This window comes from Melospiza melodia, chromosome 7 (assembly GCF_035770615.1).
Source record: "Melospiza melodia melodia isolate bMelMel2 chromosome 7, bMelMel2.pri, whole genome shotgun sequence".
Lineage (NCBI taxonomy): Eukaryota > Metazoa > Chordata > Aves > Passeriformes > Passerellidae > Melospiza > Melospiza melodia.
In genome coordinates, this window is record NC_086200.1 from 3,100,842 (window position 1) to 3,172,726 (window position 71,885).

The 71,885-nt window shown below is 47.8% G+C and overlaps 1 long non-coding RNA gene across 2 annotated transcripts; it reads left to right on the forward strand.

The window, feature by feature from the left end:
• The first annotated feature begins 36,800 nt into the window (after positions 1-36,800).
• Positions 36,801-39,311, forward strand: LOC134420458 (uncharacterized). Of its 2 annotated transcripts, XR_010028359.1 has the most exons (4): positions 36,801-37,011; positions 38,224-38,370; positions 38,662-38,748; positions 38,834-39,311. It is a non-coding gene; the product is annotated as an uncharacterized LOC134420458 (long non-coding RNA). The 2 variants fall into 2 exon arrangements; XR_010028360.1 differs by lacking the exon at positions 38,662-38,748.
• The last annotated feature ends 32,574 nt before the right edge of the window (positions 39,312-71,885 follow it).

Genomic DNA, 71,885 nt, shown 5'->3' on the forward strand with positions numbered 1-71,885 from the left:
AATCTCTCCCTAACAAAGGTTCCGAATAATCTAACACAAATGGACAGATATTTGCCAATTGTCCGTTTGGTCCCTCAAATTGAATAATGCTTTTGGATTGTCTTGCCAATTGCAGACCTCCTACACCTTGAAGGTGACCGGCAACATTTTGCAAAGGCCAATGTGCTGGCCAGTCTTGTACTGGAATTACTGTGCAGTCTGCACCTGTGTCTACAAGCATCTCAATGCGTTTAGACTCCCCACCCCCACTGACATTACACCATAATTTGGGTTTGTCTTTCCCAATAACTTGTACTCGGGCGACTGTGGGCCCTTGTTTTTTGATATTTTCAGGTAAAGATGTCACAGGGATAGCTTGTGCAACAATTTGTCCCTTGGGAAGAAACAGGGGTGGGTGGAAACAATGCAGGCCGAGAACGAATTGCTCAGGATCTGATGTTGTCATTCCTGAAGCAATTTCGATCTCTTGTGGTGTGTGTTTGGTGTCCCCAATGACGATGTACTTACAACGAATCCGGTTCCAAGTACCTTTCTGTTCAGGATTTACAGACACAAAATGCCAATCAGTGTCCTCCAGATGGAGTGACTTAGTCAGCTGCAACCTGTAAGGCTCATTGACAGAAGACGTGGTTAACACAGGATCACTTAAATCATACACAGTCTTTGAAGCACCTGTTTCACTTACACAAACATTAATATTATCACGCGCTTGATTTGTTTTGCTACCCTTATTCCCTTGGCCTGCTCTTTTTGTGTCTGCGCGCCTGGCAGGCCGGCGCTGGCTCTTCAGTTTTTTTGTTGTTGTTGACCCCCAGGGAGGGCTTGTAGTTCTCCTCCCCTGCTATTCTTAAATTCATCAAATTCCCTTTTCAGGGGGCACTGGTTACTCCAGTGCCCTAGGTTGTTACAAAGCAGGCATGGTTTTGTGGGCTCAACCATTGCTGGTCTCCGCTGCTGCCCAGGGTACTGCTGTGCTGAGGGAATGGGCGCAGGGCTGGCAACGGGGACACGCTGGGGTGGTCTTGGCAGCAGCCTTGGTCTGGTGTCTTCAGCTACATTCATCAGAGGCACTTTCCTGTTACACACTAGAAGCATATCTTTTAACGTTGGAGAAGGTTGAAAAGGAAGGCTCAGGATTGCTGCTTGACACTGTTCATTAGCATTTGTAAATGCCATTTCTTCTAAAATTGCTTCTCTAGCATTCTCTTTTTTAACTTGTATTTCAATAGCTCTAGTTAACCTTTCTACAAATTTCAAAAAAGGCTCTGATGGTAGCTGTTTAATTTTACTATAGGGCTCAAAAGGCCCCTCAGGTTGTAGGGAAAAGAATGCTTTTTCAGCTGCTTCCTTTACTTTCTCGAGTGTTTCTGCAGGAATTGCAGTAGCTTGGATCGAGGGAGAAGACCATTGGCCCTCACCACAGAGGTGCTCAATGGTGATAGGGTTACCACTGTTGTCTTTGGCTGTGTTTGGATCAGAATGCAAGCCTGGGAGAGCATAATTCAGCAGTTGTTTCCATGCTATTTCCCATAATTTAAATTCCGTGGAGGTCATGAGACAGGAAAAAAGCTGTTTTAAATCATGTGGAATCACCACAGTCCTACTCAGTTCAGAATTTAAAAGGCCACGGAAATATGGACTGTGTGGACCATATTCTTTATGAGATTTACAGATCTCTTTAATCAATTGTCGTCCAAAAGAACTCCAATTAGCAGTTGGAGCTGCTCCCCCCTGAGCTGCAGGCTGAAAGGTAACAGGAGCCAGTGACAACATGGGACTATGCATTGAATCTGCTGTATCCTGCTCTGCATCCCTTGAAACAGAAGCATTGGGATCACAGATACAGGTTTGAGGACAGGCAGTGGGTGTGTCCCCACCGTGGGAACCCGGGGAGGGGGCGGGGACGCAACGGGTACCGGGGGCGGGGACACCTGGTGACATCACGTTAGCAGACGCCCCCTGGGAGGAGTAGAGGGGCGGAGCTGAGGGTATTGCAGGAAAGGGAGGGGGAGGGGGGAAGGTGTCACGAGGAACAGGAGGAGAGGGGGATGGGGCTGGAGTTTCGGGATGCTTAAGGGGATTTTGGGAAGAAGAAGACCAGGTTTGGGAAGATGCCACGTGGCATCCACCATCTTGTGGACCCCCTAGGGGCTGGGGGCCATTTTGGGTAACACTACTCTCTGCAAAGCTAACACGTGCTGTGGGTTTCAGAGGAGGGGACACAGGGGATTGGGAAAGGTTCCATGCAGCCTGGCCAGGGCCTTGTGGACAGGGCAACTCAGGCATTTCAACAGACTCTGGGCGTCGACTTCCCAATGAGTTTGATCTGTTTAAAATACTAAGTTTTGGGGAAAGAGGTTTAGGGGTTTTAGAACTAGGAGAGGGAGAAACAGGGAGAGCAGAGGTACATGGCTTTACATTTGGCTTTTTCTCCAATTCCTTTTGTTTGAGCAATGCTGTACGAATTTGTAAACTCCAAAACACAAATTTAGCTGAGGGCGCATTGCCAGATTGTCCTAAGGTTATCAATTAATTTCCAACTTTATCCCAGAATTGAATATTGTGGATTTCTTCAGGGGAGATTTGTGGGAAGTGGAGGAAAAGCCATCTTATAAACTGTTTCAATTTTCCCTTTGAGAACTTCACATTACCACTATTTAAAATGCTAACAATATTATAATACACTCCTTTTTGTACAATGCTGAGTTTCAAACCCATGTTAGATGTGAAAAGCAAAGTACTAAATCCTGCCTGACCAAAAACAAAGCCAAAATCAGCTACCGATTTCCAAAAAAAAAAACACAGATAGGAAAGGGATAACGAGCCGACAAAAGCTTCACAATGCAGCCTTATATACTGCTTTTAAAATTCCCGGGCAGCAGCAGCAGGGCACGCCCTGCCGAGCAGAGGCAGAAACAAAGCCTCCCCCGCCGTGGAATGCAGCTCCCCCCGCGGAGCAGAGAGAGCAGCCACGCCACGTGGCAAGCCGAAACCGGGGCCCCCCCGCGCCGTGTGAGCAGAGAACCCCCCCTTCCCCCACAGAGAGAGAGAGAGAGGGATCCCCGCGGCAAGAGAGCCGAGAGCCCCCCCCTCCCCCGCACAGAGAGAGAGAGAGAGAAAGATCTCCCGACCACGTGGAGAGAGCCGAGCCTGCAGAGCCAAGAGGAAGGGCAGAGAGCTCCCGCGCGAATTCCAAAAGACAGCAAAACACGTGGCAGAAAACTAATAGCTAGAAATCAATGAATTCCCGTCTGTGGGGCTGCGCAGCCAAAAATGCAAATGCAAAAAGGAACAGAACTCACGGCAGAGTCTGTTTTTGAGATCCTGCCCTACCGAGAGCAGAGATACTCACCCAAAATGGAAGATGTAGCTGGCTGGGTACAGGCAGGTCTCTTCACCGGAACAGGACCTCTCTTGGGCGAGAGAGGCTCCCCTGTCCTCCCTCTGGAAAATCTGCTCACCAGAAAGGAGCTGGGCTTTCCAGAGGCACCGAACAGTCCACGAAACTTCTTCTGGGAATATTCCCTAAGTCTCTAGCCGAGGGCCTTGCAACCAAAGCCCCTTTCAGCTGGATGCACGGCTGCCAGAAGGTTCTCCAAGGTGCTGTGGTCCGTCTCGGGCTGCAGAGTCGCTTTGCCCACCTCAGGGACGCCAAATATTGGAAAGAAATAGCTCCCAATATTATCAGTTAGATTGTGCCTGGGCCAGTCTGACCCTCGCTGCTGGGCCAAAGGCAGCAACTGCGGTGTGTCACCCCAGAGATACCTTAGCTTGCTGGTGGTTGCAGCTGGGCACTGAACAAGTCCAGGCTTGTTAGGACCCCGTTTACCTCAAGAGGATAGCTTCAGGCGATGGTGAAGAGAAAAGGAGATGGATTCTGCTGGAGGGTTTAATGTCCAGAGGTTTATTCCATGGTTACAGAAGTCTGAACGTGAGGAACTGCTCCAACAGAATACGGACCGCATGGTCTGATGACCTTTTTAAGCTCAGGGACAGGGGGAGGGGAGGTACAGGTGAGCCACCAACCAGGTGGGAGGGGCAGGGTCTCAGGGGAAGATGACACCCAGACAGGCCAATGACCTCTGGGCATAGGGGCATCCTTTGAACTTGACCAACCACACGACGCCTTGCTGGAATGCTAAGCCTGATTGACAGGACTCACTCAGCATGGGGGCCAGGGGGAAGGGAGAGAGGTATAGGCACACCTGGGAAAGTGACCTGGAAGGCCAAAATGGGACAATACAGCACACCATAACAGCAGAGAAGACTGGGGACACTGGGGCATCCTGTGCATGACACTGGGATGAACTGGGAACGACTGGGAATAAACTCAGCTGTATTGGGAGGGACTGGGCTGTACTGGGAGGGACTGGAGGGGCACTGGGCTCGTACTGGGTTCTAATTGGGATGAACTGAGCTGTACTGGGATTGTACTGGTCTGTACTGGGGATGAACTGGGAGGGACTGGATAAGTTGAATGGACTGGATAAGAAGTTCCCGCCTCCACCCCATCCCATTTGCTGGGACTCCCGCCCATCATCGCGAGCAGCCAATCAGCGCCAGAGATCAGAGACTCGGGGACGGTGCCTACGGTAGCCACAACTCCCATCATGCCGCGCGGCCCGATTGAGCCCCATTGGAGCCGGGACTACAACGCCCGTCATGCCCCGCGATCGAAAGAACCCCCGGGATCCGCAACCCCTCTGTCCCTTAAATGTCCGCCAGACCCTCCAGGATCCCTCAGTGCCCCCTCAGCGCCCATTTGGGACCCCCCCAAAAGCGTCCACGGACCCCCTGAGTGCTCCCAACCCCACAGATGCCCGGTACACCCGCTTCTGGAAATTCATCTCCTCTCCTCCACCGTGGCCCCAGAGCCCCTCGGAACACAGTCCCGCGCCTTAAACTCCTGCCGTACCCCCCCTCTAAAGAGCCCGGTTAGAGCTCCCCGAGCTCCCCCCAAGCGCTCCCGAACGGTTTACGTTCCCCCGAGGATCTCAAGTCGCGGCTCGGATGCAGAAGTGTCCGACAAGTGCCTTCCCGGACCCCCAAGCAAAGCGTTGGAGTCACTTCCGGGACTACGACTCCCATCGAGCTCCGCGGCGCATGTCCTGTGCTGTTCCAGCCGGGACTTCATCTCCCGTCACACCCCGCGCCTCAACCGAGAGCCATTGCAGCTGCACCTCGAGCTCACGTGGTGCTCCACGGCCCCGTTAAACTGCATTAGACCCACGCCTACAACTCCCATCAGACCCCACGCCCCAGCGAGCCCTGTCAGAGCCCCCCAAGGGCCCGCCCGGACCCTGAACTGTCCCTCAGAATCCCTGAGTGCCCCTCCAAGTGCCCACCCGGCTCCCCCAAGTGTCCTCCAGACCCTCAAGTTCTCTCTGAATTCCCTCTTCAGACCCAAAACTGCCCCAAATGTGCCCCAGAGATGTCTCCACGGACCCCAAAGTGGCCCCTTTTATCCTGTCTGTGAAAATGATAAAAAAGATAACAAAATGATTTAAAATAGGACTGATTAGCATAAAGAAGGAAAAATCAATAGCCACACTTCTCAATGAATTCATGTTGGGAATTGTGTTACTTAGAACTGATGACCAATACATTTTTTGCTTGCTAAAATGCTGTGGATCTTTAAATATAAATATTTCGTATTACAAATATAGAATAATACTATTATAAATAAGAAAAATAGTTATAATTTTCCTAATTCCATAAATTATATTTTTAAGGGGAAATGCATAATTACTACTATGTTTTGGGATGTCAGTCTGTAAGAGATGGTCCAAGATCCCTCATCTGCCTCACAGCCACCGTCAAGTACGGAGATTAGAGCCCTCCCTAAGGACTGAGACTGAGACTCTTCAAATTCTAACCCAGGGGTGCTGGCGTGACTGGAGCAGGATGTCTGCCATGGGAAGCAGGATGTTTCCCATAGGAACCAGTCCTGAAACAACGGGCCCCGCTCACTGCTGGCACCGGTTTGTGCTGTTCAGAACTGGGCTGTCTGTACCTGTTCCCAATGGATTTATTCTCCACTGTTCCCTCCATGTGCCGTCCTGCTCCCCTTCCGGCGGTAGATTATAAAAGAGCCCTGAGTTAACCAAAAGCTTTGAGACTCTCCCCGACGTGACCAGATGGATCTATTGGCCAGACCACGAGGATTTCATCTCTCTGTTGGTAGCTACTCCCCTCACCCAACCCTCATTTCTTTCTCTCTCTGTCCTTTATCTCCTTTCTAATCCTTCTGTTACATTTGCTGTGGGCACTCAATAAAAGGTGCATTTGTTTTGATTAATACTGAAAGTCCCCTACTGTGTGTCTTTAGGTATTGGAAAAAAATGATAAATAAACTACACATAGTTCATAGTATAAAATGTAGACACAAGCCTCGGGGCAGGGAGTGTGCCTCTGTCTGACCTCTGGCAGGCCAGAGAAAAAATGTTATAGATAAGAAACAATAAACAACCTTGGAAACCAGAGCCGAAGAATTCAGACTCCTTCTTTGAAACACCAGGCTGGGAAAAAGGATTCTCAGGGTCATCCCTGACTGCAGGGAACCTGAGATTGGCCTTCTGGGCTGTCTGGGTCAACATCAGAGTAAATCTGGAAGTTTTCCTTTAGCCCAGTAAGCCATGGTGCTGGGGTCTTGTCTTTTTCCTGGGTGCCGTAAAACACAATCCTGGTATTACTCCCTGTAGGGACTGATTCTTTTATCCCTGTGGTCATCAGGGACCTGTAATCTCTCATGTTCCTTCTCCCCTCTTCTTGATTAGGGTCCCAGTCAGGCTCCCCTCAAGGCATTTTTTGGTCACCTGGGGCCTGGGTTGGTTTTCTCCCTCCCAAATTTTCATTCCTGCAGTTCTTATTAATCGAGTCTCTTCTGGGGAAAATAGGATGTTAAAGATGGAGTTCAGTTCTCCCCATGTATAAATATTAGGGCTAAAAATGGATTAATTTGATTTGCTATTCCTACTGGGTCTTCCACTAAATTTTGCAATTCCTTCTTAAAATTTCTAAATTTGGACGAAGTCAAGGGAGCGTTTACAAATCCAGTCTCATTGGCCACCCTGCACATGGGAACTTCTCTGAGGGGGAACAATTGTCCCGCTTCAGCCTCTTTGGACCAGGTGTTACAACATCAGCTGTGGAGGCTACTGATTAACTTCACTCTTGGGCATGAGATTGTGAGATGTTGTTTGGCTTCTCATTTGTGCTGGGGGAGGCAGAGCAGGAACTTGCTGGTGAATAAGGGGTGCATGAGATGGCAGAGGTAAGGGAACAGTAGTGAAGGGTAAAGAGAGTAAGGACAGGGTTGAGGGGAAAGTTGTGGAGGTATAACTGGGTTAGCAGGTGGGAAAGGAATGACAGCTGGGAGAGGAGGAGGAATTAAGTCCACAGCAAGAGGAATTGGAGGAAGGATTTGAGGTACTGCAAGGGTAGGAGGGAGGGAAGTGATCAAGGAGGTCCCAGTTTTTGTTAGCCTTCCCAGCCTCTTCTTCTTCTTTTACTTTCCTAGCTTGCTTTCCCTCTTTTAGTTTATAGACTCTTGTATTTTCCTGCTCTGAGGTGTTCTTTAGTCAACAGGTGATGTTCTGTATGTGATGGGCCTTTAGCAGGAACTTGGGGCCAAACAGAAGGTGCATCACCTTTGGACAGAGAGGCAAGTAAATCAGGAAATGTTTAAGGATGTTGTTAGGTCATGCAGAAAGAAAATCAGAGGTGAAAGCTTAAGGCTTAACCAGGCCACTTCTGTAAAGAATAATAAAAATGTTTCTATAAATAGATTAATGGCAAAAGGAGGTACAAGGACAATCTCCATCCATTATTGGGGGAGATATGGTTACCAAAAATGAGGGAAAGGCTGAAGTACTTAACCCCTTCTTTGCCTCAGTTTTCAAGAACAAGACAGGTTGCACTTAGGAGAAGTGTTCTCCTGAGCTGGTGGATGGGCACAGGGAGCAGAACAGCCCCTGTAATCCAGGAGGAAGCAGCTGGTGACCTGCTGAGCCCCTCAGATGCTCACAGGTGTCTCTGGGAGCAGATGGGATCCATCCCAGGGGGATGAGGGAGCAGTGGATGAGCTCCCCCATCCCAGGGGGATGAGGGAGCTGTGGATGAGCTCCCCAAGCTGCTCTCCATCATTTACCATCAGTGCTTGCTCAGCAGGGAGGTCCCAGAGGGCTGGAGGTGCCAATGTGAGCCCATACCCAAGAAGGGCTGGAAGGAGGATCTGGGGAACTCCAGGCCTGTCAGCCTGACCTGGGTGCCCAGCAAGGTTATGGAACAGATCACCCTGAGTGCCATCACAGGGCACCCACAGGATGGCCGAGGGATCAGAGCCAGCCAGCACGGATTTCAATATCTGCATTGATGATCTGCATGACGGGACTGAGTCCAGCATCAGCAAATTTGCAGATGACAACAAGCTGGGTGTGAGTGTGGATATGCTGGAGGGAAGGAGGGCTCTGCAGAGGGCCCTGGACAGGCTGGATCCAGGGCCCAAATCCAACAAGGTCAAGTTGAACAAGTCCAAGTGCTGGGTCCTGCACTTTGGCCACAACAACCCCTGCAGCGCTACAGGCAGGGCACAGAGTGGCTGGAGAGCAGCCAGGCAGAAAGGGACCTGCAGGGACTGATGGACAGCAGGCTGGGCATGAGCCAGCAGAGTGCCCAGGTGGCCAAGAAGGCCAATGGCTCCTGGCCTGGATCAGGAATGGTGTGGCCAGCAGGAGCAGGGCAGGGATTCTTCCCCTGCACTCAGCACTGGTGAGGCCACACCTTGAGTGCTGTGTCCAGTTCTGGGCCATCAATTTATGAAGGCCATGGAGGGGTTGGACCGTGTCCAGAGAAGGGCAGCAAGGCTGGTGAGGAGTCTGGAACAGAAGTCTGGTTGAAAGAACAAGAGGGAGCTGTGATTGTACAATAGGGAGGCTCAGGGTAGACAATGTGGCATTAGGTTGCAGGTTAGAATTGGTGAACTCAGAAGTTTGTCCCAATAAACCTGAGTGGTTTCCCTGGTGTCCCCAGCCCTTGCTGGCCCCAGGGGCTGATGGCATTTGTGCTCCCTCAGGTTCATGTCCCCACACCAACAGCATGGGGGTGCTCCCCCTGCTGTGTGCAATGCAAACGGGGGCTGCTGAGCCAGTGCTGCTGTGACTGTGCCTGCAAGGATGGGGCACCTGTGTGAGCTGGGGCAGAGGCCAGGGCTGCAGAGGGGGGATGTTGTTGGCAGCTCCATCAGGACGCTCTGGGACGCTGCCCTGGGCTGTGCAGCGCACTGGGGATGGATCAGCCCCTGCTCTGCTGCTCCTTCCCGTCTCCCCCAGGGCCCTTGCAGAGCTGTTTGCCCCCAGCCTGCCCACGGCCAGCCTGGGGCTGCTCACGGGGTTTTCTGTGCTGAGCATTGGCCTGGCCGTGTTCTTGAGAGAGCCTGGGCAAGGAGCCTGGAGGCCCCAGGCCCTGGGCTGAGGCGTCAGCGCTGCCCCAGCAGTGCCCATGGCCTGTCCCTGCTGCAGCCCCGGCACTGCCACCCCCAGGGCTGTGCCCGGCCCCGAGAGCACTCAGGCCCTGCAGCAACACCAGGGCCACCAGGGCAGCGGGGCAGGGCCACGGCAGCAGCACTGGCAACACCAAGTGCTGCTGCTGCTGGGCACTGCTGCTGGGCCAGCACTGATCTGCCCCCAGCTCTGCACACAGACATTGCTGCTGCAGCTCCAGAGAAGGAACAAAAGGAGGATCTCTGGTGAAAACTTTGCTGGGAGATCCTTTTGTTCCTTTAAAGCCACTGAGATCACAGCTCCTCATAGAAACAGGCTGTGGGTCACAGTAAAGGAGAAGGGAAACATAATGAGAAACGGCACAAACAATGACATCACTTTGTAGACAATATTTTAAAATTAAAACAAAGATAAAGAAGCTCTAAAGTGGAACTAACAAGAAGTATTGAAGATTACTTTTATTACAAGTGATTGGCAGAAACGGGCCAATAGTTTAATGTTTCTGAAAGCATCCAGTAATCAGTGCCCACATGGAAGCCTTGAGCTGCTGGTTCCTCAGGCTGTAGATGAGGGGGTTCAGGGCTGGAGTCACCACTGAGTACAGAACTGACAGGGCTAGATCAAGGGATGGGGAGGAGATGGAGGGGGGCTTCAGGTAGGCAAAAAAGGTAGTGCTGAGAAACAGGGAGACCACAGCCAGGTGAGGGAGGCAGGTGGAAAAGGCTTTGTGCCGTCCCTGCTCAGAGGGGATCCTCAGCACAGCCCTGAAGATCTGCACATAGGAGAAAACAATGAACACAAAACAGCTTGAGGCTACACAGACACTTACAGCCAGAAGCCCAAGCTCCCTGAGGTAGGATTTGGAGCAGGAGAGTGTGAGGATCTGTGGGATTTCACAGAAGAACTGGCCCAGGGCATTGCCCTGGCACAGGGGCAGGGAAAATGTATTGGGAAAATGTGTGCAGCAGAGCATTGAGAAAGGCACTGGCCCAGGCAGCTGCTGCCATGTGGGCACAAGCTCTGCTGCCCAGGAGGGTCCCGTAGTGCAGGGGTTTGCAGATGGACAGGTAGCGGTCGTAGCACATGATGGTCAGGAGGTAAAGCTCTGCTGAGATGAAGAACACAAAGAAAAAGAGCTGAGCACCACATCCAGTGTAGGAGATGTTTCGGGTGTCCCAGAGGGAATTGTGCATGGCTTTGGGGACAGTGGTGCAGATCATGCCCAGGTCGCTGAGGGCCAGGTTGAGCAGGAAGAAGAACATGGGCGTGTACAGGTGGTGGCCGCAGGCTACGGCGCTGATGATGAGGCCGTTGCCCAGGAGGGCAGCCAGGGAGATGCCCAGCAAGAGGCAGAAGTGCAGGAGCTGCAGCTGCCGCGTGTCTGCCAATGCCAGCAGGAGGAAGTGCCTGATGGAGCTGCTGTTGGACATTTGATTTCTCTGGCCATTGGGAGCTGTTCATTGAGAAAAGTCAGTGACCGGTTGGGAGAAACTTATTCCAGCAAAATCAAAGCCTATTTCCATAGGCCCTTCTCCTGTAACACTCTCACACCCTTTTCAATTTCCAGCAGATTTTCCTTCAGCTCCAAGTGTAGAGCCCTGGCTGGTGCTGCCTGACTGGGACTTCAGGTTCAGGGCAGGTACACACAGAGGTTTTTATAGCTCAGCCTTGATGTGCAGACATAGCAGAGGCACAGGGATCTGTCCTCGTGTTCCACTTTGAATCTCTGTTAACACAGACAGCCCTGTCAGCATCTGCCCTCCCACTGCCAGAGAACAGGAATGGTAAAGTCTGTTTAAATGTACTAGTGTTATTTACAGCTTTTCTTCATCTCCCCTGCTGATTATTTTTGGATGTCAGAAACTCTTTGCATTTCTGCTGCCCTCAGGGAGAACAGTGAGTTCTCTGAGGCAAGGCGGTGAGTGGAGACGAAGGGGAGGAGGTCTGTCACCCTGTCCTGTTCCAGGATTCTCTAGGCTATCACCTTTCCCAGACAGAGGATGATCACCCTCCCATGTTTCCTTTAAAAACCATCCTGACATTGCTGAGAGCAGATGGATCCCCACAGTCCACCAAATGTCCATCCCCTTTTCAAGGTCTCAGCCCCACATTTGTACCCAGGACGGGGCTCATTTCACCAACCCAACAGCATTTTCTCATCATAGACATTCTGTGTCACACCGTGGGGCTTTTAGATAACGCAGAGATGCTACAGGACAGGTTTGTATCCTGGAGGGAACCTCAAAGCTTGGACTGAAATCTCAGGGAGATTCCAGGTGTCCTTATGATGGCATTGGATTGAGGGAGGTGCAGCTCCTTCCCTGGCTGCACTGACAGCATTGCCCAGAGCCGGGCACAGGGGACAGCGTCACCCTGAGCCAGCTGTGCCCCCTGCCAGAGCCCCCAGTGCCGGGCAGCTGCTCCCAGCCCTGTGCTCTGCAGAGGGAACTGGGCCCGGGGCTGCAGAGCTGCCCCACGGCTCTGCTGCAGCTCAGCCTGCACAGGAGGGGCTGCACGCCTTGGAGCCCCGGCCCTGAGGGCAGAGGCTTGGCTGGGGGCATAGGAGGGAGGGGGCTTGTTCAGAGGGAGGGGCTGCACTGGTGGGGATCCTGTGGGCATCTCTAAACTCTTCCTGCCACAGCATCTCTGGGTATTGTTTTCTCTCCTTGCCTGATCTTCTCACTGCTTCCTGGAGATTTCCCTCCAGCAGGTGTTTCCCTGTGCCTGATCTCTCCCTGCCAGCACTCACAGACCCCAAATCTCTGTGCCCTCTCCTTGGCCTGACAGAACCCTGCCTGTTTGCAGGGCACTGCCTGGGGGCAGGTTCTGTTTGCACGTGGGACAAAGAACAGCTCAGACTGAGTCTGATGGGTCCAGCAGAGGGGATTCTGGTGCCGCCCATGGGCAGAGTGGCTGAAAGTACATTAGCGATCTCCTGTGAATCTACGGAAAACTAAAATAACAGTTCCAATGTCTCAGGAACTTTTAAAATTTCATAATTAATAATTCACAATCAATCTTTAATATTAATCCCCCCGGTCCCTGCCATTCTCCAATATTAGGAAACTGAATACAAAGTCTTTGGAAATGTCCTAATTTAATGAAATCCTTGTATTGGAAAAATTTTATGACTGACCAGCATTCCTCTGCATGTCAAAGCTTCATGAGCATTTCACCTCCCCTGCACCAGAAATATTCAGAGTTTTACTCACAGGGTCTGTAGGCATTGGGATGTTCCAGCTGTAGGAGATGGCTCCAGGAGCTGCAGCTGCATTGTCCTGCAGCCAGAGGTTCCTGTGCCAAGGGCTGGCAGAGATTCTGCCCCAGGCACTTCTCAGCACTTCCCAGTCCTGACTGATTGAAGCTCTCTGTGCCTCTGTACTGTGCCCGGGGTGGCTTCAGGCAGTGCCCCAGCCCCGCTGGGCTGGGAGAGGAGCTGCTCCTCAGCAGAAATGTCTTTTTGAAGCTCTTCTTCGTTTTAGAGGAGCTGCCTCTGTGCCAGGAGCCCAACCCAGCTCAGCAGCACGGACACAGCACAAGGATTTTAATGACCCTCTCGGGGCTTTGGTGTTGTTTACATCAGACTCAGTCCCTGAGAGAGTGTTCAGAAAACTTCTCAATAAATCAAAGTTTAATTTAAACTCCAAAGTTTCTTGAAGTTGTTATGGGTCCCACTGAGGAACACAAGTCACAAAGTGTCCCCAGGTTCCAGTTAGAGCAGAACACTGGAGGCAGTGATGGCACCTGGGGACAAATAAGGCAAAGGTGTCTCTGGTGCTGAGCAAGGCTGGATGTGTTTGAGGAATGCCAAGGGCCAAGGGCTGAGCCCCAGCCCCTGGCCAGGCAGATCCTGTCCCTCCCTCCTTGCTCAGGGCTCTTCCCGGGATGGGCACTGGCATGTGGGGATGTGCAATGCCAAGGGCAGGAGCATGGGGCGGCCCCTGCCAGGCTGCTGAGCAGGGACAAGGAAGCAATGAGGCCCCAGCCCTGCAAGGGTCACTTGTCTCCTGCTCCTGCCTCAGGCCCAGGGCCAGCAGCCATGGCCAAAGTGCTGCCCAAGTTGGCTCTGGCAGGGCTGTCTTGCAGCTGCTGCCCATCCCTGTGCCCTGTGCAGTCCAGGCTGTCCCACGGTGTCCCTGCCCTGCGCCTCTGTCCCTGCAGGCTGTCGGCATCCCCCGGCTGCCCCACCTGGCTGGGCCCTTCCTTTGCTGACAGCTCTGCCTCCTGCCTGCCTCTGCCTGCCCACACAAAGCCTGGGGCTGCTCCAGGCTCCTTCTGGGGGATGTGCTGTGCCACAGCCCTGCCCTGGCAGGGAAGTTCCTTTCTCTTTGGGTCCTGTCTGGCCCTCCCTACCTGCCCTTTGCATTAATTCTTTCTTTGTCTGATCTCTACTATGTCAAAAGGAGCCACCATCTCTGAAACCACAATCCAGTCCCTCCCAGGGCTCTCCTCTGCTGTCCTCAGTCTCCACCCCACTGAGCACAGTGATGCTTTGTCCCTATATTGTGCTCATGTGCTTGAGGCCTCCAAACCCCACCTTGGAGATCTCTCAGCCCTCTCCAAGGTATTGGCAAATGAAAACATTCTGGTCATAGACTAAGAAAATCACCTTAGGACAAGACCAGTCAGACCTTTGTGTCCTGGCTACTTTTTCCTTGGAGCAATCCTTGGATAGATGGAATTTTTTAGGCCGAATTTCAGTTTTGCCCATGGGCACTTTGATGTGAACAACGATTCTTTTCCATTGGAAGGAAAGCAGAGGCCCAGTGTTTCAGAGGCAGATGAGCAGCAGCCACCAAGGGGCCGAGGTGAGCCAGACCTTGCTGGAATTGCAGCTTGTGCCTGAGAGAAATCCTTGGATACACAGAATTTGGGAGGTAGAATACAAGTTTTGGCCACTGGTCCCTTGATAAAAAGGCCCTTTCTTTTCCATCTGAAGGAAAGCAGAGAGCCCCAGGGTTTGATGGTAGATGAGAAGCAGCCCCTGGGAGGCCAAGCCAGCCGGACTTGTCTCTCCTGGCAGCTTTTGATTGGGAGCTATCCTTGGATATATGAAATTTAGGGGCCAGATCTCAAATTTGGCCACGGCCCCTGGACGAGGAGACTGTTCTATTTCCATGGGAAGGAAGGCAGAGAGCCCCAGTGTTTCACGGGTAGATGACAGGCGGCCATCAGAGCCCACTACACCGGGGAGAGCTGGCAGGTTTTGTCTGGGAGAAACCTTTCATGTAGTTAATATTTTAGGAGGAGTAGCAATTTTGGCCATTGAGGAATAAGAAGATTCTTTTCCATAGGAAGGAAAGCACAGAACACCAGTGCTTCAGGGGCTGATGAACTGCAGGCACCAGAGACCAAGGCCAGCCAGACCTGTCTGTAATGGCAGCTTTTGTGTAGGAGCAATAATTGGATATCGGACTTTTGAAGGTGGAATCCCAGTTTCAGCCATGGGCACCTGGAGAAGAAGGATGGTTCTTTTCCCTTAGGATGGAAAGGGCAGAGCCCCAGTGTTTCAGGGCAGAATTCAGGCAACCACCAGAGGCCAAGGCCAGCCAGAGCTGTCTGTCCTGGGAGCTTTTGTCTGGGAGGAAAACCCCTTGAACATAGGAATTTTGGAGGAAAAATACCAAATTCAGATATGGCCACCTGGGCAGGAGAGACGGTTCTTTTCCATAGGAAGGAAAGCACTGAGCCCCAGTGTTTGAAGGCAGGTGAGAGTCAGCTCTAAAGAAGACAAGGGCAGCCAGACCTGTCTGTAATGGCAGCTTTTGTCTGGAAGCAATCCTTGGATGTTGGGAATTTTGGAGGGGGAATCCCATTTTGGCCATTGATGCTTGAATGCGAAAGGCAGTTCTTTTCCATTTGAAGGAAAGCCCAGAGCCTCAGGGTTTCAGGGGTACATGAGAAGAGACCCTCGACATGCCAAGGGCAGTTGGACCAGTCAGGCCAAGCACACCAGACCTGTTCCCTCTTCCCTTGTTTCCATGGGGCCCTGCAGTGTCACAGTGGTGGTGTCATATTGGATCCTTGGTTCCATCAGGTCCAGATGTGATCCACTGGCCTCTTGTTTCCATGGGTCTTCACAGTGTCACAATGGTCCCTGGCTTCCATGAGGCCTGGCAGTGTCACAGGGGTCTCCTTGGTGCTGTAGTGTCACAATGAACCCTTGGTTCCATAGGGACTCACAATGTCAGAAGGGTCTCCTTGGTTCCATGAGGCCCTGCAGAGCCTCCTAAACCAAACGAGGCCTCCAAGTGTCATCATGGCCTCCAGGATTCCATGAGGCCCCGCAATGTCCCAATGGACCTTTGGTTCCATGGGGTCCTGCATTGTTCCATGGATCCTTAGTTCCAAGGGGCCCTGGAGTGTCACAATGGACTCCTTGGTTCCATGGTGCCACACAGTATGACAACTGCCCCTTGGCCTGCCAAGCCCACACAATGTCGAAAGGTTCCTAGCTTCCATGAGGCCTTATAGTGTCACAATGGTCTCCATGATCCCATAAGGCCTTGCAGTGTCACAACAGACCATTGGTTACATGAAGCCCCACAATGTCACTGTGGTCCCCTTGGCTCCACAAGGTTCTGAAGTGCTACCATGGCCTTTTGGTTTCTCAAGGCCTCCAAGCGTAAAAATGGCCTCCATGGTTCCATGAGGCCCTGCTGGGTCAAAATGGCTCATGGTTCCATGAGGCCACAAAGTTTAACAAGGGACCCATGGTTCCACCAGGCCTTGCTGTGTCACAATGGACTTCTGGTGCCATGAGCTCTCACACTGCCAGAAGCAGTCTCCTTGGTTCTGCAGTGTCACCATGGACCCTTGGTTCCATGAGGTTCCGCAGTAGAACACGGTCACCTTGGTTCCGTGATGTTCTGCAGTGTCACAATGGACCCATGGTTCCACCAGGCCTTGCTATGGAAAGGAACTTCCCTCCCAGGGCAGGGCTGTGGCACAGCACATCCCCCAGAAGGAGCCTGGCTCAACCCCAGGCTTTGTGTGGGCAGGCAGAGGCCGGCAGGAGGCAGAACTGGCAGCAAAGGAAGGGCCCAGCCAGGTGGGGCAGCCGGGGGATGCCGACAGCCTGCAGGGACAGAGGCGCAGGGCAGGGACACCGTGGGACAGCCTGGGCTGCACAGGGCACAGGGATGGGCAGCAGCTGCAAGACAGCCCTGCCAGAGCCAACTTGGGCAGCACTTTGGCCATGGCTGCTGGGCCTGGCCCTGAGGCAGGAGCAGGAGACAAGTGACCCTTGCAGGGCTGGGGCCTCATTGCCTCCTTGTCCCTGCTCAGCAGCCTGGCAGGGGCCGCCCCATGCTCCTGCCCTTGGCATTGCACATCCCCACATGCCAGTGCCCATCCCGGGAAGAGCCCTGAGCAAGGAGGGAGGGACAGGATCTGCCTGGCCAGGGGCTGGGGCTCAGGCCTGGGCCCTTTGCATTCCTCAAACACATCCAGCTTTGCTCAGCACCAGAGACACCTTTGCCTTGTTTGTCCCCAGCTGTCATCACTGCCTCCAGTGTTCTGCTCTAACTGGAACATGGGGACACTTTCTCAGTGGTGTCCCTCAGTGGGAGCCATTAAAACTTCAAGAAAATTTGGAGTTTAAATTTAACTTTGTGTTATTGACTCTCAAAGACTGAGTCTGATGTAAACAACAGCAAAGCCCTGAGAGGGTCATTAAAGTTTTCCTAGTCCAGTTATGGAGAAAGATTTCAAAGAGCAGTAATAAAATATACATTCCTATTTTAAAGGGTGTCTTTGATTAAATTTCTCTTTAGAGCAGAGGTGATTGCAGCATTCTGTGATTGATATTGGCCCAGGGTCTCTCCTCAGCATCTCTGGCCTGCTCACAGAAGCTGTGCCTGGAGCTCTGACCCAATGTGGACAACCTTGCTCCACATTGCCCATCCCCATCCTGTCTGTCCTCACTGCCCTGGGCCCTGCTGTGCTTGGAGAGCTGGCTGCACCCAGCCTAAGAGGGGTTTTCACTTTTTGGGGTTTTTTTAAGTAATCTGAAACTCTTGAGTTTCCCCACTGCAAACAGACACACTGCTCAGGTGTGTGCCAGCCCCAGGTGCCACCAAAGGCACTGCAGAGCTGCCCTGGGCCAGCTGTGAGGGTGGATCATCAGCCCAAGCTGCACTGGGCCCTGCAAGGGGCTGTGGCCATGGGCACTGCACTGACCCCACTGCTGGGTTTGGCTGCCATGGCCACCGTGAGAAATGAAACTGTCCTTGGAAACACTGGGGAGGACTGGGACATACTGGGGAACACTGGGAACGCTGTGGGAGACACTGGGACATACTGGGAGTGACACTGGGGAGGACTGGGACAACCTGGGAACATGAGGAATGCTGAGGGGGAATGTGGGTGGACTGGAATGGACTGTGGGGTACACTGAGACAGACTGGGAGTGATAGTGGGGCAAGCGGGGCACACTTGGGACATTGCAGGAAAGACTGGGGACACTGGCGCATCCTCTGGATGAAATTGGGGTGAACTGGAAGGGACTGGGAATAATCTCAGGTGTATTGGGAGTGACTGGGCTGTACTGAGGATGAACTGGTCTTTACTGGGCGGGACTGGAGGAGGGTGAATGGGCTGTTCCCACCTCCACCGCATCCCATTTGCCGAGGCTCCCGCCCATCACTGCCTGTAGCCAATCAGCCCCAGGGATCCAGGCCTGGGGGAAGTGCCTAGGGTAGGCGCCATCTTTTCTTTTTGCCTACAACTCCCGTCATGCCCCGCGGCCCAATTGAGCCCGATTAGAGCTGGAATTAAGACTCCCGTCATGCCCTGTGCTCCACAGAACGCCCGGCATCCACCCCCATCTGTCCCATAAGTGTCCCCCAGACCCTCCAGGATCCCTCAGTGCCCCCTCAGCGCCTATTCGGCCCCCCCACAAGGAGTTCCCGGGCCCCCTGAGTGCTCCCAACCCTACAGATGCCCGCTACAGCCACTTCTGGGATTTCATCTCCTCTCATCCCCCGCGGCCCCAGAGCCCCTCAGAACAGTCCCGCGCCTAAAACTCCTGCCGTGCCCCGCGCACTATAGAGCCCGGTTACAGCTCCCCGACTACTCCCAAGGGCTCCCAAAGCGTTTACGTTCCCCCAGAGGATCTCAAGTCGCGGCTCGGACGCAGAAGTATCCCCCAAGTGCCTTCCCGGACGCCCAAACATCGTGTTCGAGCCACTTCTGGGACTATAGCCCCCATAATGCTCCGCAGCGCATGTCAGCACTATTTTAGTCCCGAGTTCCTCTCCCATCATGCCCCACGCCTTACCGAGAGCCATTGCTGCTGCGCATCGAACTCCCGTGAAGCTCCGCGGCCCCGTTAAACCGTATGATATCCGCGCCTACAACTCCCGTCATCCCCCGCGCCCCAGGGAGCCCCGTTCGAGTCCCCCAAGGGCCCGCCCGGACTCTGAAGGGCCCCTAATTCCCCTTCCCGACCTCCAGGCACCCCCGTGGAGCCCCAGGTGCTGCCCCGGACCCCGAACTGTCTCTCAGATTCCCTGAGTGCCCCTCCAAGTGCCCACCCGTCTTCCCCAAGTGTCCTCCAGACCCTCAAGTTCTGTCAGAATTCCCTCCCCAGACCCAAAAATTCCCCAAATGTGCCCAAGAAATGTCTCCTGGGAACCCAAAGTGCCCCCCGTCCCCCGACCCTGTATTGTTAAAAGATGATAAAAAGTCTATAAATATATCTAATTACCAGAAAGAGGAATAAATAAATAGCTACTAGAGCTTAATAAATTAATGAAGGTGTGAAAATCGCCAATCACTTGTTTTTAAAATTTTAAAAGTTTAATGGAAATAAAATGGTTATAAAAATAGTAATACAATTAGAGTAATAATAATTTGGACAAATTGAATTAGGACAATATGAGAGAATAAAGACAAAGAGTTACAGACGTCCAGGTACCTTTTTATGGGCAGCACGAGCCCGAAAAAGGACACCTGTTATCAAAGGATTAATGCTTAAACCAATAGCATTTTTGTGAGATGCAAAGCTGTGTTTCGTGTCAGGTATAAACAGGTGATGTGTGTACTTGTAAATGCAAATGTGTGGACATGGACAATGGGATAGTTGCAAATTTTAATAATATCTGAGTAAAATAAAGCATGGAAAAAGGCCTTTGAACCTATCTTTTGTTTGCAATTAACCCTGGTTGATTTAGGAGCCTGATTGGAATTAAGGTGTTAAAGATGTTGCTTTTTGCTTGCATTTAATCCATAAAAAGCTCTTCAATAATAACCTTTTGAAGTATAATTTTAGAATATTACTTGTATCCTTGAAACTATAGCTTTGGAACATATATAAAGGAAATACGTTTATCTCACACCTTATTGAAACAGAGAAAAACAGCTTGAGAAAGGAAGATGAACATCACCTCAAGGGTTTATGGTTTTGACCAAAGGGAAGCTGGACATCACTATTATAAGATTTATACTCTCTGCAATTAAAAGGTGGACACACATCTGGGAAGCTGGACCCCAGCAGATGGGATTCGTCTTTCTTCTTTCGGAAACTGGACCGTCACCATCTGGGGATACTCCTTTGACATACATCCTGAGAAATTTAAATCACAGTAGTGTATAGAATTGTGATGTAATAATTTGGAATAAAAATTGCTGATGAGTAAAAATTGGAAATAGAAACTGCTAAAAAAAACTGATGAGTACCCCTATAAATACCTGTAACCCTCAATTATCAGTGTCCAGCTGGAGGGAAAACTTCCCCCACTGTACCCAGCGCTGTATTGCTCATACTTTACCATATTAAATATTAAATTGATTGCTGCTTGAACATTGGCCTAGTCAAGCTTCTTATTCACAACAGATTTGGTGCATTGGCCGGGAATTTCCAAATTCATTGAGGGAGACTCCTGATATCAGGGAGGTGCCCCACCTTGGAGGCTTCTGCCTCCGGTTACCCTGAGTGACAGAGGAATCTCTCAGGGAAGAGGAAATCCATAAGGTAAATTATGAGCAAAGAATTTTGAGTTCCCGGAGTAGACTGCAGTAAATTCACCTGTAATAAACTCGTGCACAAAGACCCAGGCGAGAAAAGGAGGCTGTAAGTATCGCTTGGTTTGGTGGGATAAGAACGGGTGTAGGTGTGTAAAATGTGAATGGTGTGTGTATGAGACGTGACCTAGTCACGACACAAGTGAGGCGTTCTTCTAACCTCGGTTTCGCTACCCTGCAACGGGGGCAGCAGGTGAAGGAACAAAGCGTGTGGAAGAGGATTTTCTGTATATAAAAGGTCGGAGTGGGGGGGGCTGTGATAAGATAATAGTTATGGAGAGGATTTTTTTATTCCTTTTAGAAAATCAGAGGTAGGAGGCATTTGAAGGGACTTTATATTAAGGAAATTCCTGACAAGAAGGGACTAAAGTCTGAACAAATGAGCTCAAGATGAGTGAGGGAACACCTATTCGGGAAAAATGGGTAAATGCCAAAGCAAAACCCAGGAGCTGGTATAAACCAGCAGGAAAATAAAGGTACTGAAAGTACTGGAAAAAGAGGGAACATTTTGCCAGATATACCCAAGGACAGCCCCCTTTAGGTAATGTTAAAATTGTGGAATAAATATGAATCCAGGAGAGGAAAAAGTAAAGAGAAAATGATACAATATTGTGTGGTAGAATGGACTAAGGAAATGATACGACCTGATAATTTATACTGGCCAATGTACGGGTCATCTGAAGGATGGATCTATAAGGCCTTGAATGCCTATGTAAATAAAAAGGACTCTATTAACCAAGAAGAAAGAGATTATGCTGCTTTATGGCATGGGTCCTGGCCTAGTCCCCTGTATGCATTAAAAACCAAAAAGGAAAGGGATCAGTGGGACCCCTTAGATAACCTTCCCCCCCTTTATCTACCACAGCCAGCTGCACTGGCAGAGGTGCCTCATCCAACACCTAACCCGGCACCCTTTGCACCCATTCCAGCACCCCCCGCACCACAAGCCCCAGTGCTTCCACTCCCACTGCCACAAGTCTCGGTAGCTATGCTCCAATTGCCACCAGCCCCGATGGCTCCGCTCCCATTGCCACAAGCCCCGGTGGTTCCACTGCTGCTGCCACCAGCCCCGGTGGCTCCACTCCCGCTGCCACCAGCCCCGATGGCTCCGCTCCCATTGCCACAAGCCCCGGTGGTTCCACTGCTGCTGCCACAAGCCCCGGTGGCTCCACTCCCGCTGCCACAAGCCCTGTGGCTCTGCTCCCGGTACTTGATTCACCACTAGCACACAGAACGAGAAGCCAGGAAAGGGCACGAGCAGAAAGCAGTGGGGATAGCAATAAAGAAGAGAAGGGGGGGCAGCTGTACCCATTGAGAGAAGTACCATTAGTAGGAAATCAAGGGAGACCAGTCATTGGGTATGTGTCAGTAGCCCTAAACACCAGGGATGTAAGGGCTTTTAAAAAAAGAGATGAGAAGGTTACTTGAAGATCCTCTGGGGGTGTCTGAAAGGCTAGATCAGTTTCTAAGACCCAGACGGAGATTCAGTCAATTTTAAGTATTTTATTTACAGCAGAGGAGAGGCAGTTGATAAGACAGGCTGGCATGAGAATTTGGGATAGGGACCACCAGCAGGGACCTTTAGGAGAAATGAAATGGCCCCTGGCAGCCCCTAACTGGAACCATAACAATGACCAAGATAGGCAGAATATGGTAGATCTCAGGAATATAATTATTCAGGGAATTCGAGAAGCAGTTCCTGGAGGGCAGAATATTAGCAAGGCCCTGAATGAACGTCAGGGGAAAGATGAGTCACCCATAGATTGGTTAGAAAGAGTAAGGAAGAGTATACAAATGTATTTGGGATTAGATCCTGATACAGCAGTGAGAGAAGCATTAATCAAAACTCAGTTTGTGGCAAAATCATGGGAGGATATTAGAAGGAAACTTAGAAAGTTAGACAGCTGGCAGGAGAGAGGTTTGCAAGAATTGTTAAGGGAAGCACAGAGAGAGAGATGAAGAAAAGGCGAAAGCTAAAGCTAAGGTTTTCATGGCTGCAGTAAAAGAGGTTCAGAACAGTAGTGCATCTTCAAGTAATGCTAAAAGCATGAGAAAAATTACTGGTGAGGGTTCTAAAAGACCTACCTGCTCTTACTGTGGTATGGAAGGACATGTTAAAAGGGTTTGCAGGAAGTGAGAGGCAGATCAAAAACTGTTTGTAGAGGAAAATTAAGAGCAGTTCCCGAAGGTGAAGAAGTCGCCCTTTTAGTAGATACGGCTGCTGAACAATCAACAGTGCAAAGATTACCAAAAAGATGCAAAATCAGCCGGAAAACTGCTCAAGTAATTAAAGCAAAAGGAGAGGCCTTTAAGGTTCCCATTATTGAACAAGCACTAATTGAAGCAAAAGGAAAAGTGGATATTAGTGATCTATTACTAGTTTCAGAAGCAGAATGCAATCTTTTGGGAAGGGACCTGATTATTTCATTAAGAAAAGATAAGGTGAGGACAATTTACACAGACTCAAAATATGCTTTTGGAATTGTGCAAACATCTAGATAGAAAGAAGTTTGATAAACACTCAAGGGAAGAAACTGATCCATCAGGATCAGTTAAAAATCAGAGTGCTTGAAGCCCTGAAAAGACCTAAGAGAATAGCTGTAGTACATGTATGAGGTCATAAACGAGGGTCAAGCTGCTTAGTAAGAAGAAAAAGAGGCAGCTTGTAAACTAAAAGAGACTATCCAGCTGAACACTATAGTGGAAATTCAAGAGAAGCTGCCAAAAAGTTATAGTACTCAAGAGGAAGAAGCTATAAAAAAATTAGAAGCTAAGAAAGAGCTGGGAAAATAGATACTATCAGATGAGAGAGAGATTTTACCTAAAGCTTATGCTAGAAGGATTTTAAGCCAGTTGCACCAACATACTCATTGGGGAACAAGAGCCTTATGTGATCATTTTTTAAAATATTATGGATGTATTGGAATTTTTGAGATAGCAAAACAAATAACACAGGGGTGTTTGACATGTCAAAAGGTTAACAAAAAGGTAATGAGACAAGCTCCAGCCGGCGGTAGAAAAATAGCCTACTGACCATTTGAAAGGGTTCAGGTGGATTATACTGAATTACCAAGGGGAGGCAGAGGAAATACTTGTTAGTATTAGTAAATCAACTGACTCAGTGGGTGGAGGCCTACCCAGCTGCCTGAGCCACAGCGAAGTTTGTGGTTAAAATATTGTTGGAACAAATAATTCCTCAATTTAAGGTTATCAGGGCCATTGATTCTGATCAAGGCTTCCACTTTACTTCCAGCATCATAAAAAGGAGTAACACAAGCCATGGGGATTTCCTGGGAATATCACACCCCTTGGCACCCCCAGAGCTCTGGGAGGGTGGAAAGAATGAACCAAACTATAAAACAGTAGTTAACAAAATTAATGATTGAGACCCAAATGTCATAGGTAAAGTGTTTACCTTTAGCATTGCTTAATATAAGGACACTTCCAAATGCAGATACGGGACTTTCTGCATATGAGATTCTTTATAGAATGCCTTATTCCCAGGAAGTACCCCAAACATCAGTAGTGACTGCCGATATGACTATTCAAAATGCATCCAGAAGATGGGACAACATGTCCTAGAACTAAGGGAGAAAGGGGTAATTGCTCAATCAGCCCCTCTCGGATTTAGCATACATCAAATAAAATCAGGTGACTGGGTGCTGAATAAAAGCTAGAAGAAAGAAAGTTTATCTCCCAGGTGGGAAGGTCCATATTTAACTCTGCTGACCACTGATACAGCTGTCCGAACTGTGGTAAAAGGCTGGACCCAGGCGTCACGGGTCAAAGGACCAGCGGAACCACCGACAGAGATGGAACCACCAACGAGACGTCTGTTGAATCCCAGTGGAGAACTGCATCTACCCCCAGAGAACTGAAAATCAAGGTAAAAAAAGACTGATGTATGTCACAAAAACGCTCCTACCTTAAGCTGCAAAACCAGTTGTATTCACGAGAGGTAGAATGTACTACTCTAAACTGTAAGTGTTATCCATGGGATTGTTTTAAGTGTATAGAGTGTGAAGAATTTTGGTATACAAACCTACCAAGGGGACAGATCTCTAATGCTCTCTGCTGTAATTGATGAAAAAAATGAAAAAAATAGAGAATCAAATTAAAGCATAAGATAGCAGGAAGCCAAGTATTGCCGGAAGAGGGGGAGGCACATACACCAACCCTATTGTACTTGCACATGCCCCGAACTCAGGGGCCAATTGGCCTAAATTAAAAAGAATCGGGCCACAACCACGATAAATAGAGATCTGAAGGCTCATGAGGCAAAAGGCAAAAATGAAACAAAAGATATCAGTGACTAAATCCCAAGGTATAAACTCTGCTACCGAGAAGATCTACATCTCAGCCCTTGGATGCAACCCAAGGGGCCTTGAGAGAGGTAGAGAGTTAAACCCTTTGAGGATTATTTCACTGTATTGATCATTGCATCCCAGGCAATGGGCCTTAGCCTCACTCCTGAACTCCACATAATCCACGAGCGAGCTGCAGGATCAGAGCCTATTGCTCCAGCTGTCTGTGAGAAATGCAATAATACTGTCTAGATCGGGGGAAAAATGGAATCAATGTTCATGTCACATTCCCATGTTAGTGAAGTGTGCTATGATCATAACCAATTAAAGATGTGCACTATGGGTGGCAAATTATACTGGGTTGGAGAAAATTTAAAACCTGAGGGTGTAAATGACCCATGGAAAGCCCCAAATTGTATATATTGGATTTGTGGACAAAAAGCTTACAGCGAACTGTCCCGTAGATGGAAAGGTGGAGATTGATCATTACGGAGAAACCATCTGGGGTTTGGCAGGAGAGATCAAAGGAGTGGCTCATGTCCCTGTCCAAAAACGGAATTCCATTCTTCAAGCCTCATGGTGGGACCAGATGCTTGGAGGAGGAACTTGGTGGAAGAAAATAGGGTTCCTGATATTGTGCTCATTAGCTGGGTTATTGTTTCTACCTTGCCTTATTCCATGTTTTATCTGACTAATCCATTCAGTTATTCAAAGCATGCAGATTGCAGTAACCGACTCGGAATTGGCTACCGGAGAAGTTGGTAGATTTGAGAAAAGAGCTAAGATAACCAAAATAATGAAATTAAAGAAAAGAGACCAAAAAGAGAAAGCTTCCAAAGTTTTGGCCAGATTTGAAGCCCAGACACGAATGAGTAAGATAAATGAAAATTTATACAAGCAGAGGGGGGACTGTGAGATGCAAAGCTGTGTTTCATGTCAGGTACAAACAGCTGACGTGTGTACTTGTGAATGCAAAATGTGTGGACACTGACAATGGGATAGTTGCGAATTCTAATAATAACTGAGAAAAATAAAGCATGGAAAAAGGCCTTTGAACCTATCTTTTGTTTGCAATTAACCCTGGTTGATTCAGGAACATTGGAATTAAGGTGTTAAAGATGTTGCTTTTTGCTTGTGTAATCCATAAAGAGTTCTGCAATAATAACCTTTTGAAGTATAATTTTAGAATATTACTTGTATCTTTGAAACTGTAGCTTTGGAATATATATAAAGGAAATATGCCTATCTCACACCTTATTGAAGCAGAGAAAAACAGCTTGAGAAAGGAAGATGAACATCACCTCAAGGGTTTATGGTTTCGACCAAAGGGAAGCTGGACATCACTGTTACGAGATTTATAGTCTCTGCAATTAAAATGTGGACAAACACCTGGGGAGCTGGACCCCAGCAGATGGGATTCGTCTTTCTTTTTTCGGAAACTGGACCGTCACCATCTGGGGATACTCCTTTGACATACATCCTGAGAAATTAAAATCAAAATTGTGTATAGAATTGTGATGTAATAATTTGGAATAAAAATTGCTGATGAGTAAAAGATTGGAAATAGAAACTGCTAAAAAAAGCTGATGAGTACCCCTATAAATACCTGTAACCCTCAATTATCAGCGTGCAGTTGGAGGGAAAACTTCCCCCACTGTACCCAGCGCTGTATTGCTCACACTTTACCATATTAAATAATAAATTGATTGCTGCTTGAATATTGGCCTAGTCAAGCTTCTTATTCTTAACACCAGCGCAGGCCATGCTCAGCAATTCCCTCTGTGAGCCTGGCCTTGCTGTCAGCCCCGGCAGCGGCTGCGTGGCCCCTTTGCGGCCCTGTGCTGGCCCGGCCATGGTGGCCCAGCCCCTGTGCAGGCCCAGCCCAGGCCAGGAGCACTGCGGCTGGGAACGGCCCCTGTGCCGTGGTGCCCACAGCAGCCTTGGGGCTCTGTGCCCCATGGCCTCCCTGCTGGGCAGCCTCTGCCAGCTCCTGCAGAGCCCGTGGCACCTGTGGGGCTGCACAGACAGCCCTGCCCCAGGAATCAACGGGAGTGGTGTTGCCCTTTTAAGGGGCTTATAGTGGGACCCAACCATGGTGGTGGCCCTTAAAGCGGCGATGGAAGAGAGAACCCCAAAAATCACCCTGGGAGGCAAAACATCCCCTACAGGGGCTTGGAGTGGGGGCCCCATAAAAATGTCACTTAAAGCCATCATGATTCCCCCTTGAAAGGGGCTTGTGTGGCTGCAGCCCCACAAACACCCTAAAATGGGAAGGGAAAAACACCCTTGGAGTGGTGGGATCCCCCCCAAAAAAACACTAAAAAGAGAAAACCTACTCTTCAAAGGGGCCTGAAGACCCTTAAAGGGCTTCGAGGAGGCACAAGATCCCCTCCTCTGCTGGGGCCTCTCCCAGCCAGGAACTCTCCAGTTCGCTGCCCTCGGGGCAGCCCCTGAGTCTGTCCAAACACGGGAACTTCACTGTGTTGAGCCCAGATCCAGAGTCCTGAATCCTGCACAGGGCACAGCAAATCCCCTGCTCGCTGCTGTGCATTGTCCCTGCTGAGGCTCAGACACTGGCGGGGCACATACCCTGCCTGCAGGTTTTGTGCCCAACCCAAGCACTGCACTTTTTGCTCCAGCATTGCTTTCCAACAAAACCAGGGCAAGGCAAACTGTGTGTAGCTCATGGTATTTTACAGAGTGTCTAAAACTCGCTAAGTCATCGATCTGAGAGGTGAGATGCATTTGGAATTCATGGCATGGAGAAGCAGTGCAACATGGAAAGGGGGATCACAGAAATAGAGGAAAACGTCTCGGATTGTTCCTTTCCATTTTCATTTCGCTTCTGGAAAGCTGTTTCACTTTTCCAGAAATGTTCTTGCTAGTCCTGTCTGCCCTTTTCAAGAACCTTTCCTGCAGAACGAGGTGCAGCTTCTGTCACAAGATGTGCCCCCAACTGCAGCTTCTCTTGGCTTTCCACACCGTGAGTGCAGCACAACTTATGCAGCAAAGCAAGACAAATGTTTGGATTCCTTGACAACTTGTCCTTTCTTTTCCCTGTGGCCTGGGCAGTTGTGCCATTGCTGAGTTTTTCATTGTGCCTGTTCTAACCCAAGAAAACAGGAGGTTTTGTTGGGGACTTGCTGGGCAATGCAAGCCTGACCGAATGCCAAGAGAATCTCCAGGACACTCTGGGAGCTCCCTGGGCTGGGCTCGGGCTCCCGTTGGGACTCTGCAGAGGGCTGGGCTCCAAGTGGGATCAGCAGCAGTGCAAAATACCTCTGGGCATCTCCATTTTCTGCTGCTCCGAGGAAGCAATGAAGCCAGCCAAGTTCTGTATTTTTGTTCTCCTGGTGGATTTTTTCATTTGATTTGCTACTTCAGAGGCAAGTTCTGTGATGGGGTCTGTAAGTTGATTCTATTTCAACAGCACCAGCAGCAGGGCGGTGTTTGACTGCTGCAAATGTGGTCTGTGAGTCTTTCATTCCTCTGGACTTGGTGCTCAAGGACTTGTGAGCATTTCAGTCTCTGCTAATCATGATGCCTGTGACAAAAACACTGAGTTCACCATTGTAATGGATAGCCCTGTTCACTAAACCCCGATATAGAAAGCCATATGATTGTGAATAAGAAATACATGGTCAGCCTGGTCAGCCTTATGATTGTGAATAAGAGATACATAGTCAACCATGTGATTAAGAAATACATAACCGCATAACCTAAAAATAATATATATCAAGTTACTATTGTTTGCTAAATTCAACCATGTATTGCGCAAACACTAACCATGCGAAAGGCTAAGGTTTTGGGAACTAAGAAGAGCTAGGCGAGAAACAGAAACCAGCCAAACACCACCCCATATATGGAAGGCAAGAGCTCCGAGGTCAAGAGTACAGGCCTGAGGAAGACTTCAAGCCTTCATCCAGCGACCACCAGAGGGTAGAAGACGACCCCCTAGCAACAATTGGAGCATGCGCCAAGGGAAGAACACGTCTACGGAAATGGACTAGTATAGAAAGGGAACTTGTGAGATACTGGGTGCGGCAGTTGGTGGAGTTGGACTCCCCACAACTCCCCTGTCGCCCAGCGCTGCTTTGCTTATTACCTATGCTTGCTGTAATTAATAAATTCCAATTTGGCAACTTAACTCGTTGCAGAGTTCCATTTATAACAATTTGGTGCCGTGACTCGGATGGTCATAGGTGAGGGAGCGACGGTGTTTGGGAGGCGCCCCACTCCATTTTCAGGTGGCCCAACATCTGACCTTCCTACCATACATCCACCGACGAACCTAAAACTTTAGGTAATAAGCAAAGGGAGACACCGGTGAACCCCGTTAATCTTCTGTGCACAGGGTTCGGACGAAGATGCAGGACATGTAAGTTTGGGTCCCGGAACGCAAAGGCACTCCGGAAGAAACGAGATCCGTCCGGTTAAAGGATGGACAGAAGAATGCTCCAGATGAGCCCGTGGAGGGCGAGGGATCCTGGAGTGCGAGCAAGTGAGGTGTGCATGAGAGGGGAACCGACAGTCGGATTCCCCAAGTGAGTGTGGACCCTCAGTAGTGCGGTTCCCATTAGTCCGCGAGGACGTGGGCCACGAACAAGGGGAAGCGAGTGGTGATTTGTGTGTGAGAGGCACTCCGAAAGGATGGGACAGGGGAAAAGCAAGCCCCCTATTTTCATTAGGTTTCTCCAGTGCCAAAAGATGGTTCGTTGGGGTTTATGTTAGAAAATTGGAGACATTAGAAAATTGGAGACATTTTCCGGGCACTAAGGAGAAGAATAAAGCTAAGACGATTCACTATTGTGTTGAAATTTGGGGAGAAAAGAAATTTTTACAAGTGTATATTGGCCCATCAGTAAAAATCCCTTTAGTCAAGAAGAAAATGATTAGCAATATGGGTCAAGCAACCAGATACATTGGTGTTTAAATTGGAACGAAAGAAACAGGAGAAGAAGAAGAGGGACTCTCCTGAGGAGGACCCCCTAATACCTCTACCCCCCCCTCAGGCTCCCCCTCTCCCACTAGACCCAGACTCACAGCTTAGGCAGGCACTGCTGCGGATGCATTCTATAGCATAGGCATGGGAAGGATTCTATATTAGATGGAAGTTGAAGAAAGTAGACGAAGGTTGGAAAAGGGTAGATAATTGGCAAGATGGAGGATAAATTGCTGCGGGAGGTACAGCGCGTGTTCGTACGGAGAGATAAGGGTGCCCAGAAGCAACAACTTGGTTGCAACCATAAGGGAGACAAACAAGGAGTTAGGAAGGAATGAGTTTGGAAAGCGAAGACAGGGGAATAGTCAGGACACTGGGATGAAAGGGAATGGTCAGGAAACTGAGACGAAGGAGCCTAAAGCCTGCTTTTACTGCGGAAGGAAGGGACATTTCAAACGAGTGTGTAGGGTCAGGATCCGGGATGAGAAAACTTCTCAGGAGAATCAGAGAGGGCGGGAGCTAACGAAGAGGACCGAATTACACCCAGAAGAGGCCTTGATGATAAAGCTAAGAGTAGGTCCTCAGAGCGAAAAACTTGCATTTTTGGTAAATACAGGAGTTTCTCAGTCGTCAGTGGCAAAATTACCCCAGGGATGTGAGATAAGTAGTGAGCGAGTTTCAATAATCGGAATTACGGGAGAGGCTTTCCCTGTTCCTGTAATAAAAGGAGTGCAAATTGAAACAGATAACAAATTTGAAGTAAATGATTTGTTGTTAATGCCAGAGGCCGGGAATAATATGTTAGGCAGAGATCTAATAATAGTCTTAAAATTACAGATAACACCCTGTGAAGGAAAACTTAAAATTCATTCTTTAACTGAAGAAGATAATCTAGAAATTAATGACACAGGTGGGCATTCAGGTGAAGTGGGAAAAGTTTAGGATAGAGGAGTCTGGTCCCCTTAGTCCCTCCTGGTCAGCACAAGCCTGTGAATTTTATATATTACTCTGTGCATTATTAATACTAAAAAGGCGAGAAGGGACTACTTATACAGACTCCAAATATGCTTTTAGTGTAGTACATACTTTTAGAAAAACTTGGAAGGGGACTTATAAAAATTGAAAGGAAAGGATTAATACACGGGAGATTGATAATTCAGATACTTGAAGCTTTAAAAGGCTCAAAGAAAATAGCAGTAGTTCATGTAAAAGAACACCAGAGAGGGAGGGATATTAAAGTTAGAGAAATAATTTGGCTGATAAAGAAGCAAAAAGAGCGACCTTAATTGGCAGCTATAAGGAAATTAAGAGCAACATTTAAGGAGGAAAAGTGGGTTTTTCCTGATGGCAGGATTATGATGCCAAAAACCAGTGGCACATTAGATTTTAGATAACTTGTATAGACAGACACACTGGGAAACAAAGACTTTTTTGTGATCATGTGTAGGGATATTTGGAATTGGAAAATAAATTACCCAGGAGTATCTTACCTGTTAAAAGGTAAATAAGAAAGTGTTAAGAAGCCCTCCCTTTGGAGGATGCAAAAAGCCTACTGGCTATTTGAAAAGACCCAGGTTGATTTTATAGAATTGTTTAAAAAGTAAACCGGTAAAAATATTTGTTAGTAATAATAGATCAATTACCTCAGTAAGTTAGAAGCATTTCCAGCAGCTTGAGCTACAGTTCAAATAGTAGCTAAATTTTTGTTAAAACACGATTTATATTAACCCTGATTTATTAAGAAGGAACTAAGCACCGTGGAGTGGCTGTGAATTTCCAAATCGATGGAAACAGCCTAAAAAAAAAAAAAAAAAAAAAAAAATTTTTCCAGCAGCTGACTATAAAATTGCAATTCCAGAAACTGGAATTGATAACACCTGACACTTGTTGTTAAAACTCATGACAGAGAATAACTAAGGGAGAAGAGAAAGAGAGACAATTGATTCACTTGCCTTGCTATGATTATGTATTTAGCCAGCTAATTATAGAACATATTGCTAGGATTTTTGGTGATACCTTTGAGATTGGGAGACAGGACCCTTCCGGCAGCAATTGAACTAGTGGGGAACTTAGAGCAATTGATTCCTGCTATATTGGCTATAGCACAAATAAAAGAAGGAGCAACTCATAATAATAACATTAATGAAATCAGGAGAGCCCTATGGGAAAAGGGAATGACTGCTCAAAGACCTCCTTTGGATCTTGCATTACATCAGGTAGAGCGTGGAGATTGGGACCTGGTCCGTAGCTGGAAGGAGAGCCCCCTCACACCAAAGTGGGAGGGACTCTACCAAGCCTTACTAACAACGCTAAGCCTTACTAACAACGGACACTGCAATTAGAACCATAGAAAAAGGCTGGATCCATGTGAGCCAAATAAAAGGACCAATAGAACCACCCCGACCAGTGGACCAAAAACACAAAGAACTATGAGTAGGAAGTGAGTGAAATACCGAGAGACCTCAAGGGCTAAGATGAATAGCAGAGAGGAACCTCAGAAAAAATCTTTAAAGCACGAAAAACCCTGAGAGTAAGTGATCGGCAACAACTTAAAGCTGTCTTTAAAGAGGAGTTGTTGAAGACAACGGAAGTGAAACTGGTAAATGGAAAACATGAGGATGGAGACTTTGATATAAATTCCCCTTTAAGCAATACAGATTGTCCAGAAGTCAAGAAAGACGATCCCTGTGATGAGAAGGAGGAATACCTGTAACAAATTCAGAAGTAATAAGTGACCTTGGGTGTATGTATGAATATTGGGATTGGGTATATCGGACTTTTCTGTTGGTAGATAGGAAGTCGGGAGAAATAATCGAAGAAGGGGAAGGATTACCGAACTCAAAATAAGGGTTATATGTAATGCTCAAGGGTGTTGGAGAAACTGTAATCCATTTGTCTGTATTATTTGTATAATATGTAATGAAAGGTGGTGAACCCATTGTCGCAGCGGCTATCCCCCTAGGGGAACATGTTATAACTGTTATTACACACAGCAAAAATTAACTGAACAGACATTGGCACTTCGAATAATATCTGGGACCCTTAAAATAGGCTCCAAGAATTGGTGGAGCATTTATGCTAAAGGAATAAACCCCCAGTATTATTGTTACCACTCAAACGAACCAACACCATTCGTAACGAGAATTGTTGCAGGGGTTTGCCTGAGGTGGATCCTTGATCTGAGCTGTCTAGCTCCTCAGGTGAAAGACACAAAGTGGTCTAGATACCTCCAACGAATTAGGAGAAAGGGGCACAAACCTCCTCCTGAAGACTACCCTTGCTGCCGAGAAGACAGATCACCCCATAACTCGCAGCAACCGAGTTGATGGGCGAGGCAGAGGGGCTGATAACTGTGGGGGAGAGGGCCCTAGAATAAGACCTGAACAAACTCGGGACCACTCTAAGCAAAAGCAACAATATCAGAAACGACAAAATTTGGAACAGGGAAATTATGGCAGCCGCTATGACAATTGGAAAAACTACCTTGGAATTTTTAGAATACTTTTAATAATGTTAACTATTGGGAATTGTAACTCTCAAACACACGAGCCCTTTAAATGGTCATTAATTAGGTGGGAAGATCAGGTTGTGATCAGTAACATCACACTAACGGGACCCCCTTCATTTAAAGTAAACCTAACGCAGTTAATCACCTCCTGGGGAACTACGCTCCCAAGTGTCGGTTCCTACATCGGTTTTTACATGTGCCCAGCCTCTAACCCTGGAAAAGTCTATTGCAATTACCCAGGGTATAATTATTGCAGATATTGGGGCTGTGAAACAATAGCTCAGGGATTCACCCCAGGGGAAGGACCTGACAGATTTTTACAGGTTGGAAGAGGCCCTCCGGGGTGTACCCCTCCACAATATGCATATGACAGATCAATTTTGGGAGGGGATACTCAGGATCATGCAAGTTTATATATATATATGAATGTCACTCAGCCAGATTACCCAGGCTGGCTAATAGGAAAAACCTGGGGAATCCAAATATGGCAACCAGGGAGAGATCAAGGAGGGATGATACTCATTAAAAAGGAAGTTGTTCCCTATGACCCCGAACCTGTTGGACCCAACCATGTGATAGCAAACTCAGGTAATAGCTTAGGAAGGGTAGAGAATGAAATAGAAAATAACAAGACACAGGTAGAACAGGTAGAAGTGACTTCGGCTGACGAGGGAGGTAACATACTTTGAAAATGGGATTAATCTTGCACGATGTTTGTGGAAAAAGGGCAGGATAGGACTCCGGGAATTACCCTATCACAAGTAACCGGAAAAGGGAGATGTATTGGAACTGTTCCAGGGAATAAGAAACATTTGTGTCAAATAACTAAATTGGTGCAGGATACCTTAAGACCAGCTGAGTGGTTAATTCTGGCAGCTAATACCAAATGGGTATATAATACCCTAGGCGTGACCCCCTGTATCTCTATAACAGCCTTTAATGAAAGCCATGAATTTTGCATACAGGTAATAATAGTCCCCCGGATTATCTATCATCCCAGGGAATACGTGTACTCCCAAAGCCATATTTCAAAACATCATTTGCAAAAACGAGAACCCTTTACAGCCCTCACGGTTGCGGCATTATTAACCATTGGGGGAGCTGGGATAGGAACAGGCGCGGCAACTCTTGTGCATCAACAACAGAGGTTTAAGGCTTTAAGAGCCGCTGTAGATGAGGATCTTGAGAAAATTGATAAATCTATTAATGAATTGGTAAACTCGCTCCGATCACTTTCGGAAGTAGTTTTACAAAACCGAAGGGGGTTAGACTTACTGTTTTTACAACAAGGTGGCCTTTGTGTAGCCCTTCGGGAGGAATGCTGCACATATGTAGATACTACTGGAATAGCAGTAGACACTATGGCCGAATTACGCAAACAAATAGAAAAGAGAGAGAAAGAGAGAAAATCCCAACAAAATTAGGTATTAATCTTTATTCAACTATTCTCCATGGCTTACCACCTTGTTGTCCACCATTGCCGGACCGGTAATCTTGCTGTTGTTAGGGTTGCCCTTTGGGCCATGAATATTCAATAAAATAATTAGCTTAGTGAACTCCCAATCTGAAGCAGCCCATTTGAAGATGATGAAAACAGAGTATAAATCTCTAGGTGCCGTAGAAGGAGAGGACTATTTGGACTTAAATAGGAAAGAACTTCAAAGGTTTAGTGAACAGAATGATAAATAGAAAAAGGGGGGATTGTAACGGATAGCCCTGTTCACTAAACCCCAATATAGACAATCATGTGATTGAGAAATACATGGTCAGCCCTGTATGATTGTGATTAAGAGATACATGGTCAACCATATGATTAAGAAATACATAACCGCATAACCTAAAAATAATATATATCAAGTTACTATTGTTTGCTAAATTCAACCATGTATTGCGCAAACACTAACCATGCGAAAGGCTAAGGTTTTGGGAACTAAGAAGAGCTAGCCGAGAAACAGAAACCAGCCAAACACCACCCCATATATGGAAGGCAAGAGCTCCGAGGTCAAGAGTACAGGCCTGAGGAAGACTTCAAGCCTTCATCCAGCGACCACCAGAGGGTAGAAGACGACCCCCTAGCAACAATTGGAGCATGCGCCAAGGGAAGAACACGTCTACGGAAATGGACCAGTATAAAAAGGGAACTTGTGAGATACTGGGTGCGGCAGTTGGTGGAGTTGGACTCCCCACAACTCCCCTGTCGCCCAGCGCTGCTTTGCTTATTACCTATGCTTGCTGTAATTAATAAATTCCAATTTGGCAACTTAACTCGTTGCAGAGTTCCATTTATAACAGTCAATAATTCAGTGAAGGGGCTGATGTCCTTGTGTAGGGGTTTTATACTGGCTAAGTGCAGGCACACACAAAAAAAACATTTACTCATTTTTCTCTGCTATTGTTGAGCAGAGGAGGGGAAAGAAAAATTCAAGGACTGAGTTGAGATAAGGATTAGAAGAAAAACACTTTGAGCGTAAAGCAAATTCAAAATAAATAGTATAAAAAATTATTAATAGAATTAAAAGTGAGTAATAGGAATTTAAAAAAATCCTTAAAACACCTTTTTTTCCAATCCCTCCCTCTTGCCCACCAACAGCACAGAGAGACAAAAGATATGATCTTCAGTCAGTTTGTGACTTCTAAAGATCTTTTTTCAGTTTGCTTAGAGAGTTTCTTTTCCTGCTGTGCTCTGGGGTCTTCCCACCAGAGACATTCTCTGGGAACTCTTCCAGTGTGCTTTTAATTTTTACCAGTAGCAGTCCCACCCAACCTGCTGCAACAGATCTTATTCTGGGCACTAAAAACTCAAAATGTTTCTAAAAATGAATTGCAGTAGCAGTGTGTTTTTGTCTGCTCCTCCAGGTAGTGTGTCATGTTTGAATAGGAAACTTTTGTTTTAAATATTTAGATTGTGCCCTCTCACCCCTGCTCTCCCAAGGGTTTTAAGGTATTACCTTGAACACTTCTGATCAAGTACCTGTTTCTTACAGTGCTTCAGTCTTTGTTAAACAAGCTAAAGCAAAGCTTCAAGTATAGGGCTGAAAAGCAAATAGAATTATCCTGTGTATCTATTGAGTGTCCCTGTTAATTACTGCCTCACTTGGGACTGTTTTCCTTTTTCTGGGCTGTGCAGAGTTAACCCTGTCCTTTATTTAATGGTTTGTAGGAAAATGAGCTGTCATGTTTGAAACGGGAACTGTCATCTCTTAAGGAACAGCTGAGAGCAGAAATGGAAGAAAAGGTGGAGTTTTTTTTTCACTGAGCAGCGGGGGTGAGAGGTGTGGCCTGGGCTTGTGCTGTGGGAGGAGCTGGGTAAGAAATGAAACTGAACAGAAAAACAGTGACTTTGGAATGCTGGGGTTGTGCTAAATCTGGTCATGTATTTGTGTGAACTTTGTAACAGTCTGTGATTATAGATTACATACAAATAAACAAACAACAAAGCAAAACTCTCCTTTATTTTAGTTAATTTTAACTAGCTAAAGCAAAAACATTCCCTAAACTGTAAAGTTTTTCAGTGACTTTTGATTGCTGGGGTTGTACCAAACCTGGTCATATTTTTGTGTGAACTTTGTAGCAGTCTGCGATTGTAGACTGTGCTCTGTAATTACACCAAGAAGATTTTTAACAACTGAATTCAAATCAATATTTCCTTGCTGTCACATAACTCTTTTGTAGGAGAATCTTGTAAAAGAGCACTCTGGCAGTGTGATTCCTGACAGTGAAAAGAAACACAAGGTAACTTTAACTTTTTAATTGCTTCTACAATTTGGTAATATTTATATTTGTAGAATCAATTGAAGTGCCATGAGAATTTATTTGCATTCAACAAAAGACATTTGAATGCTTTTGACTTCAATCTTTTTAAATTATAGAAAATACAAATTTATGTTCCTGACTCCTAAACCTTGTTTAGATCTATACAGTGAATCTATTCATGTAAAAATAGAAAATCTCCAAATTATATTCCTGAAATAAAAAAAAATTAAAATAAAAATAAAAAATGCCTCCTTCAGTACAGGAAGCCTCTTGGGCAGTCCAACATTGAAGTTTTGTAACTCCTAACAGTGAATTTTTCTTGTTGCATTTTTCTGCCTATATTTCTTACTTCTCTGTAGATGATTTTTTTCCCCCTGGGACAAGAAGGGATTTTAAAGGGTCACACCATTCCATGGAGATATTAGACAGCAGTTTCTGGAAGGGCTCTCCCAGTGTGTAATTTTTCTTGCTCAGTTGTTGATTTTTTAATGTCTCTAGAACTGATTTACTTAGTCTTTAAAAGTGTCCATTTGTAAAGGCACTTTTCCTCTATGAAAGAAAAAAAAGCTGATACAGCTGTAAAAATGGTCAAAGTATCAAAGTAGTCCTGATTGCAGAACTCACCCTTCTTCCCTGTCAGGAGTTCACTTGTGGTTTTCACATTGGAACAATGGAATCCAGCACCATTTTGATGTTATCTGTCTAAAAAAGGACTGCACTGGACCATTCAATGCTTCTCAGTTTCACTTCTAGTGAAAAGACTATTTTAAATAACACCAATCTTGATGTAGCTATCAATCTTTCTCTGAAAGCCTTTTCCTGCAGTTTTGTTCCCATTTTCTTTGATGTTTGATAGAGTCCAATGTAGTGGCTACAGTTCAGAATAACCTGAATTTCTGCAGATAAGCACGGAGAACTTAAATACCATGTGCCATGAAACTCAGCTCTTCCATAGCTTCCCCTTCATTCTCCTCATTTGGCAACAAAAATAATATAAAAAATGATATTTCCACCCCACCCCACTTTGTTTGGGTCTTTGCTTCATGTTTGGATGGAAAGATCAGAGTTCCACCATTTCTCTCAGGTGAATTCTGGGACACTCAGACTGTCAACTGGGTCCTGAGTTTGGCTTTAGATTCCATACTTACCCCATAAAATATAATCTAAAAAGAGAAACATTTTCTTTCCCAGACATGTGTTATAAAGACTCCTCCAATGGATAAAATGCAGAGTGGAAGAAGCACAAACCTGCCTGCAGGGCAGAGCAGCAGGAAAAAGCAGAAAGTGCTTGTGCAGCTGGACACTGAGTCAGACAGCTCTGAGCACACTGACCTCCTGGTAAGAGCCAGAGAACAAATCATGTGCTGAGCAGCTCTGAGCAGCTCTCACTGCTGGGGCTGAGAATGGAAATAAAGAGTTTGGGCTTCCACATTCCAGCCAATATTTATGTGTATATTTTTAATTTATTGGTTCTTTCTGGAATTGTCATTGTATGTATATAATTAACATTCTTTTTATTGAACTGTTATGCCTCATAATGACATCTTTTTTTTCATAGTCTAATATCCTTAGGGGGAAAGAAAAAGTATTTTTAATATAGTGTGACTAAGTAACTTTTTAATTTATTAGAGCATAGTCTCGGAAGAAGAAATGTTTAAAAATTTGTACAAAGATTATCCACAAGCTTCACAGTTACATTCCACAGCACCAAAAAAGGTATGTTAGCCTTTCCTAAGATTAAACCAAGCAGTTAATCAGATTGTTTACAGAAACGAAAGGATGGCTTTATTTTCCTTCCTAGAGCCCAGCTCCATGCAGTGTGAAATCTCCAGGCTCTGCTCTGAAACTCAAAACCATGAGGAGGATGCGCGAGGCGGGCTGGACTGTGCTCTCCAAAATGGACAGGAAAAGGAAAATTAAAGATGCTGTAAAGATGCTGTAAAGATGCTCTTTGCTTAAAATCCAGAAATGCCCAGTGCCCTGGCATTGCTTGCAGGGCTGTTTTTCTCTCAGAGTTGGTGCTTTGTTGCATTTTTCTGTCATACTCAGTGTGTTTAATACTGTGTTCATTCCTTTACACATATAAACTTTATAGATCTATAACTGCAACCCCTGCAGAGCATCTTCCACCTTTCCTCCCTTGTGCTTCAAAATGTTGGGACACAAATTAGCCAATTTTAAATTTGGAAATAAATAGAACTACACAGAAAGTTGTTTCAAAGCTGCTTCTGGCTTAGAAATTAGAAATTCTGGTTTCAAAGAACTTCTGTTCTTTTACATTTACTCAGTTTTCCTTAACATATAACTACTTAGTGGAAGAAATGTAGCTGTTAAATGAATATTCTTTTACCTGAAGTCCTCTTGCTTTTTCCTGCATTTTAATGGCTGTTAGACCTGTCTTTTTAGACTGTTTTGTTTTCAGTATGTTAAAATGGTTTCGAAACTTCTAAAATTTCAGTAGAATTACTTGTATTTAAAAAGATTTCAGCTTCACAAGGAGTAAAATATGCACGTTATAAGATTGTGAAACCAATGTGAAGATGCCATTAAATTGTTTATCTGAAATATAAAGGGTGGGACTATTTGTTGTTGCTTTAAATATTTGAACACGGACATAAATCACCCACCAGCCTTCCTAGGGACCAGCAGAACTGCAAGGATAGATTAGAACATCTATTTCTGTATTAATCCTTGGTTAATCTTTGTCAGGATCTCTGGCTGGTCAGAGTGACCCTGAGAAAAGTTCCAAAGTCTCTTTTCCCAGTCTGGTGCTTGAAGAAGGAGTCAGGGCTCTTCATTTCTCAGTCTCAAGGTTGTTTATTTTATCTTATCTATAAAAAATTTTCTCCTGTCCTGCCAAGGTGAGCTCAGCAAGACAGTTCCAGGCACTCTGCCTCCCCCAGGGCTGTGTTATGTCTTTATACTAAAAACGACATATACAATGTTTACAATTACTTTCCAATACCCATCACCTATGTTAGACAGTGAGCTTCTACTCTAAACCAATCTGTAAGTGCCAACACCACAGCAGAAGATGGAGGCCAAGAAGAAGAAGGAGAAAGCTGGACACATCCAGTTCCCACCATCTTCCCTACTGAACCCCCATACCAAAAACCCTAAAATCTACTTTTCCATCCTGTAATAGCTTCACCAATATGCTACCTAAAGTGTTGTGGCTTGCTGATCTTCATACCGGATTGGTAATATGCTCCATGGGTCATAATCAAAACCACAGGGGCATTTTGGGCTCTGTGCCAGGGTCTCTGAGCCCCCTGGCAGGGGTCTGGGCTGCTCAGGACAGCCAGAGGGATGTCCTGGGTCCTGACAAATCTTGGTTCCACAACAATGACAAATCCTGCTTCAGAGCCTAGACATAACAACAAAATTACAAGTGTTATGTTTGCCCAATTATCCCATCATAAAAAGGCCAAAAAATATTAAAAATAGTAACAATTTAAATTAAATAGTTTAAAAAATGTATAAACAAGGGATAATTTGGTTCAAATAATAGCGCATAAGCAAAAACAACCACGGGGTACGGAGGGCAGGGTTCAATGACCCTTGCCACTTCACGTACAAGCTTGCCAAGTGAAAGTCACCCCTTATATGCCATGTGCAAACGCCATCTCCTCCTATTTTCGGTTCGTCACTTTTCTGTCTCCGCCCTCCTCACCACCTTTACCACGCACGCGCCACCACTCGGTTTGGTGGTCACACAAGTCTTTGGGGGTCGTCACTGATGAAGGCCCTGTAGTCTTCTTCATTTTCCTTTAATTCACCTTTGGGTTACACATGCGCACCAAGCCAGTACAATGTAAGCCAAGACTAACGTATCAGTGCATCTACATATCAAAGCAATAAGTCCCTTATAATTAGCATTTTCTTGGACCCAACCAGGTTCTTGGTCATTTTTAGCAACTGTATCTTCAGCTTCTTTCCTGTGGTCCTTGAGAACATCTGCTGGGGAAGGGGGGGTGGGTGGAGCCCCTCCTTGCCCTCTCTTCTTTGGCATTACAACTTTTAGCTATTAACTATTTTATTATTCTCAAATATTAATTACTGTATCAATATTGATTGCTGTTTCAATTTTTATCAGCACGAATCATACCTATTTATCACACAAGTACATCTTAATCCTCGAGCCCTGAGCCCCCTGCCCATCGCTGGGGACTCTGGGGGTTTCCCCCCCTGCCCCAGTGCAGGATTGATAGGGGTAGCACGGTCAGGATGGACGGAGATGAGAGATCTCTGCAGCCAGGTCGTGGAACTTGGGGTTTATTGCAAAGGGCCTGGGTGCAGGGCCCTGCTGGGATTGGGGTTTATTGCAAAGGGCCTGGGTGCAGGGCCCTGCTGGGATTGGGGTTTATTGCAAAGGGCCTGGGTGCAGGGCCCTGCTGGGATTGGGGTTTATTGCAAAGGCCTGGGTGCAGGGCCCTGCTGGGATTTGGGGTTTATTTAAAAGGCCTGGGTGCAGGGCCCTGCTGGGATTGGGGTTTATTGCAAAGGGCCTGGGTGCAGGGCCCTGCTTGGATTGGGGTTTATTGCAAAGGGCCTGGGTGCAGGGCCCTGCTGGGATTGGGGTTTATTGCAAAGGGCCTGGGTGCAGGGCCCTGCTGGGATTGGGGTTTATTTAAAAGGCCTGGGTGCAGGGCCCTGCTGGGATTGGGGTTTATTGCAAAGGGCCTGGGTGCAGGGCCCTGCTGGGATTGGGGTTTATTGCAAAGGGCCTGGGTGCAGGGCCCTGCTGGGATTTGGGGTTTATTTAAAAGGCCTGGGTGCAGGGCCCTGCTGGGATTGGGGTTTATTGCAAAGGGCCTGGGTGCAGGGCCCTGCTGGGATTGGGGTTTATTGCAAAGGGCCTGGGTGGAGGGCCCTGCTGGGATTGGGGTTTATTTAAAAGGCCTGGGTGCAGGGCCCTGCTGGGATTGGGGTTTATTGCAAAGGGCCTGGGTGCAGGGCCCTGCTGGGATTGGGGTTTATTGCAAAGGGCCTGGGTGCAGGGCCCTGCTGGGATTGGGGTTTATTTAAAAGGCCTGGGTGCAGGGCCCTGCTGGGATTTGGGGTTTATTGCAAAGGGCCTGGGTGCAGGGCCCTGCTGGGATTTGGGGTTTATTTAAAAGGCCTGGGTGCAGGGCCCTGCTGGGATTTGGGGTTTATTGCAAAGGCCTGGGTGCAGGGCCCTGCTGGGATTTGGGGTTTAATGCAAAGGCCTGGGTGCAGGGCCCTGCTGCGATTGGGGTTTATTGCAAAGGGCCTGGGTGCAGGGCCCTGCTGGGATTGGGGTTTATTGCAAAGGGCCTGGGTGCAGGGCCCTGCTGGGATTGGGGTTTATTGCAAAGGGCCTGGGTGCAGGGCCCTGCTGGGATTTGGGGTTTATTGCAAAGGGCCTGGGTGCAGGGCCCTGCTTGGAGCTGCAGCCACAGCTCGGAGCAGGCCCGAGAGAAGAGAGGGGGAGAGAGGATGAGAAGGTAAGGGAGTAAAAGCGTAAGAGAGTAAAAGGGGTAAGAGCATCAAAGGCAAGAGCTAGGAGACAAGAGGTAAGAGCAAGAGTAAGAGAGGTAAGAGCTAAAACAGCAAAGTTCCCATTACAATATAATAAATCTTCTTCTGTGTTGAATATTCTGATTCTCACTAACCAATCTAGTACAAGATACAAATCCTACAGCATTTTCATACCACCTATAAGAATCATTACATTACCATACTGTGCTACATTTTAAACCCTAAAAACTCCTCTGTGGTCCCCTTCAGTAGGGGCTGCTCTGACCCTGGGACCTGCCTGCAAGCAGAAGGAATTGTTCCATCAAAAGGGGATTACTTTCAGCGGCCACACCGTTGTTTTCCCGTTGTTCAGTAACTAAGGGATCTCATAGCTTGCTTTCATTTCAATCTCGCTTATAGTTTCCATATTCTCAAAATCTTTTGCCAGACAATCATATTTGTAAGGCTTTCCTGTTTAATCTTCTCCAACACCCCAGAGCCGGCGCCGCTGCGGCTGTGGGACAGAGGGGGAGCGAAAGGGGGATCCGGGCTTGGAGCGGGAGGAAGGGCAGGGAGAGGGGAAGGGGAGGAGCAGGAACAGGAGCAGCACGGAGGGAGCAGCCCGAGGAGGAGCAGCAGCCGGGGAAGGAGCATTGCGGGGTTCCACGGCGAGCCCGCAGATCGGCGGGGCCCGGCAGCATCGCATTGCCCCGCGTCCCGCAGGTGAGCGCCGAGGGGAAGCGGCAGCTCCGGGAGAGTTTTTGGGGGGAAGAGGGGGATTTGGCTGGGATTTGGACCTTGCCGATTCCGGAGTTATGAAAAGTGCGTATTATATGGCTCTATGCAGATATTTACTGTGGGAATCCATAAAATCAGAGGGGTTTGGGAAGGCTGCAAAAGGCAGGCCTCAGAGACAGCAGAACTGTGAGTAGAGCGCAGCCATGAGATAGATCATCAGAAAAATTGTATAAACTGTAGAAAAAGCAAGGGCAAATAGAACAATGGCCTGTGTATTAATGCTTGTCTGAATAGCTCTCTAAGCTGCAGAAAGTTTATCTAGCAAGATATTAGGAAGGTTAAAGCTTAAGAATGGAGCTCTGTGTGTTGTGTTTTAAGGCTTACAAGCAGGTATTGTATTCGAAATAAGCAAGCATTGTTTTAAGCAAAGGTACGTGTGCTTATGGTGTGTGAAAAATTGTAAAAGTTTAGTAGTAATAAAATGGTTCTAAAAATAGTAATACAATTAGAGTAATAATAATTTGGACAATTTGAATTAGGACAATACAAGACAACAAATACAAAGAGTTACGGACCTCTGGGTACCTTTTTCTGGGCAGCATGAGCCCAAAAAAGGACCCCCGCTAACAAAGATTAACCCTTAAAAACAATAGCCCATTGCATATTCATGCACTTCATACATGATGCATAAATTCCATTCAAACACAGGATTCTGTCTGGTCAGTGTCAGCTTCTTCCTCTGAATCCTAACAGCACCTTCGAGGCAGGAAGAAGTTCGTTTCTTCTGGTAAGAGAGCAATAAATTATTTTTCTCTGAAAGATTCAGGTGTCCTGTGGCTGCTATCTCGCTGGAAGTCCTTTCTTTAAAAAAGTATCCTACGTGGCATCGTTTCTATTTTAACAATTTTTATAACCTAAAACTATATTTAACATGGTACTTAAGAGAATTAATACAGCATTACTTTCTAACACAACGCATATAATATTCATTTAATATTTGCGAAAAGCCAATCATAAAATACCGGCATTTTCACATTTACCATATGTATTTTGGTGTATTGATTAGTAGTGCTGTATTAACAGTTTAATAATAAATGTAGTGTCTTGTAATTAAAAGGTAACTTTTGTAGTTAAAAGAAGAACTATGTCAGTGAGGTTTTTTTAAAGGAAGGAATGAGGCACTCGCATCAGATAGCAGCCACAGGACACCTGAATCTTTCAGAAAAAAGAATTTTTTGCTCTCTTACCAGAAGAAACGAACTTCTTCCCGCCTCAAAGGGGCTGTTAGGATTAGAAGGAAGAAGTTGATGATGGCCAGACAGAATCCTGTGTTTGAATGGAATTTATGCATCATGTATGAAGTGCATGAATGTGCAACGGGTTATTGTTTTTAAGGGTTAATCTTTGTTAACCGGTGCCCTTTTTCAGGCTCGTGCTGCCCAGAAAAAGGTACCCGGACATCCATAATTCTTTGTATTTGTTGTCTCGTATTGTCCTAATTCAAATTGTCCAAATTATTATTACTCTAATTGTATTACTGTTTTTAGAACCATTTTATTACTATTAAACTTTTAAAATTTTAAAAACAAGTGATTGACGTTTTTCACAGGAGTTGAGTCCCAAATATATTTTGGTGTCGCTGAGAGAGGTATTTTTAATTTATTTGATGAAGGGGGTACTTTTGGATCTCTCAGGAGTGCAAAGGGGAGCAGGGGAAGCGCTGAGTGCCTAGAGTGGGGGGATGCTGGAGAAAGGGGACCCTGGAACACCTGATGTAAAATTTCAATAGCGAATGTGAATTTTACTTCTATACCTTTTATTTTAAAGCAAGCACGCAGCGCTGGGTGGCTGGGTGGCTCCACTCATAGCACACACAGTTCAGTAAATTATATATACTGTTTTTAAGCCTACAAAGCATTTTCCAATATGCTTGGTTAGTCCAAATTAGCAAATATCAATAAGCTGGGAGCAGTAATTTCACAATATTTCTAGGTGGTCATTGATTGCTATCCTTCTTGTGATTGTCTGGAGGGAGGCCTTGCACTGGTGTCTGCTACATGATTTGTCAAGTGCATCAAGCTTTTTATTATACATAAGCTTTTAATTGCTTTGTGACAATATCTCTTAGCTTTACCCCAACTTCCTCTATTTTATTCTAAGCATCAGTCGTCTTGCTGCCTCATCTCTTTTGCTCTACTATACTTCTTTGATTTTGATGCTTTATTTGTCTATTTGGTCAGAAAGTTTCAAAACCTTTCTTTGTGTCTTGTTTTGGACACAGCAGATAGAAGCATTTGCTGTTTCCATTCCCAATTGGCACGTGTCACAAAAACAATTTCCACAGAATCAGGGGAGGGTGAGCCCTGGGACCCCCAAAACCCCCTCAGCATGCCTGAGCAGGACCCGGGAGAGGGGGAATGCCCAGGACCCACAGGCCCCCCATCAGCTGTGAGAAGAGGGACCCCCATAAGCCCAAAATAAGGACACTGGAAAACGAGGCACTCCTGGGAGAGGTTTTTGGAATTCTTGATTTTTGGAGGTATTTCTGGCCACCAGACACTCAGTGACTTCTAGAGATGGACTTGGCCAGTGGGACCTTCAAAGCCAATGTCCTGGCTTAGGGCAATTTTGGGAGGAAAAACTCTAAAGGTGTTTCCTGTAGAAGAGCAAAGTCAAGTGGCCCCTCCTCCAGCTGGTTCTGGAAAAGTATTTTCTTTGAGAGAAGTGGAAAAAACTGTTTATTGAACAGGCAAAGCACTCACCAGCCCCAAAAATGAACAGTATTAAACAATAAAATCTCTTGCTGCTCCAAAAGAGATGACAAACTCACAAAGTCCCTCCGTGAGCTGTAGCATGGCTTGCTCAGTCTCTTATCAGTCTCTTATCAGTCTCTCTGGGGCTGGAAATGCCGTGGCCCAGCCCCGGTGGGGCACAGGTGTGAGCACCTGGTGCTCTTCTGGGTGTTCAATCCAGAGCAGGTTTAGACAGGTCCAAAGAAAAGGATAAACCAAAAACCACAGTCCAGGGAGCTTCTCTTCCTCTGCTAGCTCAAACTGACTAACAGCAAAGGAGGGCTCTGTCCCGCTGTCTGTCCATCTGCAGACAAGAGAGGAGCAGGAATGTGGAGGAGTGAGAGAGGTTCTGAAAACAAACTCCGTGCTTCTTCTTCCTCCCTCTCTGCTCTCAGAACCAGTATTAAAGGTGCAAAGCTTATTTCAGACAAATGGGGATACGAGCATCATAATTTCACCCCTGGGACCCCCAAAAGACCCTCAGCCTGTGTAAGCAGGACCCGGGAGAGGGGGAATGCCCAGGCCCCACAGCCCCCCCAGCAGCTCTGAGAAGAGGGACCCCCATAAGCCCAAAGTGAGGACACTGGAAACAGGGAACTCCTGGGAGAGGTTTTTGGACTCCTTGATTTTTGGAGGTATTTCTGGCCACCAGACGTCCGGTGACTTCTAGAGATGGACTTGGCCAGTGGGACCTCCGAAGGCAATGCACTCACATCTTGTTTTTCCCCCAAATCAGGATTTCCCACTCCCAAACCTCATCTGGATGGAGAAGGCTGTGAGGAAGAGGAAGATGCCCCAGGGCACTGAGGCAGGTGAGAAGGAAGTCAGTGCCCCTTTTCCCCTCTGTCCTGCTCCGTCTCCCAGCCCAGCACGGCCCCAGCTGCAGCACAGCCCCACTGCTGATGCTGTCCAGCCAGGGATGCTCTGGGGGGATCTCCTTCCCCTTCCCTGTGGCACGGAGGCAAATCCCAGCCTCTCCTTGTCCTTCCTCCCCCAGGGAAGGAGCTGAGGATGGAGACCAGGGAGGACAAATCCTCACAGCAGAACCTGGTGGAAGAGGCCATTTTGAGCGGCTCCAGGGCACAGGAATCCACTGGGGAGGAAAAGCCCCGGAGATCCCTCAAGAGGAGGGGCTGCAAACCCAGCCCAGGGTGCTCCGAGGAGGAGAGACTCAGCCTGTGCCTGGAAGGCAGCCAGAGATCTGGCCAGAGCGCTGAAGTGGTGGTCCATCAGCAGCTTGATGATGGCAAGAAGCCCCACCAGTGCTTGGAATGTGGGAAGAGTTTCGGCAGGAGCGACCACCTGCTCATCCACCAGAGGACCCACACCGGGGAACGGCCCTATGAGTGTAGGGAATGTGGGAAGAGCTTCAGGATCAGCTCCCACCTGATTGTCCACCAGAGGATCCACACCAATGAACGGCCCCACAAGTGTGGGGAATGTGGGAAGAGCTTCAGGATCAACTCCAACCTGATCGCCCACCAGAGGATCCACACCAATGAACGGCCCTATAAATGTGGAGAATGTGGGAAGGGCTTCAGGAGGAGCTCCAGCTTGAAACTCCACCAGATGATCCACACTGGGATACGACCCTTTGTGTGTGGGGAGTGTGGGAAGGGCTTCCGTGACAGCTGCCGCCTGATCATCCACCAGACAATGCACACTGGGTAGTGCCCCTACACGTGCTCAGAGTGTGGGAAGAGCTTCATTGAGAACTCCAGCCTGATTCTGCACCAGAGGATCCACACTGGGGAGAGGCCCTACAAGTGCAGGGAATGTGGGAAAAGCTTTAGGCAGAGCTGCCATCTGAATGCCCACCAGAGGATCCACACTGGGGAGAGGCCCTATAAGTGCAGGGAATGTGGGAAAAGCTTCATCGACCCCTCCGGCCTGAGTGTCCACCAGAGGATCCACACTGGGGAGAGGCCTTACAGGTGTGGGGAATGTGGGAAAAGCTTCAGTCAGAACTCTAGGCTGATTCTGCACCAGACGATCCACACCAGGGAGAGGCCTTACAGGTGTGGGGAATGTGGGAAATGCTTCAGGCAGAACTCTAGGCTGATTGCCCACCAGAGAATCCACACTGGGGAGAGATCCGATGAGTGTTCTGAGTGTGGGGAGAGGTTTCAGAGCCGATACCGTCTCCTCAAGCATCAGCAGATTCACACAGAATAGAGGCCCTTCTGCTGCCCTGACTGCAGGAAGGGCTTTTAGAAAAACTGCACTCTCGTCACCCACCAGTGGATCCACACTGGGGAGAGGCCCTGACAGTGTCCCAAGTGTGGGAAGAACTTCTCCCAGAACTCTGCCGTGACCCAACACCAAGGGAGGCAGCAGTAAGGGATGCCCAACAAGTGCCCTGTGTGCAGGAAGAGTGTTGCCTTGATTTTTAAAGATTTTCTGAGCCTTCTAATGTTTACATTCTTGTAGCAAACTTTCTCAAACACTTTCTGTAAATAACTTCTTGTTTGGCATTCTTTTATAGAAGAAGAAAAATATGATGGACTGTTAGTTTGTCCAGTGTCATTGGAGAGGTGGCACTTTCACCCTCCAATCCATGGTCGCTTTTAGAAAACTGTAAATGTTGGAGTCAGGAAATAAACTTCCCTTTTCTTCCCCTTGAGAGCAGCAGTGTGTGCGCTCGTGTTGTTTTGTGTCCTACAGTGACAGGAAGAGCTTTGAGTGCTGCTTCAACTCCATCCCCCATTGGGGACCCCCACTGGATGGTCCACAGTGACCCTCGCTGGGCGGAGACTTGGTCATCCATGATCCTGGTGATCCATGTTGGGAAGACGCCTGGCTGGTGGTCCCCACATCTTCCTGGCTCTCCTTGGGCACTTGGACACGGCCAGAGAAAAATCCATTGGGATGCAAACAGACATCAGAATTTCATAGTGGACAGCACAGTTTTTTACTTTCGACCCCAAAACCGTCTCACCTTTTGCATCCAGTCATTGCTTCGAGTGGCATCCAGAATTCCAAATGGTGTTGGAGGTCTTTTCCAACCTGAATCATTCCATGATTCTAATTCTCTCTGGCCCACCAGCATCTTCCACAGCCAAATGGTGATTGACTGGGGCAAAACCCAGGATTTTGGAGACAGTGGAGTGGAAATCTTTCTAGAAAAGGTCCTTTCTACCCGCCCAGGCACACGGATACTCAGCCAGCATGGACACATAAATGCTTTTATTTTGGCCTTTATTTTCTTTCATTTTTCATTATGCTTCACCCAACATTGGGGTAAATATAAAGACATTCAACTAAGACATGGATGGTGACATTGTGGGACTTGGGTGGGGACATGGTAGGGATGGGGACAAGGACGTGGGTGGGGATATGGTGGGGATGGGGACAAGGACCTGGGTGGGGATGTGGTGGGGATGGGGACAAGGACCTGGGTGGGGATATGGTGGGGATGGGGACAAGGACATGGCTGTGGATGGCGATATTGGGCATGGGGGGTGTCACAGATAGAGATGGTGACATGGGGCTCTATGGCCATGGATGAGGAAATGGGGGACATGGCCATGGATGGTGACACAAGTGGCTTAGAGACAAGTCCATGGGTTGACATGTCCATGCCATGGGGTGTCCCATGGCCAAGGACAACACATCCCCACCACCACCATGATACTGTCCCTTTCATGCTGCCATTTATTCCCTGCTCCTCCCCATTGTCACCGCACTGTGAACCCAGCCAGGGACAGGGGTGACATTTGGGGACACTCCTGTCCCCACTCCAGCACATACCTGGGGCCAGCAGAGAAGGGGATGAAGGACGACGGGGACCGTTCCTTGCTGTTTTCCAGACTGAACCTCAGAGGACTGAACACCTGGGGTGACACCAACACAGTCACACCGAGGGGACACAGCTGTCACCACCATGGTGACAGGGACACCTCATAGGGTGGCCCTACCTCACGCTTGGGCCAGAGGTCTGGGTTGTGGTGGGTCCCATAGATGCTCATCAGGCAGATGACCCCTGCTGGGATGGGAATGGCCACTTTAGGGACAGCAGATGAGGATGGGTGGTGACACTGGGGACACCCTGGCCATGCCATACCCTTGGGGATGACACAGCCATCACACAGGGGGATGTCCTCGGTGCAGCGCCAGGACACAGCAGTGACAGGAGGGTGCAGCCACAGGCTCTCCTTGATGCATATGGTGGTGAAGGGCAGCTGGGACAGGTTGTCCCTGGGGACAAGCGGGGGTGGCATCGTGTCCCCAAGCCACATGACCGGGGTGGCCCTGGGGACATCTCACCATTCAATGTCTGCAGTGTCCCGGCCAGCCAGGAGCTCCTGTACCTGCTGGCGGCATCGCTCCTGGTGCTCAGGATGGCCGGCCAGGTTGTAGAAGAGCCATGCCAGGCCACTGGCCGTGGTGTCATGGCCTGTGGGGACACTGGGTGAGTGAGGGGACACTGGAGTGGCTCCTCCCCAGTGGCACCTGGGAGCTCGTGCTCGCTCTCAAACATGAAGGTGTCAGCCTCAGCCGCGATGTCCTCGTCCGACAGGGTGCGGCCATTCTCGTCCTGCAGAGGCAAGATGAGCCACGGGCCACTGGGGCCACCAGTCTGTGGGCCACCTGGGGCCAAATCCCATCCATGGCCACCACCCTATGGCACCACCATCCCACTGGCCACCAGCTCTATGGTCAATGCTGCCCATGGCCACCACTGTTCCCCTGTAGCCACCAGTCTATGTCCAAGCCTCCCATGGCCACCAGCATCCTACTGGCCTCTATGGTCAATCCTTCCATGGCCACCACCACTCTCTTGACCACTTTCATGCCCCATGGCCACCACCCCAGCTCCACCTTGGTGAGCAGCAGGATGTACTCGCTGGGCTGCCTGTACCAGGGACGATGTGGGGACACTGTGGCCACCAGCATGGATGATAGCAGGACCATTGGGGCCACCAGAATGGCCAACAGGGACAGTGATTGGACAGGATGGCCAGTGGGGACCATGGCAGAGCCAGCACAGCCACCAGGATGGCCAGCAGGGACAATGGTAGGGCCACCAGGATGGTGTCATGATCCGCTCGTACAAGCGAGGGTCATGATGGTTTGTTAACTGATCTGAGTGCAAAAGCAACACGGAAGGGGATTTTGGTATTAATCAAAACAAATGCACCTCTTGTTGAGTGCCCACAGCAGATGTGATGGAAGGATTAGAAAGGAGAATAAAGGAGAGAGAGAGAGAGAGAGAGAGAAAGAGGGGAGGAATAGCTGCCAGTGGAGAGATGAAACCCTCGTGGTCCAGCCAATAGATCCGTCTTGTCACGTCAGGGAGAATCTCAAAGTCTTGGTTCTGTTATAGTCCTCCACCGAGGGGGGGAGCAGGTAAGTCTATTGAAAGCACCGAGAGGGAACAGGTGAGTTTACAGACAGTCCATGTTCTCAGCAGTGAGTGAGACCAATTGTTTTCTTGGTCCAGGGAACACACCTGCAGGCAACACTTGGCAAACATCTGGCTTCAGTTCGGCCAGCCCCCTGTGTTAGAGTTATAGGGGTCTCAGTCTCAGCCCTTGGGAGGGGGCTTCAGTCTCCGTCACAGTGGTCGTGAGGCAGCTGAGGGAAACCTCAGAGTGTCTCTTACAGATGATCAGTGGGGACAGGTGTCAATCACTCCTGGCCGTGGGTCTCATAGCTGAAGATGCACTTCTGGAGCGTGTCCAGGGTGAGGAGGCTCAGGGGCTGCAGCTCCTCCAACTCCACCGGCCCCCACCAGCTGCCACTACTGCTGCCGCCCACTTGGCCTGCGGGGAAGGGCTGGGTTGGGGAGGGAACAGGGAGGGGATCAGGGACATGGGATAAATTTGGGGGTGGGACAGGGGTGGGAGAGGGGGAGGAGTTGAAGAGAAGGTGTGGAACAGGAATGTGGTGATAAATGAGGGGTGGGGTTGGGGTTTGGGGGCAGCTTTGAGTTTGGGGTATGGGACAGTACAGAATTTGGGTACAGGACGGGGCTCGGGGTGCAGGACAGGACTCAGGATGCAGCAGTGGGTGCAGGACAGAATTTTGGGTGCAGGACTGTCCTATGGTGACGTTATGATGCTTGTATCCCCATCCATGTGTTCTGTTTATGCTGGATATTATGTTCTGTGCCTTCAAGACTGGCTCTGAAGAGCGAAGTTTTGTTTGGTTTTGTTATCAGCCGCTCCCCCACGGCTGGCGGGACACAGAGACAGGGCAGTACATGGTGCTGCTTTTGCTTTTTGCTTGGCTTTTTGCTTTGCTCTTGCTTTTGTTTCTGCTCATTACTTAGTTTAGCTAAGCACTCCGAATTTTTCCCTGGACTGTTTTTCCTTTCTCTTTTTTGGAACCACTCAAACCTGCTCCGGACTGGGACCTGGGAAACACTGAGAGTTTGCACCTTGTGGCTGCAGCAGCTGCCCCAGCACCAGAGGGACTGATAACAGAGCGACCACTCCCAAGAGAGACTTTCTGAATTTGTCATCTTTTTCAGAGTGGTGAAAGAGTGTTGTCACCTGGTATTGTTCATTTTGTGTGCTGGGGGTGCTTTGCCTGTTAAATAAACAGGTTCTTTCCACTTCTCTCCAGGGAATCCTTCCTGACCCAGTTGTGGGGAGGGGCAATGTGCGTTTGCTTTCTGCAGGAGCCCCTTTGGAGGTTTTCTCCCAAATTTGCCCTAAACCAGGACAAAATTTGGTGCCCAACGTGTGGGGCTTGAGAGAGAGTGGAAAAAACCCTGTTCTGACTGCATTTTGGTTGCCATTACTCTGTGTTGGTATAAAGCAGTTAATGGCCATGTTTTTTGAATTCATAATGTCTCTTGGGGTGGAGGCTTGCATGCATTTCTGGTCCCTAGGTGCAGAGGATCATTAATGGGACATCACACCATGATTAATATGATAAGGGAAACCAATTTATTACAAAAAGCAAGCCATATTTATATTGTTCTCTATTGTTCACCCCTCAAGCTGATACATGATTGGTTAAATCCTTTTTACGCACGCATTTTGATATTTCAGTTAATTTTAGTTAGTCTTTCTTCTTCATGCATCTCGCTGTGGTTTTCTTGTCTGCCTTTGCATCCTGAACCGTCTGCTGCTGAGCGTGTTCTCCTTTTGTGTCCTTCAAGGGCATGGTGACCTCACTCAGGTTCTATGAAGGCTGGATTGTGAACATGTTGCATATGTCCATTGTCCTCCAAAAAATCCTCAGCACTCCTCCCGGTGCTTTCTGGTCATTCAAGTGCCCTTCAGCTGACTGGTTTCATGCTTTGAGCTTCAGGGAATTGCCCAATCTTTCTGAAGCTGAAATAAATATCATATTAGTCAACATCTTAATTGTGTTTATATCTCACAGAATTGCCTTTTCTTTTGCCTTTGTCTAAAACTGTTCCTGTGCGGAAATCTCTGGGGGATGGTGGACATGTCAGATGCTGCTGGGACATCCCAGAGCACTTGGACCTTGGCTCTGCACAGGAGAGCTCTTCATCCCCTTTCTCTCTTTTCTTCCCTCTGGGCATGGAGGGAGCTCCTGACTTCAGTGTGTGACTCGTGTGTGCAAAGAGCAAATCTGGGCAGAATTGGGGCAGGGAGGGTTTGGGGGGACCTTGGGATCTGTGCTGGGCACAGAAGGTGCTTTCCATTTCTCTGAGGCTGTCTGCTGTGGAAAGTGGATTTAATATCCAGCAGAGGAATGACTTTTGCATTTGATGGAACTGTGCCTTCCCTTGGCTTTGTTGGCTGAAAAGATACAGAGGAGCACACACAGAGTTACCAACTGCTGGATTCCAGCAGTGTTCAGATAGAAATTACAACAGGAGCTAGGGTCAAGATGTGTGCTTGCCTTGTGGTCAGTCTTCAATACCCCTTGGTCTCTCTGGGCCCTTCCCCCAGGTGGGGCTTGGGCTCATTTGGTCCCTCAGGAGCTGGGCTGGGGGCGTCAGAGGTGGCTGTGGAGCATTGCCTGTGCTGTGCCAGGGACTGGCAGCCACTGCTGGGCTGGGACAGAGGCTCTGGGGGGATTGGGGCTCCAGGGCAGGGCAAGGCTGGACCTGCCCCTTCCTCCCCCCCACACAAAATGTTTAGAGCCAACAATCTCCTCCAGTCTGTCACTACAGGGAATGCTGGAAGTGAAATCCCAGTTGTGGCCATGGGCACCTGGCTGAGAAGGACAGTTTTGTTCCATAGGAAGGAAAGCACAGAGCCTCAGTGTTTGGAAGGCAGGTGAGAGTCTCACTAGGCCAAGGCCAGCCAGACTTGTCAGGAATGGCAGATTTTTTTTGGGAGCAGTCTTTGGATTTAGGGAATTCTGGAGGTGGAAGACCAATCTCAGCCATGCATGCCTGGAGAAGTAGGACAGTTCTTTCTCATAGGGAGGAAAGCACGGAGCCTTCCCCAGTGTTTTGGGGACAGATGGGAGGTGACTCTCCTGAAAACATTGCCTGCCACACTTGTCCTGGCAATATTCCTATGGGAAAAATTTGGAGTTGAAATCCCAGTTCTGGCCATGAGTAATTAGAAGAGATTGACAGTTCCTTTCCTAGCAAGGAAAGCACAGAGCCGCAGTGCTCCAGGAGCTGATGAAAGGCAGCCTTTGACATTCCAACATCAGCCAGAGCTGTCCAGTGGCCCCTGGGAGGCCAAGCCAGCCAGGCCTGTTCCATGTTCCCTCAGTTCCATGAGACCCAATGGTCCCTTGCTTCCATGTGTCCCTGAGGTGCCATAATGCCCCCTTGGTGACACGAGGCCCTGAAGGGTCCCAATGGTCTCCATGGTTCCATCAGGCCCCACAGAACCATAATGGTCTCTGAGTCCATGAAGCCCCGCTGTGTCACCAAGGCCCCTTGGTTCCATGGGCTCCAGGGGTGCCACAATGATCCCCTTGGTTCCATGAGGTTCCATAGTGCCACCACGGTGTCCTTGGACCTGCTGGGACTCTCAGTGTGTTCCCAGACACCCCCAGCATGGTTACAGACGCTCCCAGTATATCCCAGTTGCCTTCAGCATACTCACAGTCATTCCCAGTCACATCCACTTGGCCCAGTAAGATTCCACTTTCCACCAGTATGATCCCAGTCACTCCCAGTGAAGGGAACGGACCGGGATGGACTGGGACAGGCTGGGATGGACTGGGACACCGGGATACACCAGGCAGGATACACTGGGATACACCAGGATAAACTGGGATACACTGGGATACACCGGGACACACTGGGATACACTGGGACACACTGGGATATACTGGGATACACCGGGACATACCAAGACACACCAGGATACTCCAGGATACACCAGGACACCCTGGGATTCACCGTGCCCAGCACTGGGACCCACTGGGAGCAGGATCAGAGCACACTGGGACTCAGCAGGGCCAGAACTGGGGCAAAAGGGATCACAGTGGGACCCACTGGGATATACTGGGAGTGACTGCAACCATACTGGGGATGACTGGGAACACACTGAGAGTGACTGGAGTCACTGAGTCTACATTGGGGGCAACTGGGAAGACTGGGATCACAGTGGATTCCTACCGGGGTCATACTGGGAGTGACTGGGTCTGTGCTAGGGTGTCGTGGTTTTGGTTTGCTAATATAAGATCTCTTTAATTTTGAGATTTTTTTTGGCTAATGCACTAAAGAATGTGGTGGGTTTGGTGTTGGTTAATTACTAATACACTTATTTTTGGTTGTGAGATAGGATTAGGAGAAAGGTAAAGCAGGCTCAAAACTTTAAAAGGGTAGAAAGAAAAATTTTAATAATAGTAAGTAAAAAGAAAAAAAAAGGTAGTAAGAATCAAAGCAAACTTTTTAGAATACTTCTCCCCACAACTTTTTCTTTCTCACTGACAATGTAAAGAAACTAAACTTAAGATTTCTAGTCAGTTTACTACCTCTCAAAGAGTCTTTTTTTAATTCACTTAGGGAGAGAAGTCCCTCTTGATAAAGTTATGGAGACTTTTCTACAAAAGGAAAAAAACAGTTTTCTCGTGGTTCTCAATTTTGTCATGAATAACAACTGCCAGGGGAACCTTGCTATCGTAAAATCTTTCTTATTTCTACAAACCTTCCCACAGCTTGGAGACGGGCTATGTTGATTGATGGGGTATTGTTTTAAAGATGAACTGTTCAAAGGCAAAAGTTCTCATTATCTATCTCTAAAATCATCTTCATCTCTGGGAGCACAGATCTTCATTTTTAGAAGCACAAGACTGTGCTCTTTCTTTGTGCAAACTTCTCATGAGATTACAGCTATTTCAACATCTGCTTACTTTAACATAGAAGCCTTTACCTAATATCAATTCAAACACTTTCATTTCCTTATAGTTTTATGTGTTATAAGGGAAAAGAGTCTTTTCTTTATAGCTTACAAGAGGATTTCAGCTCTAAAAACAAAGCATCTTCTCCCCCTCCCATCTGGGCCTTACTTACCTTCTTCTTTATTACCTTTAATATCTTCATCTTGTTTTTAATATACGTGCATGTTGTTCTTTTCTCTCACTCAGAAGAAGACTGAAGCACTGAAAAAGTTAACATCACGCCTGAAGCCTACCTAACCCACCAATAACTACTAACAGAAAGCTGTGGCTCAGTTGTGTTCAGATCAGCTTTGTAGTTAGTGTTTAGTTTTCTACACCAGCCACAGAAGTCTCTGGTCTCAGCCAGGCTAAGAAGAAGAAGAAGCAGCAGCCTGACAGCGAGATCTTCGCAGCCACAGCCAGCCCTGCTCTGGCTAAAGCTCCGCAGCCTCCCCTGTCTCCTTGCCCGGCAGCTGCTGAAGCCCAGCCCGGCCAAACCAGAGCCCATGGAGAGAGAAGCCAGCAAGCAGCCCAGGAAATAGAGAAGAAGCCCAGCCTGCAGCAAGACGGCCCAGCCCAGCCCAGACACAGAGCTGAAGCCCAAACCGAAACCCAGCACCTCCCTGCCGACCAACAAAGAAAAGAAAAGTTTCTGAATTTTTTGGTCTTTACCATGTGTGTTTCACAAAAGCGTGTCTAGCTTTTCAGCAGCTCAACAGACTGTCAGATACACAAAAAACTTTGCATCACTTCCCTACATTTCCTCCCATTCCCAAACGTAACACAGGGGCCACTGGGAACAACTGGGATCAGACTGGGAGCAACTGGGAGCAGCTAGGACCAAGCTGGGAGCAACTGGGATCATCATGGCATCAGAGTAGGATCATACTGGGAGGGACTGGGTCTGTGCTAGAGGCAACTGGGATCACACTGGGAGGAAATGGGGACATGCTGGGGACCAATGGGATCATACTGGGAGCAACTGGCACCACACTGAGGGTGACTGGGATCCTTCTGGAATCATACTGGAAGTGACTAGGGGCAGGCTGAGGGCAATTGGGACCATGTTGGGGCAACTGGGATATACAGGAAATGACTGGAATCATGCTGGAGGTGACTGGGAGTGGCTGTGAGCAAATGGAATCATACCGGAAGCTACTGGGAGCAACTGGGAGTGAGTGGAAACACATTAGGGACAACTGGGATGTACTGGGAGAGACCAGGAGTGACTGGAATCACAAAAGAACCATAAAGGAAGTCACTGGAATAATACTGGGAGTATCTGGGATTGACTGGAATCCTACTGGGCGTGACTGGAATCCTACTGGGTGACTTGGAGTGACTGGGACCATACTGGGGGCAAATGGCACTGTACTGAGAGTGACTGGGTTCATCCTGGAATCATACTGGGAAGGACTGGAACCATACTGGGAGTGTCTGGAACTGTAGTAGGGCTGAATGGGAACACCTGGGATCATACTGGGAGTGACTGGGATGATACTGGGATCACACTGAGTGTAACTGGAAGTGACTGGGACCATCCTGGGGGTGACTGGGAGCCACAGGGCCCATGCTGGGAGTGACCTGGGGGGAACTGGGGGAACTGGCCCGGCTGGGGCTCAGGGTTGTTCTCCCCCAGGGCTGCCCTGGCTCCTGCTGCCACCCTGGGCCCCACAGAGCCGAGGGACAGGGGACAGCTGAGGGACAGGAGACAGGGGCAGGGACGTGGAGAGGTAGAAGGGAGTTCCAGGGGGTCCTTGAGCCCAGGAAAGGGGAGTCCAGGGTTTCCCAAAAAGGGGGGACAAGGGTGGGGACAGCAGGGATGTTCGAGAACGAGGAGTTCAGGGGGTCTCTGGTTTTGCACACAGCTGGGGCTGGGGACTGGGAAAGGCAGGAATGGGGGACCAAGGCATTCCAGGGCATCCCAGGGTCAAGCCAATGGCCAGTCTGGAGGCTGGGAGCCATGGGATGGCCGGGAAAAGGGGAGCAGAGAGCCCTGATGTCCAGGAATGGGGTGTGAAAAATGCATGTATTTTATGATTGGCTTTTCACAAATATTAAAATGAATATTATATGTGTTGTATTAGAAAGCAATGCTGTATTAATTTTCTTAAGTACTGTGTTAAATATAGTTTTAGGTTATAAAAATTGTTAAAATAGAACTATGCTATGTAAGATGCTTTGTTTAAAAGAAAGGACACTTGCAGCGAGATAACTTGCAGCCACAGGACACCTAGATCTTTCAGAGAAAAAGAATTTATGGCCTTCTTATCAGAAGAAACAAACTTCTTCCCACCTTGGAGGTGCTATTAGGATTAGAGGGAAGAAGTTGACACTGGTCAGACAGAATCCTGTGTTTGAATGGAATTTATGCATCATGTATGAAGTGTATGAATATGCAACGGGCTGTTGTTTTTAAGGGTTAATCCTTTGTTACCAGGGGTCCTTTTTTGGGCCGTGATGCCCAGAAAAAGGTACCTGGACGTCCATAACTCTTTGTTTTTATTGTCTCATATTGTCTTAATTCAATTTGTCCAAATTGTTATTACTCTAATTGTGTTACTATATAACCATCTTATTACTATTAAACTTTAAAAATTTTAAAAACATGTGATTGGCGTTTTTCACAATTTGGTAGCAGAGGATGGTTACTAACTCCTCGCTGCCGGTGCTTTGGGAGAGTCAGAGTGGGGAAGGCGCGCCCTGCCCTCTTTGGCAGCCTCGCTCTGCTTCCCCTGAAGTGACCGACAGACGCAGGTTACGATCTGTGGACAAAAGGAGACAATAAAACAAAGAGAACGGGAAAAGGGTCCCTACAACTGCTGTAATTTGCCCCCTAAGAGTAGTAGTGCGCACGAAGAACCCGGGAAGGAAAAAGGATTGGTAAGTATTTCTCGGGGGGCAGGTACGGGGGGATGAATGTGTGTGAATGAGAGGCGGGCTGGTTGTCCCAGACCTGCCAAGTGAGTGCGGAGTCTCCCACGCTGCGTTTCCGACTTTGCGCTGGAAAAGCGGCCAGTAAAGAGACAAAGCGACTCATAAGAGAGTGAAAGAATCCCCGGGGGTGACTGGGACTGGGTCTCAGGGAGGGGTTGGACCCCTCGGTGGTGGGGAGCAAGGTTTCCTAGCCCAATCCACTAGGAAACAGGACAGGAGGGGCTCCTAAAACCTGCTGGGTTGAGGGATTTATATTCCAAGAGCATCCAAGAGCAGGGTTGAGCAGAATTCTGTCCGAGTGAGGATATGCCCGAGAACACTCAGGGTGGGACAACACAGCTAGATTGGGGGATAAAAAAATGCCCAAGAACATCCAGGGTTGGACAACACAGCAGAACAAATGAAATGCCAAAGAGCATCTGTAGTTGTACCACACCGCTGGGTTGAGGGACAGAAAATGCCCAAGAGCATCTGAGGTTGAACAACACAGCTGGATTGAAGGAAAATTACCCGAGAGCATCTGGGGTTGGACAACACGACAGGATTGAGGGAAAAATTGCCCAAGAGCATTTGGGGTTGGATAACACAGCTGGGTTGAGGGATATCCAATAGCACCGGGACTGGCCAGTAACACCTAAACTTGTAATAGGCGATGTGAAAGTAAAAGGTACCTTATTGTTGTTTTGCGGTGTGTGAGAGTGACACACACACAGAGCCAGCCTCAACTTCCTGGGCAGGTGGGAAGGGGGAGGTGTGGAAAGAGCGAGTGACCTGCACACCAGGCTGCAGCTCCCGGCTGGGTGGGGGCTTCTGGGCCCAAGAGGAGCGAGTGACCTGCGAACCAAGCTAGCGTTCCCTGGGCGTGTGAGGGGCCGTAGCTGAAGAGTGTGAAAGACACGCAGACAGCCTCACAGGGGAACGGGCACCAGAGGCAGCCAGAGTCAGGGCCCTTCTAGGGGGCCTGGTGACACTGAGACCTGGAGGTAAACCCCAAAGCGAAAGAGGGGGCCACAAGGACCTGTGATTTCCTAGCAATAAGGATCCACTCTGTGTCTTGAGAGTGTGAAGGAATGTGTGAAAGTGAATGAGAAATAAAAGTGAGTGAATGTAGACGAATGAAAGTATAGGTAATGTCGACTGTGCATTTTAAGCCTTACCATATCTCCTTGGAGGGAGTTGGATTGTATTGAAAAGCAGTGTGAGAAAAAGGGGTTTTTTTGGGTGTAAGTAGTTGAAAGAAAAGTGGTATTTAAGTTGTTAGTAAAAAGTGAAAAACAGAAGCAGGGGACGAATAGATAGAAAACTGAAAAATGAGACAGAAATTCAGTAAGGTGGATACAGGAAAAGAAAAGCAGAAAAAAAATACCAACAGAAATACCCCAAGACAGCACTTTGGGAGTTATGTTAACAAACAGAAATACAACTCCTTGCAAAATACAGGGTATGCAGAAGTTGATGAGAAAAAACATGCAAACTTGTGAATTATATACTTAAAAACAGCATTAGAAAATTTAACACAAAAGAGTTATATATTGATTCAAGGTATGCCTTTAGAGTAGCACATACCTTAAGAAAAATTTTAAAAGGGAGATTGCTTAATTAAAGAAGAAAAAGATTAGTACATGAGAAACTTATTTTCGAGGTTTTAGAGGCATTACAATTACCTAAGAGAGATAGCAATAGTACATATTAAAGGACACCAAAAGGTAAAGACCTAGAAATAAGAAGAAATAAAATAAATAACTGGCAGATCAAGAAGCTAAAGATGCAGCAGAAAATAGAGCTGAAAGAGTTAATATTAACTCCAAATGAAGAAAAAAAAAGGGGGGGGGGAATTAAAACAAGATTGTGGCGAACAAGATAAATCGGGGAAATAGAAACATCTTGATATGGAAGACAATTAGATAATAAAACGCTTACGAGGGAATAGCAGAGGACGTGTATCAAAAAGCCCGGTGGGATACACAGGCTAGGTGTGATCATTTTTTTAAAAGAACTATGGGTGCATTGAGACTTTAGAGTAAAAAAACAAGTACCTGAAACATGTATAATTTGCCAAAAGATAAATAAAAGGGTGATGAGAAAAACAATATGAGAAGGTCGTCAGTTAGCTCGTCGACCATTTCAAAGCATCCAAAAAGCAAAACGGGGAAAGTATAGAGCTGAGAACAAATTACCTCATCCATTCCCGTTCGTTCCCCCACTCGTTCGCACCAGCCCTCCCAGCCCCTGTGCCGGCTCCGGCACAGTCCGTCTGTCCCGGTCCGTCTGTCCCGGTCCGTCTGTCCCGGTCCGGCCGCCTGGCCCGCGTTCTTGCCGGGGGTGGGGGTCTGTCCTGCCGTGTGCACCGTGGTTACCGCGCTGATCGCACCGAGGGGGTCCCGTCTGTCCCATCCCCGGCTGCCCTGACTCTGTCGGCTCCCGCCGCTGCAGCCGGGGTCAGTCCCGGCTTTGTCTCTGCCGGATCAGCCACCGTGAGCCGAGTGAGGGCGATCCCCGCTCCAGCTCGGTCTGCACAGGAACAGCCCCTCGGGCGATCCCAGCCACAGACCCCGCCTCTGGAGCCCCCAGACCCTGAGCTGTGCCGATCCCCTCGGGCCATCCCAGCCACAGACCCCGCCTTTGGAGCCCCCAGACCCTGAGCTGTGCCGATCCCCTCGGGCCATCCCGGCTGCAGACCCCGCCTTTGGAGCCCCCAGACCCTGAGCTGTGCCGATCCCCTCGGGCCATCCCGGCTGCAGACCCCGCCTTTGGAGCCCCCAGACCCTGAGCTGTGCCGATCCCCTCGGGCCATCCCGGCTGCAGACCCCGCCTCTGGAGCCCCCAGACCCTGAGCTGTGCCGATCCCCTCGGGCCATCCCAACCACAGACCCCGCCTTTGCAGCCCCCAGACCCTGAGCTGTGCCGATCCCCTCGGGCCATCCCGGCTGCAGACCCCGCCTCTGGAGCCCCCAGACCCTGAACTGTGCCGATCCCCTCGGGCCATCCCAGCCACAGACCCCGCCTCTGGAGCCCCCAGACCCTGAGCTGTGCCGATCCCCTCGGGCCATCCCGGCTGCAGACCCCGCCTTTGGAGCCCCCAGACCCTGAGCTGTGCCGAGCCTCCCCGTCCTGCCCTGAGCTCCATTCCCTTGGTAACCACAGCTCCGGCTGCTTAAGGAAACTCTCTAAAGGAATCACTTTATTGAAACACTAAAAAATCAGTTAGAAGAAAGCCCTCTCCTGATTCTTCCTAAAAATATGTGAGAAAGGCTGTAGAAGATAAAAATCCAAAAAGAATGGGATAAAGAGATTGGTCTATTTCCATTAAGAGAGGTTCTCAAAGGGGGGTGATGGATCAGAGTTTGTAAATGCTTCTTTGACTTTGTCTGAGGTCTGAAATTTTAAGGAATAAATAAAAGAGATATTTGGAGAATCCCATAGGCATAGCTGAACAATTAGACCAACTTTTAGGTCCAAACATGTATACTTGAGAACAGATGTGGTTGGTAATGAAAATAATATTTTTCTCAGGAAGAAAAGCAATTAATCAGAGCAACTGAAATAAAAGCTTAAGAAAAAGATAATCTGCAGGGACCCCCAGAGAAGACAAAATGCCAACTGTACCTCCTGAATGGGGTTAAAATAATGAGGAGGGGAGTAAACACATGAACAGTTATTGTAATTACATAACCAAGAGAATAAATGAGACAGCATATCAAAGGCAAAATGTGAAAACAAAAGATTTTTGAGAGACAGCTTTTAGAGGGGAAAGAAAAAACTCCAACTAAATAGATAAACAAACTTTAGAGAAAAAGGAAAATGGTCCTAAGTAAGCAGAAGATCTGAAAATCTTTAAAGAAATGGGCCCATAAAAAAAAAAAAAAAAAAAGTCATAGGCTTTAATTTTTTTGGGGGGGAACAAATACCATCAGGAGCCTGTGATAACTTTAAAAGTGGGTCCCCAAGAAGAAGAATTGGAATTTGTTATAGACACAGGGGCAGAGAAAACCTGCCTGTTAAACGTTCCAAAAGGTTATAGTGTGAGCAAACATATAGTGAAAGTAACAGGGGCAAAAAGAGGAAGTTTTACATTTCTGGTCATTAAAGATGTGGTAATTGAGGGAAGAAACTAAAATTTAGGTGGGAGATGTGTTATTGGTCCCAGGGGCAGGTAGCAATTTATTGGGAAGAGTCTTACAAGTGCAATTAAGAGTAAGAGTTATAACAGAAAATATGAAAATGACAGCTAGAGTTTTGAAATTAAGCCAAGAGGATGAAGAAAAAAAATCAACAAAGAAGTTTGGGCTGGAGAAAGAAATAGGGGAAGAATAAATATCGACCCCATAAGGGTTACAACTGAGAGAGGAGAAGGAGAGAAGTTGAAGTAGAGAAGTAGTTAGGAAACTCTGAGATGTTAGAATGTGAAGTGATGACATCTTGGTGCTAGAAGAGAGCAGAAGTGTGAATGCAAGTTTTTTGCATGAAAGGCAGAGAAGTATCTTAACACATGGTTGTTAAGAGGTTATTCAATGCCACACTGGGGTCCGGAAAAGCCTTAGCAGAACGGGCCCTCCTTGAAGAGAAAAGAGGATAAGTTGACGAGAGAAAGAGAAAGAATGTCAGGAGCACCTGGGCACGCCAGGTTTGGGGTTGTCAAGGCTGGGAGGTGTCTGAGCGCTCCCTGCGATCGGCGGGGTCTCGGGGGCTGCGGCAGGGACCGATCCATGGAGGTGCCCCGGGCGGGGCTGGCAGCAGAGGACACAGGTTTGCGGCCAGGAGCGGGCTGGCTCCGGGGCAGAGCTGCCGGGGGGCTCCCAGACTGTCGGGGTGCCGAGCCCAGGATGGCAGCGTCAGCCTGGAAGTAGGCCGAGAGAGAGAAGGGGAGAGAGAGAGAGAGAGGGAGAGGGAGAGGGAGAGGGCAAAAGAGACCCAGGGCAGCCCCCAGGGTCCCCATGCCCGGGGCTGCTCTCCCCTGCCCCGGCCCTGCAGCCAAGGGGCCGCACCGGGGGAAGGGCCAAGAACAGCACTGACAGCAGGGCTGTGAAAAGAGGGGCAGGGGGGACTAGCACTAAAAGATAAAATCAAAGCAGAGATTGCTGACTCTCCAAACCTCACAAAGCGGTTTGTTTTTCTTAAGTAAGAAGTTTTTTGTTTTTTTTTTCTTTTGTGTGTTTTGTTTGCCATTAACGAGAAGGCTTTTTTCCTGAAGAAGAGGCTGCTGTAGAGAAAGCTTTTAGCTAAACCCAGAAAGTTTAGAAGGAAAGCAAATCGTAAAAGTTAATGCAGTATTATCTTTCTTTTATTATCTATGCTATTAAGAAGTCCTTTCCAGGTACTACTGAAGCAACAATCAAAATCACGGAAAGAGAGTGAATTCATGCCAGCAGAATCAAAGGACTTGTGAAGAAACTTGAGGAACGGACTATCATATTTAAACCGGGTGATACTGAACTGACTTTCCAATGGGGACTGAGTGGTAATGGTTTGAGAAAACCCAAATGATCCAAGAAATGTACAAAGAATAACACTGAATTAAGAAATAAGATAATGCTTATATCACTGGATTTGAGCACTGCCTGAATAAAACATCTCCTTGGGGGAGGAATACCTCAGATAGAAAGATCAAGAACGTTTTTGTATTCTGACCTTAGCCCTAGAATTGTACAAGGGAGAAGGGGAATTACTATTTCCATTAGTAAACTTTACTTGATTCATTCCAATACTGGACATGCTAGGTGGGTTATAAGTAAATGCTTAAATTGTAAGAGTAATTAGTGTTGTGATTCGCAAAATTTATGCTCTTATTGCAAAAAGTGTTAAAGTACTGACTTGGTTTTGTGGATGGGAATTATTAGTGCCTGTTAAATGAGAGCTACCTGAGGAACAGTCAGAGACCACAGTTAAAGAGTGTCAAAAACAATTTGCCTAGCAATTAGTTAAGAGAAAGTGACAAGAAAATAGAGGGCAAGACCAGATTGGCCTCTGTATTTCACCACCAAGAAGATCAAATAAACCTGCTGTGGGTTGCAACCTCACAGGCATGGGAGGTGGGAGTATAAGCCATACTGGACCTCTGTTATTCCTGTTTCTGGCACTCATTTGTTGTCTTTTCCCTTTCGGGATACCAGCAGGATTGTGTCACAAATGCTACAGAAAGCATCACATAGAAAGAAACCAAAGTTCCTCCTTTATTACACACACCTGTGTCAACAGCCACTGTTATAACCCATCCAAATTAAGAACTTGTAGGCAAAACAGAGTAAATTATTAGATTACAAGAAACTTAAGAAAAAGTGGCAATAGATTTAGAACTGAATGTCCAAAAGGAGAGAGAGGGATTTGTTTTAAATTTAATCTTGAAGATGCGGTTCAAGATTTGGAAAAAAAACCCCAAATAATAAAGGAAAAGGTAAAACCAGCACAGCAATCTAACTCTGTATTGACTCCAAATTATCTGTTGAATTGTATTACAAGACTCCAAGCAGTTATAGAAATGATAGCAAATAAGGCTGCCCAGGCATTAGAGTTAACATTAAGTCAGCTAAGCCAAACAAAAACTGTAGGGTATCAGAAAGGTTCGCTTTAGACTATTTATTGGCCAAAGAAGGGGGTGTTTGTGGAAAGTTCAATATATCAGATCGTTGAAAATTGATGACCACAGAAAAGTCATTCTAGCAAAAGCAAAAGAAATCAAAAAGAAAAATATATACGCATATAACAACCCAGGTACCAGTCCAAAAATTAGAAAACAATGTTAAAATCTAGCTGGTGGGGTAATGTATTAGAAGAAATTAAGATCTTTCATTTGTGTTACAACTGTTTTTATATTTCTTTCTTGTGTAATCCCGTGTTTTATTTTACCAGCATAGTCCAGAAGATATAAGTAGAAAAAAAATATTGCTCAAGCCAAATGATTTACAAAGAATAAGAGTGGGGATTGTGAAAAATGCATGTATTTTATGATTGGCTTTTCGCAAATATTAAAATGAATATTATATGTGTTGTGTGAGAAAGCAATGCTGTATTAATTTTCTTAAGCACTGTGTTAAATATAGTTTTAGGTTATAAAAATAGAAACTATGCTATGTAAGATGCTTTGTTGAACAGAAAGGGCTTGCAGCGAGATAGCAGCCACAGGACATCTAAATCTTTCAGAGAAAGGGAATTTCTTGCCTTCTTATCAGAAAAAATGAACTTCTTCTCACCTTGGAGGCACTGTTAGGATTAGAAGGAAAGAAGTTGACAATGACCAGACAGAATCCTGTATTTGAATGGAATTTATGCATCATGTATGAAGTATATGAATATGCAACAGGCTATTGTTCTTAAGGGTTAATCCTTTGTTAATGGGTGTCCTTTTTCAGGCTCCTGATGCCCAGAAAAAGGTACCCGGACATCCGTAACTCTTTGTTTTTATTGTCTCATATTGTCTTAATTCAATTTGTCCAAATTGTTATTACTCTAATTGTGTTACTATTTTTATAACTATTTTATTACGATGAAACTTTTTAAAATTTTAAAAACAAGTGATTGGTGTTTTTCACACTGACTGTTCACCGCTGCCAATGCTCACAGTATTCTCCTAACACACTTGAGCTTCCTGTCTTTCAGTGAGAGAAAGATTCAGCTAAAGTCAAGGAAAGAGGGCAGGGGAGATGGAAACCTTCCCTTGGGATGCTTTTAGGAAGGCCTGAAGGGACCCTGCCTTTCCTTGGAACAGAGGTGGTCACCATGCATGGTGTTGCCTGACCTGCCCTAGGTGCTCCTCTATTCCAGAAGGACTTTTGCCCACTTCATCACTTGTCTGTCCCTCCAATTCCAGGGCCTCAAACCTGCTCTGTGAGATACTAAACCTGTAAGTCAGCTGTAAGTTTTCAGAATATGGCACTGACCATGGCTCTAAGTAAGTTTTTTTAATCAGGCTTACAATATATTTTGAGAAGAAGAAGGAACAGAAGGGGTAGATACCACACAAGAATCCAGCAGAGTCTTCCCAGCTTTTTTGTCTGGGTTCTATGAAGCACAATGCCCAGTGCTTGCATTATGCTGTCTTTTCATGTGTTCTGGTGACCAGAACCATCCCATGGCCAGGCCCAGGATAATTTGGGTGCCAAAGTCCCATTGCCTGCAAACATCACACTCTTTTTTAGCCAGCTGGTGCTCAGCTCAGCATATTTGCTGAGACAACTTTAGGACTGTTTTCCTTAACTTGGCAGTTCTAGCAGATGTCCTTATGGCCCCTAAATTCTGCATCCTTTGTGTCCACTATCAATGGGCATCCTTCTTCCCAAGCTTTGTCAACCTCCCTCTGGGTCTGAGATCAGTGAAACGGGCCCAGCCCTGAGTCTTAAAGACAATTCTAGCAACAACTACTTTGCTTTTCTAATACCTGGCCATCACTTCGAGCTTGTAGGCTGCTATGTGTGTCACAGGTTAAATGTCTCTTCCTGTTGATCAGGCTTGGAAGTGCGGACAGCCCAGGCATGACAGGATATGTTTTCTTCAGGAAATGGGACGTAGGGCCCAGCTTGCAACAGGTCCAGGCCCGCGCCTTCCAGAGCGCCAGAAGGTTCGCGGCGCCATTGCAGGGCTCAGGGCGCCTCCTTGTGGGCAAGAGTCGCCTCGACAGCGCGGGCGCCGCGCGGCGGGGCCAGAGGGCGGGAAAGGGCGGGCGGGTGTGAGGGGCGGGGCGGTTCGTGCCTAGAGCCGAGCCCGCGCTGTACCTCGGCGCCTTCCCGGCTCGGTGTTGGGAGCGAGCCGCCGCTGCTCGGGCTCTGGGAGAAGCGTGCGGCCGCTGCGGAGTCCCAGCCCGCAGATTTGGCTGCTGGCCGAGGCTGCAGTGCAGAGCTGCCATGCCAGAGCTGCCGTGCGCCGTGGCACTGCCAGAGCCCCTGGCAGAGCCGGGCTGGAAGTGCCGACAGCTGAGGGAAGCCCTGCCATGGCAGCGCCCCAAGCTCTTGCTTATCCCACAGAAAGAGAGGATCAGCACCTGGAGGTGACTGCGTCATTCCTGGAAAGGGACTATCTGCTTACAGTTGCGATGTCTGGCAGCAAGCAGGACGGCGCTGGTGCCAGGGAGCCAAGTGAGGGCAAAGCAGCCCTGTGACAGCCTGGCCCAGGGGCTCTTGTGGCAGCAGGCAGCGTGGGGATCAGAACAGAGGCAGGGGGAGGCAGGAGCTGCTCGGCCATGCCAGGGCTGGGAGCCTCCTTCCTGCCCAAGTGAGGCCCAGCTGGGCCAGGGGGCAGCTCCTGGGACAGCCGTGCCCCCAATGGCCCCTGCTCTGCAAGGCCTCCAGCGCTGCCCATCAGCCAGGCAGGGACAGAGCAGCCTTGGGGCCGATGCTGCTGCAGGCTCAGACCCCGCACAGCTGCTCATGCCCGGTGCCATTGGCTCTGTCCCCTGCAGCCTGCATGCTGTGTCACCGTGCAGAGGCTGAGCCCTGTGCCTCCCCTGGCCCTGGCAACTGTTCCTGTGCTGCTCCTGCACTGCCCAGGGCACCCACGGGCCCTGCTTGGGCCGCACGCAGACCAGAACCAGCTGGGGCTGTGACAGCTCTGCTGCTCTGGGCCCAGCCCTTGGGCAAAGCACCCGCCTGTCCCTGGGCTGGGGGCAGTGCCCAGGCTGGGCTTGGCAGAGCCCGTCCGCTCCTGGAGGGCTGGGGGCACTGCTCTGGCCTGGCCTGGCCCGGCCCTGGGGTCCCTTGGCATTCCTGCTTGCCCTTGCATCCACCAGGGATGGGCTGCAGCTCAATGGCCCCGGCCTGGCCGCACACTCAGGTCTGGAGCCTTCCCATGGCTCCCCAGGGCACGAGAGCCTCAGCCCCAGCTCCCAAACACGACCTAACAGGGTTTGCTGATATTGATCCCTGTTAGACCTTTGAAAGCATGTTGAAAGTAACCTTGTTTGGCAACTCCTTCAAGGAACAAACGTGATTCGCTTCTAATCAGTAAAAACTTTATTGGTTTGCTTGCACTTCCTATAGGGTATCCTAATGCTTCCTTTGGCGTTCCAGAAAATAATGAAAATCTAACAAATTCTAAAGAGAAGTTCTTGAATCCACTATGAGGAGAAGTCTCTACATTCACTATCCTTACATACACTTAAGTAGCTGCTCCTGTAACACACAAAGATGTAGTGGTTTACCTGACTGGACCACACAACAGGATGTTATGCACACCGCTACACTAAAAAACTTCTCTTCCCTGTTCATCACAAATTTAAAGCTCTTCTCGAGGTCCTGACTTAATTTTACATGCACATTCATACCTGCAATCCCTCCCCATGCTCAGTTTTCACCTAGACTTACCAGGGAACAGATGTTCCATACTCACCTCAAGCAATAATCTACGTCTGTCTTCCTAACCCTCTTTTTCTTCACTGACTTCTACTAATCTACAAAATAACTTGGACCCTCTGCACAAAAGAAACATCCAATTAATAGCCTTAAACACTTGTGATTGTGCTGCTACTTCTAACAATCTTGACCACCACAGCACTAAAATCAGAAATCAATTCTTCACATCCTTCCTGTTCTCCTGCCCCCACCACGCCTTGGCTCCAGCAGAAATGTTCCCTACTGCAGCCTGGTGTGCTAAGAACAATCAAAGGCAGCAGCACTTTTCCTCAACATGCTGCAATCTGAATTGCAGTGAAATTGCAGCTGTTGCATTAGAAGCTCAGCACCAGCACCCCACATCTTCCCCCAGAACTGAGGCCTGCTGAGGCCTGAGCTCTCCATTTCAACACACCCTGTAAATCAGGCTGCCTGGAAGATTGCAGGCTGGTAACTGTGTGAACACAGCAGTGCATTTCAGCAGAGTTATGGAATCAGTCTCATGGAAGGCACATCCTTTAAGCTTAAGACTCTATTCTACAAAATCTAGCCAGCAATTGCTTTGGTGGCCTGTGCAGGTTTTGGGGACTGTGCATGTTTCCTTTGGATGTTGTTTTCTTTGTTTCTAAATACAAAATTCACTGGATTCAGAAGCGAAACCCCAGATTCATTAGAACAAAGAACCACAGGGACATATGTGGCTGACAAGAACACTCCTCATTTCTAATGGTAACACCAGAAAGAGAGGAAAAAGATAAAGATGATTTAAATACCCGAAAGGATCCGAAATGTCTACATAAGCTGTCAAGTGACTAAGTTTTTGGTAAACTCTAAAAGTCCAGATTCCTATTCGGTAATTGTCTGAAAGAAAAGAAAGCCAGAAAATCTGGTTGACCTTTATTTTGCCAGGACTTTCTCAAGGGATTCTACCACAACTTGGATCACAAGTGAGGGTGGCAAATTTTGACTAGAAAACTTTGATAACTAGGCAGCATTTTTTCCTCCTCACTGAATTACAGGAAGGGTTTAAAAGGAAAAAAAAATATAAAAGAGCGTAAAGAAATTCTATCATACCTCTTAGGCGTTCATCATCTTTGGAGAACAAAAAAAAAAAACTCTAGCACTTCCTGTGCATGGTAAAGAAAGAAACCTAGAAAAGGACAAAGGGATTTGAGCATCCTAAATTGTACTATCAAATTTCATGAACACAAGTTAATCCTGTAGTGCTTCAGAGAAATGCCATACATTGAAAAGCTTTATTCCCTAGAAACCAAATAAATCTTTTTATTTTCCAAATCCTCTTTTAAAGAGAAAACTGACTGTGTCTTTGGCTTTTGGCCAAACTCAGTTTGGAGTTGGTCAAACCAAAATGACCCAGTTAATTTCCTGTGCTCTGCTCTTTCTTTCCATATTCACATTCACATCCAATGGGTTGCTGGGAGTTTTGACTCTGTGCAGCACAAATGGTTTTCTAAGATGACTTTCATTGCTCAGAGGTGTGCAATGTCAGTTTCCCATTCCCTGAGTGCTGCTATTAATATTCCCACAGCATCCAACTACTACAGCCAAGTAGACAACAAAGAGAAATGGAACTTGCATTTCTTGGTCCTGTTCAATTTCTGACATCTCAGGCTCATCGTCACCCTCAGAACTGCTGTCCTGGAAACATGGATCCTCTTGCCATGTGGCTTTTACTGGCTTTATTGTCCCAAGCGCGTGAGGCTCTGCAATGACAGCACCAATAGAGAAAAAAAGCCAAAACCAGATTATTCCTCTAATCATCAGGAAGAATTCCTCCTTTCACGTGAAATACTTACAGTGGAGAAGAGAGATTTAGGAAGGACAGAATCTGACCCTGCCAGATTTTCTAAGCTACATTTCTGCTCCACTTTGTATTTTCCACTTTGTTCCAGGGAGCCCTTATGTATTCTTAAACATTTCTCATTGCATTCAGAAGACACTGAATACCTTTTCAGTTCAGCGCAAGTCTGGGGGGCTCATTGCTTTGTGCTGTTGCGTTGGGTTTTTTAATATTTTGGGTAACTTCACGGGGTTTCTTTTCTCTCCTACATGACTGGGACTTGAGTTAATGTTGTTTCATCTTCATTTCAGACGGCCTCATTTTATCTAAGGTTAGGACACCCCAATGATCATGTGTCATTCCATTTCCTTTTTCTAAAGGTCCAAGAGTAGAATTCAGTAACAAACAGAATGTTCATGGATCTTGGGGCCAGCTCTCGGACTTTGCTCCTCCCTCTACATTAACGCACATTTCCTTAAAAGCCTTGTGAGTTCCTATGAAACTTGATATGAC